General features: G+C 42.0%; 2 protein-coding genes across 3 annotated transcripts; both read left to right on the forward strand.

Moving 5' to 3' along the window:
• The first annotated feature begins 4,327 nt into the window (after positions 1 to 4,327).
• On the forward strand, positions 4,328 to 31,006 carry NAP1L1 (nucleosome assembly protein 1 like 1). Of its 2 annotated transcripts, XM_059846902.1 has the most exons (15): positions 4,329 to 4,463; positions 18,187 to 18,221; positions 18,923 to 19,011; positions 20,133 to 20,235; positions 21,284 to 21,425; positions 21,877 to 21,957; positions 22,189 to 22,317; positions 22,815 to 22,886; positions 23,507 to 23,646; positions 25,276 to 25,421; positions 25,508 to 25,527; positions 26,672 to 26,794; positions 28,024 to 28,056; positions 28,494 to 28,544; positions 30,283 to 31,006. In XM_059846902.1, exons 2-15 carry the CDS (start codon positions 18,205 to 18,207, stop codon positions 30,316 to 30,318), a joined length of 1,182 nt encoding a protein of 393 aa, XP_059702885.1. In that variant the 5' UTR covers positions 4,329 to 4,463; positions 18,187 to 18,204; the 3' UTR covers positions 30,319 to 31,006. The 2 variants fall into 2 exon arrangements, with proteins under 2 accessions (XP_059702886.1, XP_059702885.1); XM_059846903.1 differs by lacking the exon at positions 28,494 to 28,544 and having other exon boundaries at positions 4,328 to 4,463.
• Positions 31,007 to 37,524: 6,518 nt separating this feature from the next.
• Positions 37,525 to 42,440, forward strand: PHLDA1 (pleckstrin homology like domain family A member 1; the record flags this gene model as incomplete). The annotated part of the gene is made up of 2 exons (XM_059847929.1): positions 37,525 to 38,543; positions 38,653 to 42,440. A coding segment is annotated over one exon (1,014 nt), but the record flags the coding sequence as incomplete, so codon positions are not given.
• Between the last annotated feature and the right edge of the window lie 28,892 nt (positions 42,441 to 71,332).

A 71,332-nucleotide genomic window follows, 5' to 3' on the forward strand; every position in this document is an offset into this window, starting at 1 on the left:
TCTTTCTGTTAGTTTTCATTTATACCTTCTGTATCTATGAGCAATCCCTGTAATATAAGGAAAAGTCATAATTTAGGCCCTGGACAGTAGAAAATACTGAAAAATGAAAGATGTTAAAGGTTTATTGTATCAAAAAGTGTATAGTCTTATTTCAGCATTTCATTTTTTTTCAAACCATGTAATTTTTCTTTGTCTTTTATTATAGTATGTCAAAGGTTACACACACTGTATTTCTTTAGTTTGCTGCTACCCCTGTGTTCCCTGAGGGAAAATTTGCACTCATTTCACAAAAGCAGAAGTACAAACCAGAAACCTGTGAGAGCTGTTCACTCAGCTCTGCAGGAGAATTTGCATGATTTGCCATGTGTTAGCTCAGCAGAACTTTCTATGCTGCCTGTGGCACTGTTTCTAAACTGTGACTTGCTTTCTGGGATGATATGTTTTCCTTTATAAAACAAGTAGCTCCTCAAAAAGTAAACAATACATGGAAAAACTAACCAGCTCTGTGGTGTGCCATTCATTGTCTAGCCATGTAATTTGGAATAATCATCCAGTGAGAGCTGAAAGAATTGCTTTTAGCCACAAGAAAGCAATCTCATCTTTTAAAAGGAATACTCTGGATTCTCTGTTTTCACTGTCTACTGATAAACCTGGTAGCTCCACACAGGGTGGAGCTACTAGGTTTATCAATTTCAGTGCTGTTTGAAATTGTACCGAGGAAAAGGCATCTCTTTGTGACACTTGGAGTTTTTGCTCTGTAAATAGTTCAGTGAGTGTTCTCATTTCCAGTGACTGATGATAACTTCCATGGTGACTGTAGTTCAGCCAGCTACCAGAGACACAAGTAGACAAGGAGCATTCATATCATCCATTGCTGTAACTCAGTGCTCACATCTGCCAACAGATTTCAGGAGAGGGTAACCTTGGGCAATTGGTCCTTTGGAAAACACTCAGGGTGAGCTGTTCTGAAATCTGCCATGATCAGAAGAGAATGTGTAGTTGTAGTTTTTCATACATTGCAGGTTTGCAGTGCTGAGCAGGACATGAATCCTGTAAAACTGAGCCTTTGCTAGGTGCCAAGCCTGTGCCTACAAGTCTGAAGGGGTGTCTAGGTGTTCAGGTAATCACATCCAAGTTGGTACTAAGGACCTTCTGCATTTTTCAAGTAGTACAAAAGAGAATGAAAGCAGCTTTAATGTTCAATGTCACCTGCCACAGTGGAGTTCTTGATCCGAAGTAAGCGTACTAAGCTTCATGATCAACACATTTTTCTAAGCTAAGGCAGTGCTGCTTTGGCTTGGCCATAGCCTGAATGCAGCACAAGCACGCTGAATGCTGTGCTTAGCAAGACTGAGCCTGGATCCCAGTGCCAAACCCATCTGTTGCAACAGGCTGTTACAGAAATACTGGTTTAGCCTCCTGCAACAGAATCAGTGCTTGACCTTCTTTAGGGCCCTCCATGTACAAACCCAGAGCTGTGCTCTGTCCCTGAGGGCCCTCCAGGCTTCTGGAGACAGCCTCTGCTGGAGCCCCCCTCCACAGGCAATGACTGAGTCAGTGATGCTAGCTCTGGGGGGCAGGATGCAGGAGGGAGCATTCCTGATAAGTGCTAGGCACTGAGGCAGAGGTCAGATTCCCTGCTATTGTGCAGCTCCATGTGTAAGACACTCAACTAGCACGTGAGGGACCTGGTTCAAACTCTTCTGCTGATTTGGAGCAGCAATTTAACCTCAAGTCACTGTCCCCAGAAGACACATCTCAGCTTCTATGCCATAGGGCAGTTCTCCTGTTGTCTCTGTCAAGGTTCTTTGTCCCAGCTGGGAGAAGATGGTGTGTCTCTGTGCACTCAGTGACCACACCTGAATGTTTCTTAAACACGTGTTCTGAGTCTTTTAAAAAGGTTCAAGATGTATTATTAAAAAAAAAAAACAAAACCAAAACCACATTTACAAGGAAAATCTATGTCAATATCTAAGGTATTCTCCAGTGATTTTATCCCCATTATTCAAAAATGGCATTAGTTTGATGTTCTGTGCAATTCCAAGGCAGTACTTCAACTATCCAGACAGACTGAAACTACAAGTTACAGAGCATGCTCATGGGAAACACACAAAAAGCAAAGAAAAATATATCAACCATTAAAACTCAAGTTTGACTAAAGTTTCTTTATGTAATTTTCATAACTGTACAGATGTTAGTATAAGTTGAATCATTTGACAGCGCAAAACAACTGAAACTATAAAGCTTGAATGTGCATACAATTCAGGTATGAAGTAAGTTTGTGTTTTCCTCTTTCCACACATCTGTGAGGGCAGGTGCCATGTGGAAGCAAGAGCTGTGTCCTTAAATCCTGTCACTTTTCCCTTTCTAGCTGTTCACAGAAACTGCTCCTTACTGAAAAATGTTTCCATACCTGTTGTTCTTCAAAAATGCTAAAACGCCCTCGGTTAAGGACTTTGGTTTTATTTTGTCTTATGAGAAGGGGCTGACTTACTTGACTAATTCCAATCCCCAAAAGACATTTCTGAATTCTGGTTGAAAAGCATTTCCCTCCAACCTAGAGGTACGTTTCCAGCTTAGACATGCTTAAGCTTGTGCCCAGTCTTTAACCGTGGCTGTTGACTACCTTATGCTCTCTACTCCACACTGCTGGCTTCTGCACGTCTCATTTCTCCTGTGTCCCTTCACAGGGGTCACTGGGTGTCACCTCAGGGTTTGGCATGTCACGAGGTGGTAGATCTCAGAAAGACAAGCAAGGCGAGCCACTGCCTTGTGACTCACCTATTTACAGTTGATTGCCACTTTAGCTGATTGAATAAAGGGACGCCTGCAATGGCACATAATTGTTGTTGCAGTAATAGCAATCGACTCCTCATTTTTACCACATGCCTTCTGTATGTCTCTGCCCTCTTCATATTCCCAAGCACCAAACACCTCGGATAAATAAGACATTATTTTAAAATAACAATAAGGACAATTCAAAAAGGGTTGCAAGTGGGGTTACTGGTATTTTAATTTTAGAATCATGTGGCATCTCCATCTCTGTTTCTCCCTAATTCCAGTCACTTGGACTATGCTGTGCAATCCTTGTCCTGGATTCTTCTTTTTTCTCCTTACAGTTTTGTGGTTTCAAACTATTTAAAATTTAACGATATAAAGAAGCCCACTTTCAAAAATTCAGTGTGCTGGGGAATAGGAGGGCATCCTTAAGTTCTCTCCATAAACTTCTGTCTTGCAGATAGGATTTATTTGCCACAAAGACATCTGCCTTTGGGGGCTGAGATTTTACTGCCAAACACTGGAACAAAGCTGGTGTGGCTCCATTTGGAATAGAATCCTTTACAGTTTCCTTGTTCTTAATATAGAATGTGTTGCAGATATTTGGCAGTTCCACCACTTTTTCTTCTTTTGCTTTCTGTTGTCAGTTTCATTATTTAAATAGATATATTCAGGCTGCAGATTGCTTAGACAAGTAGATGAAAGAATTTGGTAAATTCCATAGAATGCACATTAAGTCTTTGGCCGTATATCCTCAGCAAACCGCTCTTATGCCATCACACCATGTGTCTGGCCATCCCACCTAATTGTATTTGGAATCATTGGCTCCTTCCAGCCAAGGGGAGCTAGAAGTCTCAAAGACATTTACATTTCTGTACGTTTAGTGTAGGTAACAGATGTCTTCTCCGAGTGCGCTCCATGCTATTACTCAAGACCATGAGCATCGGAGTGAAACTCTAGAAAGGAATCCGTTTTAGGAACGGTTTGTTTGGAGCTCGAAGTCAGGCATGACAGGCATTTGCAGGAAACCAAGTCTCTGGCAGGCGAGAACGGCAAGGCAAAATGGGAGGGTTGGAACTGTTGCTGCCTTTGGCCATTCACCCCAGCCAAGGCAGAAATGGTCGAAACTGATGAACCACCACGGTGCTCAGCTCAGCTCGGTTTTTCAAGGTAAGCTAGTACTGACTGTGGTTTTGTGGTACCGCGGCCTGGGTGAATTGAGTTTACCTGCCCGAGTAACTTCTATTTATGCTCAGGTGCCTTCAGAAACCCCCGAGTTCAGGCTTAAGGCAGCACCGAAGCAGTCGGGGTAGCATCACACCCTGACTGGCGGGCGGGCCGGCCCTCGCCCCGCTCCTGCCGTGGGGCACGTTCCGCGGGCCCGCGGGCGGGCGGTACGTGAGCGGGCGCGTGCCCGGGGGTGCCAGCGCGGGCGGCTCCGCGCGCGCCGCCGCTCGGGCCCAACAGCCCTCGGCCAACGGCCGGCGCGCGCTCCCGGGGCGGGCGGGCGGCGCGAGGGCGCGCGCACGCGTTGCCATGAGACGCGGGCGGCGGGGGAGGGGGGTTACGTGGTGACGTTAATTCTATATGAGCGCGAGCGGCGGGAGCGCGGGTCCTTTCACCGCCGGCCGCGCGGCGCCTCCGCCTCGCTGCTCCTGAGTCACCGCCGCCCGCCGGCCGCGCAGGTACCGCCGGAGCGCGGCCGCCGCCGCCGCCCTGGGCTGGGGGTGTGGGGGGCACGGGGGGCGTCCTGGGAGCGCTGGGCCCCCGCTCTCTCGCGGGGAGGCCGTGGATGCCGGCCTGGCCTAGCGGAGCCCCTGGGCTGGCGGGACGCGGGGGGCCGGCGGTGCCCGTGCCACACCGGGTATCGGCCCGCGTGGCGGCCGCGCCGCTGCTCGCTCCCCGGGCCCGCAGCGAGCAGCTCTGCTCGCCGCTTCCCGTGCGTCCCTCCGCTGCACCCCGCGGAGCTCCCGGGCCGCGCTAGGCCGGGGCCCGTGGCGCGGCCGGCGCTGGGGGGAGGCGGGTCGGCCCCGCAACACGTGGGCGCCCGAGCGGGGCCGCGCCCGGCGCGGCCGGGGACCGGGAGGGCGGCGGGGCCGGAAAGCGGCGCGGGGAGGAGCGGGTGAGCGTCCGGCCGGGCGCGGGGAGGGCGCGGGAGGGGCTCGGTGCCAGTCCGGCGCGGGGCCCCGCGCGGTGTGTGCGCACATGGCGGAGCGAGGAGCGGCGGATGGCAGCGCGCCGTGGCCTTGTGCCGCCTCCCGCGCCTTGTTCCCGCTCCGTGCGGAGCCGCGGCGCGGGTGTGTTGTGCTCTGCTGCTGGCAGGGGGACTCAGAGATTCAGCCAGCGGACGGGCAGCTCCTGCTCAGGGTACACTGGTGTCCGGGAGTTCAACATGTCGCTTCTCCGGGTGCCTGTGAGCTGCTCTCAACCTAAACAGTGTCCCCAAGGAAGGCCGAGGAACTACCTGGAGGATTTAGTAATTACTAGAAGAACTATTATCTTGTGTTCAGCATATCATTAAGTGTATAAAACATACTCTGTTCCATATTGAATGTTTAGGGGCCTTACACTGCCAATACTTGTGAGACTTTCAATATTGACTAAAAAACCGACCTCATCTGCTTGCTGAAAAAAACACAAACCTTTTTCAAGCAGCTGCTATAGTAATAATACAGCAGTACCTTCCGCATTTTATCTCCAAGCTCTCTGCGGTTAGGCATATATTTTGAAGTCTTGTTGAATACACTTAGAGTGTATCTCACTCTAGTGAGAACATTTAGTGTTCTAACTCATTTGTGGAGGGTAAGAGAAGTGGGCACGGTGTCTGCAAGGTATGACAAATACTCTCTTCTGCTCAGCGCCTCTTGGGATTTTAACATCTGCTGGTAGATGCTGCATTAATCAGGCAGGAGATAGTGCCTGATAATTTTAATTACAGTCATGAAATGAAACTTGAGGGAAGAGTTAAGGCCTAAGGCTGTGAACTGCTGAAGGTAGTTTTTGACAAACATGTTAGCAGCTTTTTAGCAGCCTTCCTGCTGAGCCCATTTTACCATGGTACTCTTTTAAAGAATGAGAGAAGCGCTGTACTTTGAAGCAAGCTGAGTGGTTTCCATTCTCTTGTAAATCCAGAAGTTAAATTAATCCTTCGAGGAAGATAGCATTTAAAATACACATACATGGAAATTTAAGTGACTTGGATGCTTCTGTACCAAACAAAAGTTAAGGCCTCTCAGGCTTTGAGTACCTGAAACATTGATAAAAGAGCTTAGAACAGGCCACTGACACCTGAGCTTGTGTGTGTGCGTCCCACTTAGTCCTGTGAGAGTGATACATGGACAGTGTACTGCCCTCCACTTTTTCTGTGCTTTGTGACAAGTCTTGGATATCGTGTGCTCTTGGTTTCTGAGGACGGAATGTTGGTCCTGTGCACAGGTGGTAGATGGGTGTCTTTCAGAGCTCCTGGTCTTTCTCTGACTTTCACAGACTAGGAAGTGAGTGTTGGAAGCACGCAGAAGTACCGTGCTGCATCTGCGCTGCCAGCCCAGTGTTGCAAGAAGTGCCAGATCTGCTGCAGCACTGTTTACATATACACATTAATGCTCCCACCATCCTGGTGCAATATCTGCCCCCTGCTTCACTCAGAAACTGTTCCTGGGAGCAGGTGGGGGACTTGTTATGGTGACCTGCTTACTAAACACCCTGGAAAGGGGTGGTGTGGTTTTTTCTTAGCTTTGAGCATGTGTGCACAAGCGAAACTGAAACCAAGGTGGTGTGGGCATGGTGTTATGAACCTCTGTTAACAGACTTTTCACAGCCCTGAGAGTGACCTGGATCTTCCAGGCTGAGGCCGTGTCCTCTAATACAGAACTCCACATCTGTGAGGAAACTTTGGCTTACCTTGTACATTTGATAAAAACCTTGTTTATTCACTAGGCTCCTAAAAGTTAAAGCAATGATAACATGAAGAGCTTGACTTATGGCAGAAATTGCATTCCTTCAGGGAGTAAAATAGCTTGAGGACATTAATTTCAATAGTGAAAAATTTTAGGGGGGGAATAAGACAAGAATCCTCTATTTTGAATTTTGGTTCAATTCTTTTGTGAAAGCCAGTTTATTCCAGTAGAACAACAGGTATAATGAACATATCTCTGGTGTCTTCACCTTTTGCTAATGTAGTTGTAATGCAGTTCATATTCAGGTTCTTGTGAAGCACCTGCAAACATAGTGTGTCTCTAACTAAGGATCTGATTCTAAAGGAAGCTGCAGGAATTGGACAGGTTACAGAAAATCGAGATGCAGGTGTTCTTCCAATGCCTGTTTGTTTTTCTGCATCCGTATGTACATTCAGTGCAACTTAAGCTCTGTGATTTTCCATGAGCTGAGAGTGCTTTGGTATTTGTGAGGTACAAACAGCCATTTACACAGAAGACAGAACTTTGCAGTCAGAAATGAGACTTTTTAATGGTTTTATTTTAGTACAGCTGAGGAGTCTTCTCAACTGCTCTGAGCAACTGCATTCCTTTGAGCTTCTCCTTAGGGAGGTGGCTAGTAAATAATAGAGTGGAACTTCATAGTACGTGTTTAATCCAAGGAGGGGTTGTGATGATGGGTTTAATGCTTATAGGTCAGTTTTCATTTGTAAATTACTTGGCGTTCAAAAGTGATTATAATTAAAGCTAATTCAATCTAGCTGATCCTCACTCAGCTCAGAAGTTAGTGCATTTCCTCATCACCCAACATTGTTAATCTGGAGAGTAGGTCTGGTGTCATAATGTATTTGTCTAGAAAACCAGACATGCCTGGAAGGCATCACAGAAGTAGCTTGGGGATTCATTTGATGACCTTCTGAAAAATTAAGCTATTTAGAAGCAACGTGTGAGGGCTTTGAGGGCTTCCTACACTAAATGATTATATTATTTTCTGAATCAGCAAAGTTAATGCAGAAATAAAAATCCTAATTTTTGATGTACTTTTGTATTAAGTCATAACTTTTGACCTTAAGTTTTCAGGAGGACTTCACATATTGCAGATTAAAGCTTCAGTTGCAGTCTGTAAAAAAGTTTGCTAATTTACCTTTGATACTCTAGAATTACTTAAAAATATAAATAATTTAAGATATGAACTTCCTGAAAGATTAATCTTTTAAATGAATTTGCATCATCTGCTTAAATGAAAACATTATTTGCATCCAAACTACTTGTCAAAGGTTAAACTGCAGGTCTTTCTTAGATAGAAAGCCTTTTAAATTTTTAGTACTGGAAAATACAGATGCATTTGGGGGCTGTGTGCTTAAATGCACATCTGCACAGACATGACTTGCAATAGTGATGTCTCAGTTTAAATCTTAACATGCCATAATGAATAAGACAGTTTGCACATCAACTGTTTCACCTCATCATTGAGGACTATAGAAGAAAGTGTTACCAGTTGCTTCTTGGTGGATTTTTATGTTCAAAAGGTGAAAGCCAATTTTAGATACAAAAAATAGGTTTTGGATGTACCTGTAGCTTTGAAGCATTCAACTGATGATTTTACATTTATTCTTTAAAAAACCTATCACTACCACTGCCAAATAACAAACAAGCAATGAAGAAATCTTCACCCAAAACGTGAGAGATACTAGAATTAGCCAGGTGTTGGAGATTCTTGTTATGAGGTTTGACAAAGTGGGTGCCTGAAATCTGGAATGGACAAACCTCTAGACTTCTAAGACCCAGGACAGAAACATAAATGCTTGTTATCTTTTCTGACCATCTGCACTATGATTGGTTCAATCCACTACTTTATTTAGGTATTGTTCCATATGCAGTGTTTCAAGAGATGGAGAAGCAGTTCTTTCAGGTTTCTTGTGGGATGACTTGCCCATGTGGGAAAGCTTTGGTTTACTTCAGGCCCTCATTAAAAACCTGATAGACATTGAAAAGTCAAGTTGAGGAACACAAGGAGGGTACATGAAAAAAAATTTGAACACAGGGAGGGTACATGAAAAAAAAATATTGAAACCAAGTTTGAATCAGTTATTTTTGAACTTCTTGTTTATGTATGTATTTTTGTGTCATTTCTTGTTGCTCTTTGCTCAAATGCTATTAATACAAAATGTGAACTGCTTCTGTTGCTCAGGTATTCATATTGCTAGGCCCTTAACAGAGCTAGTTCTCTCTTCAGTGTTGAGCAGTGGATACAGTATTTTCATTAGGGATACCTTACCGAAGTGCAGGATGATCATCTTTTGTAACTGTGTGTTTTAGTCACCATGCATTCATTTCAGATCTTGCCACTTCTTTATGTTGAGTAGAAGTCTTCAGTGGACTGCATGCCATTATATATGTCTTTACATAGCAGGTTTTTGACCTTTTGAATTCTAAAGTAGTTGGAACTGCATTTTTTTTATTTGTTACTTTAGATTTAAGTACTATTTATTTTGTCTCACTTGAGTCACCCTTTTAAGCAGTTGTTAAATCGTGATATTACAGTTTTGGAAAGAACTCATCTTTGAATGTTGAAGTGTGAGCTGGTATAGTGCTTTATGCTGTTTCTTATGTGTGCAAGGTGGCTTTATCAGAAACATGCTTGCTATGTTTGAACTGGTGAGATCTTCATGACAGCCTCTTGAGTCTTTTACCACCATCTTCAGTGTTTTGGAGGGATCACATACTTCTATATTGGTGCCAAAGGCAAGATTGAGTGAAACTCGCAAGAGAGTATTTCTGAAGAAATCTTTGTAAACAGTGCTCAAGTTCCATGGTTCAAGTTCTCTGTAGCCCTACTACATGTTTACAATTGCTTTTTAAACTGCACCTGTATTCATTTGAAAGTGACTGCCTGAAACCATAACCATGGGCATTCTTCTGTTGGGTCTTTACTGCCAGTTGTAACATCTCATCCCAATGGTGTCCAAAATGTGTTAAAGTTGGGGTTGTGTTCTTTTTTTAGTGCACACTAACTTGTTAATTGAAAACTGTGTGCTTTAAAGTTGGTAGTCTAGTAGTGGCCTGGCTTCCATGGAAAAAATACTAAACAGAAGCTAACAAAGAAATTGCTAAATACATTTTAGGAATTTCAGTGGCTTCTTGGTTAGTGAATGAATTTAAAATTACATTCATCAGATGTTCTAGCAAAAAGCACACTTCTGAAGCATGTGCATTTTTTTCAGTATTTTGTAACTTTCTTTTCACAGAAGGATGCTTAGATGTTTTTGAAGTCAAAGTGGATAAAAACTTAAATGCTGCAGCGTGTGAGTTTTGCAGATAGCAATGTAATTGCCAATATGGTTGTGTTTGATTATGTGGTGATCTGGGCAGCCAGTTACTGCTCTTTGCCATTGTTTGATGTTGCAGCATGCACAAGTTTGATTTTTATTAAGCTGTTACAGTGCACCCTGCTATCTGAAGAACTTTGTTAAAACACAAATTTTTTTTATTACTTTGCCATTCTTTAACAAACTGAATACCTGCACCAACATGAACTGTATTGGGAAATACTGTCTTAGGAAATTTCAAATATTTCTTTATATATAAAGACTTTGATTTCAACCCTCTGGGATGCTGCTGTTCTTCCTATTATCCATGATGGAAAGTAAAACCATAAAAAGCTATAGTAAGTAGTTTGTTTTTAAAAAAATAAAGATCCTTGTAAATTTTTCCAGGTTTGGATTTAAACTTGTTATTTCTCTAATAATGAAAGATTGTTCTTAATAGAAATTGTTAGGTTTTCTGCTGCAGAATCTTGGCATTCAGAACAAAGGCAACATTGTGTGCTAATTACCTTATTTTTAGAACATGGTCACGGAGCTCAGGTCAGTAGCATAGACAAGCATGCAGATGTAGTTTAGTCCTGATTTTAATTTGTAATTTGGTAGTCCATCTCCTTCTTGGTATGGAGGCTCTTTTCTGCTGAAAGAGTAAACAGGCACTGTCTAAAATGCAGTAAAAATACTACAGAGCGAGGAGTTCAGTATTTGTTGACTGAATCCTCATTTCCTGATAGAAATTCAGGGGAAAGCTTACAATGGGGTTCTACATGAATGAAAACAAATCCTGAGGTTACTAATAGCTGAGTAATACTATTACTTATATATATGATCCCTCTGCTTTGTTTTGCAGAATTTGATTTTTTTCCCATCAACTGGCATTCTCATACAAGTATAGAGCACTTCTAAATTGAAATATGGAAAATGTGTTTTCATGCTGTAACATGTATACATGTATTGTGCAAAGGCCTGCAAGCACTAATGAAATAGTTGCATTGGCAAATGAAGTTGATGCCTTTACCTCAGGAGTTACTAGGGAGTGCAAAGTAATACCACTTGAAGGGGAAAGAACAGTTTAAATTGTGTTGTGTTACTTGGTTCAGCATTCTAATGTTTTTATCATGTTTATTTGTTCTCTACAGTCAGAATCTGGATTTTGCCACATTGCTATACGTGAGATGTATCAGTACAGTGTCACAATAACTTCAAACTTGCCTAACCCTTTTCATGAGTTGTTATAAAAGGTACTTGCCTGTGACAGCCTCTGTCTCTTGACCCTGCTGATACTGAAGGTCTAACACTGTACAAAGAAATCCTTTGAACATTTTTTAACTTTATTGTCATTCAGACATTGATGGAAGGAAGGGGGTATGGGGTTATGCATAGCTAAGGAAGAACTACAATAAACTTTTCCAGCAAGGTTTACTTTCTCTGACTTGAATATCATTCATAAGAGAAGCTGGCTGTTCCCTTTATGAAAGGAATGTATCTCTCATGTGATGATATGAGTGCTTCCCATCTCGGATATTTAAGCTCATATCCATACCTAGAAGTTGTTCTGAGTGTATTTCGTGAAATGCCACTTCTTGTCCGAATTTCTTACCCTCTTCTGCTTTGTCAGGACTTCAGCTTCTGCTAAAGATTCCTATATATCACCATGCCAGTTAGCATTTCTGCTGTTAACTGTGCATGTCTTTTGTACATAGTGGATGAGTTGGTGCTAGCACAGTAAGTTGTGTCTAAATGAAGGGATTTGAGTTACTGCAAGGGTCCAGTGTCACCACCTTGTTACTGTATTGAGGCACCTGGATTCCTTGCTTCCAGTGGAAGGACCATTAGCTCCTTAGTCTCTTTATGCAGAACTTAATAGCTTTTATATTAGTATTGTGTTCTTTATTATATCATCCTCCTGTATTTGGGCAGTTTTAATTATCTATTCTAGATTTGAAAATTTAAATAAATTTTGTCAATTTTTTGTTCCTACATTAACAGTTAGATATCTTTTGTTAACAGAATAACTTTGTGGCACTAATCAAGGAATTGTCTCTGGAGAGTTCAGTGGCTGATAAAGTCTTTCATTAAGATGTGGTATGTTGATGTTCTAGCACTGCTCTACTCTGCTCATTTGATTGTGATTGATTTTCTTTTTTGGCCCTTCAGCTTTCCTAAGAAGGCATATTTTTTCCTTAAGATGAATGATATAATCTGTGTAACATGTTTATCTGCTGAGAAACATGGAATTGTTTAGGTTGAAAAAGGTCTCTCCTCTAAGACTGAGTCCAGCTGTTAACCCAGCATTGCTGTGTTCACTGCTTAACTGTCCCCAGGTGCCACATCAATACATCTTTTAAATGCTTCCAGGAATGGTGATTGCAGCACTTCCTAGGCTGCTTGTTTCAATGCCTGACAACCTTTTCAGTGAAGGAAGTTTTCCTAATATCTCATCTAAACATGCCCTGGCATAACTTGAGGCCGTTTCCTCTCATCCTGTTGCTTGTTAACCTGGGAGAAGAGACCACTCCCCACCCATCTACAGCCTGCTTTTGGGTTGTAGGAGGGATTGATAGGTCTCCCCTCAGGACAGTAATAGATACAGTATCCCCGTGTTTCATGACCACTTTTCATGCTAGTGGTAATGGATGCATGAATTTGATCTCACTAGTATAAAGGAAACACTTGGTCTTCTGCTTTATTCCCTCTTAAAGTGACATTTTTAACTTGATGCATTATTCAATTGCTTCTTTTTGAAGAAGAGCTAAATTTTCTCCTAGTTACTATTGACCTGTATGATCTTCTCTCTCATAACAATTTCCCTACCCCGTGATTGCTACCATAGCTTCTACTAACAGTTTTGGAATGAGTGATGCATTTTTTGGGTTGTAGTCCCAAGACATTTGAAGTGTGAAACTCTATACCATGTACTGTGCACTTTTTAAACAGTCACTCAGTTCTCACAGAATTGTTTAGGTTGGAAAAGACCTTTAAGATCACTATGCCGAGCATCTGAGCGCTTTAAAGTTACAAACCTCTATTAGAGGTTTTGAGCAAAATACCCCAGACAATTGTTTTGGATATGTGCAAAGAGTGTTTTCTAATTGATCTCTACAATATTTTAATTTTTGTTTCCTGTTTTTATTGATGATGATGTAAGGAGAAATCTTACAAGTTGTCCTGGAATTCTCAGCAAGAACGTCAGTTAGAAGTAACTTCTAGTGAATGTATTGCTCTTGAGTTTCCCGGTCTTTAGTGAGAGTTGAGCTTGGCTGGTATGATGTCATTTGTCTGGCACCTTTGGTTTCTGCACACATTGCAAATAGTTTACCAGACTTAATCCTGATGATTTTTTTAAATACAACTAGCTGTCCTCCTGTGTGAGCAATTTGTCTAGGGAAGGGGAAGAGGTGTTTCCTGAAAGGGGAGGGTATGGGTACTCTTTGTGGTGTGGTGTGCTCAGAGCTGCTGAACAGCTGAGATGTGTTGTCAGCCTGCCAGCCTTGGGGCTTGTGCAAAAATGCCGTTGTTTTGCTGGAGGAACTGTGTCTCAGGAATGTCTTGCTGCCTCAGCTGACTTGTAGTTCACCTCACTGTGACCTGTCTTCCTGAGGGCGAGCGGATGTCCGGGTAATCTAATAGTGCTGTGCTTACTTAGGACATGTAGAGCTGATCTGAACAAGAAAAGGCTTCTCACCAAAGTCTGTGTCCTAGCTGTAACATGGCTGGTGCCTCTGTGCAAATTCGTGTTAGTTTCTGTGTGGATAAAGGAAAGATGAGCAAGCACTGAACACTTGGAGTTTGTATTTCTATCTTCATTTATGCAAAATCACTCAGTGAAGAAACAAAAAGCCTTGAAAACTGAAAGCTCACTAATGACTTACTTAAAGATGAACACATGAACATTCTGCTTGTATCAAACTCCATTTCTTGAAAATGGAGTTAAACAAGATCATGTCCTTTAAGCCTAATGAAAATAGCAAATTGTCACACAGTTTTGATAGTTTTAAATTTTAGGGGGGGTTTGCTAATTTTTAGTAATTCTGGAGGATACACTCAAAACAGTGGGTAAGCTAGTGCCGGATTAAGTCCTCCAACCTTTCGATTTTGACAAAGAACATGCTTTCTTGTGATGGCAGGCAGACTTAAGGTACCTGTACGAAAGAGGTTTTAAATTTAAACCTATAGGAAACTTGCACTGTAGCTTGCTTTTCTGTACTTTTGCTTTCTTGTTGTAGCATGAACTTCCTACATATTCTCTTTCAAGCCCTGAAAAAATTACTGTTGCTTTTCTTCTGCATATTTTTACAGTAAGCAGCAAAACATTTTTAGTAAAGCCTGTGGGTGCCTCTGTATTTGACGATAATGCAGTCTACTGCATTCAAACAGTCACTGTAGCTGTTCAAGTAAGAGGGAAACAAAGTATTTTACTAGTGAGGTTTTTTGCATGCTGACTTTATACAGGGATGTAGACTACCCCTTATCTGTGGTTATAAGCCTCTTCATGCAGTCAGAAGGCCTATATTCCAAGCAGTATCTTAGTCCAAAACAGTTACCTAGACCCTCAGGCTTGAAGTAATACACTAGGTGTATCCAGGTTTGTTATAATCCTCCATTGACAACTGGTGAACTGATCTCTCCCTGACACGACTTCAGGGAGTGATGCTAGTGGTTGTGTTGCTCACATGCCAGGGTGTAGCTGCTGTTTATGAAAGTAAATGCACCTTTGAATGAACTGGGAAGGACAGCTGTGTCTTATGGAAAGTGGAGTGATACGAGTTCTATATTTCAGTATTTAGTGCTGGGGAGATACTGCAAAATAAATACTGCAGTGATCTATTAGAATGTTATGGATTGTGTTAAGTAGTGTATTTAAAACTCTGAAGACTAGACCAGGACCTTGAACTGGGCATTGTGCAGAGATAGTGGAGGTTGTTTGCTCTTAAGGAATGCATTTTCTCAGTGCTTTTATGCAGTGTTTTTGTTTCTGTTTGGTTTTTTTTTAGCCAGTAGAGCTGTGTTTGCAGAGAAACTTATGGTTGTTTAAGTAAATGACAGTAAACAAAATGTGATGCAACTATATCTCTTCCATGCTAGTGGGTTGCACAGATTAGCCTAAATGTCTGCCAGCATAGTTTTCTTGGCAGTGTCTTGTAGTCTCCTTACTCAAGAACAGTTGTCTAGAGCTGGCAGATAATTGCCATGACAGACACTAGTATCTCCTCAGTTTGCAGAAGAACTCTTCCAACTGTGTACATTCTGATACTGAGTTGTATAAAAAATGGAGGGAAGATTAAAGGATGGCACATGAAAAAGACTGCTGCAAGGAGAATAGGAAAAATTGGATGAGAGAGAGAGAAACACACTAGAGGAGGGAGGCTCTGAAGCTGACAGCTACTTGATACAGTCTATTTTAATTTCAAAAAAATCTTTGAAGAATGTTACTCAAAGTCTTTGAGTAAACTGGGCCATAATTTGAAGCCACACAGTGCTTACAGGGATTGTTTGAGAGCCAGGAAGCAGAGGGCAATAACTGCCCATTGCAATGAGGAGAGAGAGGCAGATGCTGGAGTCCCACAGGGTGCTGTAGTGCGATGAATGCCTTTAGCATGGTCAGAAATGATCTTGGAAAGAGGATGAACAGTGAAAGGATGGATGAAAGTTTGTGATGGCAAGTACTTGTTCAGAGGTGAAAACAAGGGTCCAGTGAGGAATTCAGTAGCAGGAGACTGCTGGTGAAACTTTCTCTGCTATATAGTTGCATAGTGTAGAAAAATCTTTAAACTGATCTCTGAGATGAATATTGCGACGGAGAAACTTCAGCGATATCATCCATTTATCTGCCTGGTTTTGGGGAAAATGAGGACTAGTTTCTGAAATAAAAATTTGTTATGACATTGTCGTCAAATACCTGCGCTTCTGGTCCAGTGTGTTTTTTCTGAATATAATTGAAAGTTACAAGTGTTTCTGGGAGAATTCTTACCATGTCATTGCTTTTTTCCAAGGTATTGGCTAGTGGCCCTTGTTGGAGGTGGGATAGATGCTTCTTAAAGTTGTTAGGCATAATTTGTTCGTAGCCAATCTTGTCTTCATTTGGGAAAAAATGTTTAAATGAACTGTGGAAGTTGGTCTCTTTCAGAAAACCTCTAAGGTGTTTCAGCTGCTGTTTCATCTAGTCCACTGACTTGGAGAGACCACAGGGTTTGTGCTGCCACTGGTCATATGTTTGTTGAAAGAACTACCTTCTGTTTTATGGAAATTAAAGTGTTTTCTGATAGGGAGAACAGTGAAAGGAATTGCTGGTCTCTACAAGGAGCATCACTATGTTTCATTTGCAGAAAAATGTCTGAGAGGCAGGTGAGCTGTGCATCTTGTGCTCTTTTGCATAGCAATACTGTCAGTCTTGAAATGGTCCCGCATTAAAAACAAGTTAAGAGGAAGTGTGTAAGGAAGGAGTATATTTTTCATGGATACAATGTTGTGTACATCAAAAATTATGCTAATAGTTACATTGCTCAAGTAAAACAGGGACCTGTTTGTGAGACTTGTAATTGTAGTATGCTGTTTCTGTAGGTCTTCAGTGTATGGTATCTTTGGTATTCAAAGGAGAGTCTTTTGAATTGTTACAGGGAATTGTTACATGGGTAAAACTGAAATCACAAGACAGGCAAATGTGAACTGAATAAAATGCGCCAAGAATATTGCTGTAATTCTTCTTACTGAATTGTTAGATGTTCTTTGGTTTATAGCAGTGCTGCCATCCTCTTTATTAGCAAATACTGTATTATTTTTCTGAAATAGATGGACTTGGTTTTCTAGTTTTTCTGCATATTAGGGAATTGAATCTTTTTTTACTACATTCTAGATCTTTATTTGGTGCTATGAAATTGTGGTCCTAAATGAGGATATCAGATACCTTCTTTCCATGTAGTTCTTGGGAAGTACTTATGACATCAGAAAAACTATATTTAGATTATATTTACATAAAATGTGGGTGTTTATTTTTGAAGATTCTAAGATGTTTTCTTCATGTTGACTGTTAATATCCTGATCTTACTGGGATTGTGCTTTTGTGTTACACTTTGGACACAGCAAACACAGTCTTCTCTTTTTCTGGAGCACATCCGTCCAACACTTTGCTACAATTCCCATTTGAATGTGTTGTAAGGAGTTGAAATTCCTGAAGGAAACTTGAATTTGTTTAGCTTACAGGAGAGCAGGTAAAATGGAGAGTCTAAAGCATTGGTTTCCTTGCTTTCTGAGCCAGCAAATTATTCCTGGTAGCTGGAGCCTTCTGAATTACTGGCAGTTGGTAATAACAGGACAGTGTTTTCTTGTGCATAGTATTGTGTTAGACTTCAAGTTGCCTAAAACATCCTTTTGGAGAATAGACTCCCAAGTACTGTTTTGCTGGTAGAAAATGTTACTCATAGTATATTTGAGAACATAGGTTCTTCGTGGTATGCAAGATTTGCAATAGTCTCAATATTAAATGCTTCTAGTTACTGTGTATGGAATATGTTTATGATTTCACTAAGATATTTTGTAGGAAAATTGTGATCATTCTGAATATGGGAATTAGTCATGTTAAATGGCCTGACACCTGGCATCTTTTTTTTTTTTTTTGGTAAAGTGTTGCGAATTATGGCTATTCTGAGGAATGACTTGGATTGATTTTGTAAAGTTGGGATTAAAAGTAAAGCCACAAAAAGGCATCTTCATTCTGAAATTGTTTTAGCTATAAGTATGTTCTGTCTGCAGTCACATGCTGGAAATGAGTAAACAGTTACCAGCACCCTTTTTGCTTCAGTTTTTTTCAGGTTATATTCCAGTTTTTTACTTAGGACTAATTTTCAGTCAATGATATTAGTACAGTCCTAAGATCCAAAACTCAGCATGGTGTTTTGCTGGTACTTGGTACTTCAGTTTATGTGAGCAGATCTATAGGTTCTAAACCAGAACAAAGTTTTTCAAAATTTCTGCATGTTTTAAAGACTGACAGCTCAAAATGTGCAAGGGAGATGAGCCATGCTTCAGACTGCAATATATATTTATAGTGTTTCATAAGGCTGACGTGATTTTAGTATTATGGCATGTGGCCATGGAGTTTATAACTGAAATCTAGTGCTGCTGTTCTTATGTGTTTTTTTCTTTTTTTTCCCTAGTGTTTCAAATCTAGCAGAATGGCAGACGTAGACAAGTAAGTAAAATCTGTCTGTGATTTTACTGAGGCTGTGAGTGTGTCCTGTGCTGTACTTGACGTGGCTGGGCTCTCCAGATACTGGATAGGCAGGGTCTAGACACTTGAGCACTGTGGCAAGACCTGAGGTTTACAGCATGTGGGAGAAAAGCTCATGTTGCTCATGATAAAGGGGTTTGTGATCTTAATTGTAAGTAAATAAAAAAGTGGAAGAAGGCATGAGGCAACTTCCTATGTTAGTTGGAATTCTAGAGGGGAAAAACAGATAATATTGCCCATTCCTATTGTTTCACTCCATGTAGGGATTTTTCTGTACTTCGAATGCTCTTATTTTGTGGCATTTGAAGTGCAGTGTTGGTGATCCTACCCACAGTTCTCAAGGCCTGAATATCTTAAGGAAGTTATGTGGAGCAGAAGGAGGCTTTGACTGATTGATAAGAGCAGGAGATGGAGTTTTTTGTAGAAAGAAACTTAGTAATTCTAGAAAGTTGCTAATTCTTTAAACTCTTTTGGGGTTGTCAAACATGAAACTTCTGTGAAGACAAATTCAGCTTTGTTTGCCTATTAAGACTTGCGTGTCATGGGTCAAAAGATGTAACAGTTTGTTTCTACCCACATAATCTCTAGTTTGAGCTCTTTAAGCTCCTTATAGTATATTATAAAATTAACTTCTTGATGTTATTATTGAATATTTCTAATAGCAAAGAACAGTCTGAACTTGATCAGCAGGATATGGAAGATGTTGAAGAAGTAGAAGAAGAAGAAACTGGTGAAGATGCCAACAGCAAAGGTAATGTTGAAACCAAGAGTTTCTAAACTTCTAAGCAATGTGCTTTCTAGTTAGTGTGTTAAAAGTTTTTACTGAAAAAAAAATAGGAAGTGGTAAGACAGTTTCAGATGGACAATTGTGTTTAAGTTCTGAAGCAAGGACTGTTTTTTTCAAATGGAGTGATTTTTATTAGTTGTGTGCAGTTACTCATTGTAGTCATGGGTAATGCCAGGTTCAGGCAGTGCCGGCCACCTGTATAATTGGAAAAGACAGGATTATTGTGGATATGTAACAGGATTATTTAAAAACTGAAAACAGTTAAAAACTGCACACGTGTGAAGCTTTGAGTATAAAAAATTAATGTGCGTATATGTGTGTATGTGTATCTTTTACTTTTGATTAGTTGCTAATAATTTGCTGCTGAGTTGACAGGAACAGAACAAATCATGCTTAGTGTTACCACTCTTGAAATTAATAAATCCTTTTTTATTCCCCCCTCAACAAAAAAACATAAGCACATATCAAAATACTTGTTTTGTCAGTCCTGAGCAGTCTTACTCATGCTTTGTATTTGAAGTGTGGGGGTACAGATGGAATCTAAAGAGCAATTAGCCAGAAGGGAAACAAGTAATAATCTCTGCAATAAAAATACTTGGACTGCCGATAGTGCCATGTTTCAAGTTCGCTTGAGCAGAATAATGACATTAAAATAGAATATTTTGCTCAAGATGTTATGCTTTGCTAATCTATAGAAATAAGTGTTTTCAAAAGTGGATTACAAAATTTAGGGGAACACACTCATTAGCTGAAGTAATTAAATGGCATACAGTAATTAAATGGTGAGTATTCAGGTGTTTAGTGCCACAGGAGTCTAGAGATGAATAATGTGTATTTTCAGTGATTTCCCAGCTATTTTAGGTGAGAATCAGAGGGGAAATTATACTCTAGAAATCCTGGACAGAAATCATATTTTATAAATCTAAAATATATTTTGGTATTAGACAGACTTCACACAGTTTTAAACAGTTCTTCTTCATCTGTAATTCTTGCTTGTCTGATTTTCTTTATTTTTATGCACAATTCTTTCAAGATTGGTCCAAGAGATGCACTTCGTGCTTACTTAATCTTCTTTTTTAATTCAGCTCGGCAGTTGACTGTGCAGATGATGCAAAACCCTCAGATTCTTGCAGCCCTTCAGGAAAGACTTGATGGTCTGGTAGGCACATCTGCGGGATATGTAGAAAGGTACAGAATTTGTTTAGTATAAGCAAAGTGTTAAAATGGTTCTTTTGTTTTCTGAACAGTGTTATCTATGGCATTAGTGGTCATAAACCACTGTGCTGCTCAGGTAGAGAAAAACTAATATAGTCTGTCTGTAGTGCATCTCAGAATTGAAGAGTTTTTATTTGAAGTTTCATGAAGAATGCTAATATTTACAGTGGCTGATGTTTTCCTCTGCAGTTACAGTATGGCACACTTCTTAGGATACTTTCCTGCTCCTTGGAATCTTTTGTAGCTTTGCCTTGGTCATGAAGCATCAGTTATTTAGACTGTGGAGAGATACTTGGAAGCCTGGTGTCTCTAGCATACTAATTTTATGCTTAGACTGTAAACATTAGCTGATACAGGAATGTTATTAGCAGTACTTCATGTGATTTTCTCAGTATCAAAACTTGGTATAAATTCTTGCCAAAGTTTTCTGTAGTTGATCTGCATTTATGAGGCAAGCAGTAATTGCTTTCCTTTTGCACATCTGTAGTACAGTGGCTCATTTAGCAAACCAGTTCTGGCTCACTTTGGGTCAGACAGTGTGTTTAAAAACAGTGCTATTAGCTGCTGCCCTCAGTGAAACAGAGCAGCAAATTTTGAAGATTAAATTTCTAAACAAAGAATAACTCAACTGTCTTAAACTTTTTCATAAAACCAAGCAAATTAATGGTGAGACCTTTCTTAGTTGTACACAGTACTATGATTTTCCTGTGTTACTCATTAAAAATGTAGAACTTGTTTTTAGAAGGAAGATTTATTGCACAAGTTTCTCTCATGATTTACCCAGGTGTTTGGAGTACTCTGGTTCTATACTGTGGTTGAGCCTCAGTTTAAGAGCTTGTGGTAAGGATTTCAATGTCATTGGTGAAAGTGGTTGCAGTTTGATTTAAACTTTATAAAGTTTAAAACAGTGTAAAATGTGTTGTGGTACAAGTTGGTTAACTTGCAAGGGGTCTGGTTAAGGAGAGATCAATATGTGCTTAAAATGCAGTGTTAGTAACAGTTCTGTCACTGAATTTTTCAGCTTGCCTAAAGTTGTTAAAAGACGTGTGAATGCTCTCAAGAACCTTCAAGTTCAGTGCGCACAGATAGAAGCAAAATTCTATGAGGAAGTTCATGAGCTGGAAAGAAAGTATGCTGCTCTCTATCAGCCCTTATTTGACAAGGTATTTTAGTGCTACTCTGATTTGTATTTGAAAGCTTCATCTAAAATACAGCAAGAGAATATAAAAACCAGAGAACTTATTCATTTTCCAAATTACTTTGGTCTCATATGTGCCCCTTCAATTCCATTGGTACAATTTTGCCATCCAAGTGAATATCAACTAAGATTAAGAGAGTGAAAAGTTAAGTCTGTTCCATAGTTACCAAAATTACTTCAGGATATCAAACCTTGTTTTAATTGAGCAAGTGTCAGATAATACTGTAAGTTTTCTGGGAATTTGTTTATTTTAGTGTGTTGAAAACCTCCTAACTGCTGAATCAATCTTCTAGAGCCAGAAGAAAAGGTAGATAGTTAATGTATTACTAATTGTGTAATTTAGGAATTTATTGGTTAGGGCATTGCTGATTGCAATGACTAGGAAATTAGAAAATATTCTTGGTTTAATCTTCCAGCGAAGTGAAATCATCAATGCCATTTATGAGCCTACAGAAGAAGAATGCGAATGGAAAGCAGATGCTGACGAAGAAATTTCAGTGAGTATCTTAATCAGTTCTCATCAATATCTCAAGCTTTAGCATGAAACAAGATTCATTAAGCTGAAGTTTTAAAAAAACAGGCTTGTAATGATTTATTGCTATTAATAATGATGCTAATTCTTAATGGTTGCTTAAACATCCATATGACACTGGTATCAACAAAGAACTGATGACCCTTATGATGAACCTCTTAAAATTAAGTAAACCAAATATTCTTATTTTCTCAAGGATGAAATGAAAGAGAAAGCTAAGCTTGAAGAAGAAAAAAAAGATGAAGAAAAAGAAGACCCTAAAGGAATCCCTGAGTTTTGGCTGACAGTATTCAAGAATGTGGACTTGCTCAGTGATATGGTTCAGGTAGGTAGTGGTCTTGCTTTAAGTTGCATTGGTAATTAATCCGTGTCTTCAAGGAAGCAGTGGAAACACTTTGATACTTTATATGTCTGTTGGAGAGCAATAATGGGACCGTTACCTGGATGTCATCTCTGGTAACTTTTCAAGTGAGAGTACAGAGCACTGACATACCTCCCTGCTGTTTTATTTCTTGAACCTATTCTATGTTACTAATAAATTTTCGGTGCTTATAGAAGTGTGTGTGAAAAGTGTATTAGACATGACTAAAAATTGTTCATGGTGTTAGCGTGGGTTTTGGTTGTGTGCTGTACTGGGGACTCTGTAACAGCCATTGTTGCCATCTGCTGGTCATGTTCGTGGAAGTATTTCAGTGTTGTAACAAGGTTTTTTTTTTTCCTAAGTTAAACTTGTTCTAAACACTGCTTTTTATCTCTGTGAGGCCTTAAATCTGTGTGTAATTGAATGTTATGAAAATTAAATACACTGTGTTTTCTCTACAGGAACATGATGAACCTATCCTGAAATACTTAAAAGATATAAAAGTGAAATTTTCAGAAGTTGGACAACCTATGGTTAGTTTGACTTACTAAACAAGATTACTTTTATGTTATCTTAAGAATTATTTGTATTTTAGTAACATGGTCTGTGATAGCCAATTGTCTTGTGGAAATCATGAGAAAATATACAGCTGCTGCTTCTGAGAAAGCAGTACAAGGTCTAGTGCTAATCTTGCATCACCCTGTGAATGAGTGTATACTGAATTTAACATTCAGCTTCTGATGAGATTTGCCTTAATAGCTGATAACTTAGGTTTCACCATTGCATTTTGATGCCTTTGGGTACTTTTTGTGTAACTGCTGTAATTTCCTGTATTTCCCTGGCAGAAATCAGACACAGTTTTCTAAGTTACCATATTTTTAAATTTAGAAATTCTCCCTATACATTAGTAGCAGAAAACCTCTGTGCTGGGAGGTCTGTCATTACTGCAAGCAGTGTAATTAGAAAGTGCAAGATCAAGTAAATGAAAAGATTTGAAGATTCATTGTACAACTTGGGTGGCAATTTCTAGAATAACTTATGGATGTATTGGAGAAAGGTGTATTCTGTTGCATGTGTACTGCTTGGATTTAGGTGTTAAGAAGTTAAAGGTGTTTGTAAATAACTAAAGTTACTGTTCTGCAATTTTTTTAAGAGTTTCACATTAGAATTTCATTTTGAACCAAACGACTACTTCACAAATGAAGTGTTGACAAAGACGTATAGAATGAGGTCAGAGCCAGATGATTCTGATCCCTTTTCCTTTGACGGACCAGAAATCATGGGTTGTACAGGGTAAGTGCTAATAGATAGCTTTAAGGTAATATGGCAGGTTTTTCCTTAACATTATCCAGTGTAGAGTTTTACAGCATCTTGGGGAGGTGCTGGAAAAGATACTTCCCCTAGTAACTTTGGAACAGCTAGGTTTGATATGAGGTTTTTCTTTGTTACCAATAACTTCAATACAATATAGAAAAATATATTATTTGTATTGCATAAGTTATAAGCATATATATTAATACGCGTATAAATTAAAATATAGTCAGTATTTGTATTTCTGACACACAGCATTTTGGGGAGTTTCTTTCAGATTTATTTTTTCTATTGCAGTTGTCCGTTTTGTTTTATAAGCCTTGAATGTTTGCCTTTGAATTTCTGTCTATTTGAGAAATGGAGAACAGTCCTCATAATTCCAGATTACTCTTTTTAAAAAGCTTTCACACTCCTTTCTTAGTGAAATCTTCTGTTTTAAATTATTTAAGTAAGTTTTTCCTCTACATTTCCCTTTTTTGTGAACAGAGGGATGAGAGAAAACTGTTGTACATAATTATTCTTATGAGTACACTTGGGCCTGTTCAATAACTTTTGTGTTCAAGTCTCCAGTGTTCTGACTACTTCTCTGAGTGATAACAACTAAGTTACAGCCTATCACTGCATAGTCGGTGTTGGCTTTACTCTTAATTAATCTCCAGTTCTCATTCTGACTTATTTGCCCCTTTATTTCCCTTCTTTCTCTTTATGTCACTTAACATATTTTGCAAAGTCCTGTAAGATTTAATTTTAAATGCTTGAGTGGCTTTGAGTAAACTGTTTTGTCTTCCCCAATTTGGACTGATTGGAAAATCATGGATCTTGACAGAGTTTGGTGTGAGATGCCACTGCTTCTATAAAAATTATTAACTCTTAGTCCTTGTTTTCTCTTGTAGCTAGGATAGCCCCTTCTTGTCCCAAAGCAACTCACTCAATTTCTTTGAGTCTGTAAAAGAATCTAATCAGAAACTTCTGCAAATGCAGTTAGTTTCACTGATTTGTGTTTTTCATTTACGTGTTGCCAGAATGCTTTGACTGTTAGGGAAGCCTGTAGGCATGATTTTGCTCTGTAAGAAGGATAGAGTTAAAAAAACCCTAAACAAAAAAACCCAAACATATGAATATAACACAAGAAGACAGAGCACTCACAAACAACTCAAAATCAGCCAAAACCTACATGCTTGCTTGATGCATTGTTTTAAGGATTTACTGGTTACAATGATAGGTGTGGTGAACTTTGGCATATTACTAATATGCCCAAATATGACGTCGCTTTATAATGGGTGGGCAGCTCTAAAAATGGTGCAGTACTAGTTGTTGATAGAAAACTAGGCACTATTTGGTAGCTAATGAAAATTAGCATTTCAGAGATTGAGTGGAGAAGGAAAAACTTCTGGATGGAAATAATCCTAAAATTAACCTGTTACTCTTGTTCTCAAACCGATAAACTAATGAAAAGACAGGACTGAATAAATACTAGCTTAATATTTTTTCTTCCCTGCATCTCTTGCATTTGTGATAGTCTCAGTAGATATTTGTAACAAGGGGAATGGTATTAAGCTGCAGGTGGTTGTGGGTTTTTCCCCCTGTCATTTTTTAAAATTTACTCTTTAGTTGCCAAATAGACTGGAAAAAAGGAAAGAATGTTACTTTGAAAACCATTAAGAAGAAGCAAAAACATAAGGGCCGTGGAACAGTCAGGACGGTGACAAAAACTGTTTCCAATGATTCTTTCTTCAACTTCTTCAGTCCTCCTGAAGGTAAGCTGAACACTAGTTTACATGTATTAACTTAAGATGTAGAATTTATCTCACTCACTTGTTTCTTCTGTTTTTTTTTCCTACAGTTCCTGAAAGTGGAGACCTGGTAAGTTGGCTTGTTTAAAAAACGATGATGGAGTGTTTATGGAATTTTAGAATTTGTTAAACAGCTTCAGCTTTAACTGCTTCTGTCTTTAGCTGAGAATGCTTATGAAGACTAGTATGTATTTGAGTTTTCTTTTTCAGGAGTGTTTGAGTTAGATGATAGTTTAGTTTAGTCAACTTTATTAGTTTATGCTTCTTGAAAGCTAGCTTGTGGATTGTTAACAGTTGTAGAAATGTAGTGATCTACATTATTAGTCTTCGATCTAATGGGTGATGTAAGTCTCTCCCTTCAGGTGTTCTTTGGATGATTTTTTCTAATGGCTGAATGTATCCAGTTTGTGTTTTATTCTCTTAAAAATTTCTGAAGCTGTTAACTCCTGAAAGTAATAAAACAGGAACAGAAAACTGCAAGAGCCTGCTTTTTTGTGTGCCATTATGGCAATAACCCATGTTTTTGTAAGGAGAAAAACTACCAAAAATACTTACCAGCAGGGAATATGTTATGTAGTTCGCGTGAGAAACACAAAATTAAAGCTTTCAGGAGCATGCTGTTAGAACTCTAGTTGGCATGGACACCAAAAGCTGTATGTTCATAACATTTGGAAAAACAAAACCTATAAAGAAAGTAATTGCTCAGATGGGAGACAGCAGAACACTTGGTATGAAAATGAGGAGTGAAAGTCTAGGATTGGATCAGAGAGCATTTTTAGGGGTTCAAGTGCTTCAGTAGTGGCTTTGTCTAATGGTAATCAAGGGGATGCACTGTAGGAATCAGAAGTAGGTTGTAAAGTCTTTATTTTCATAGGCTCACCTGGCTATTGTTCAATTATTTAAGAGTATTGTGCATATGAACTGAAAGTCTATGGGAGCTATTAAATAATCTTTATACTTGGAACCAAAGAAACTCTATAATTGTATATAATATGGCTTACTGAAGCAGCAGCTCCTCCCTGTATAATGTAGGTGGGCTTTTCAAAGTATCAAACTTGGCCCCTCAGGTTCAGTTCTGTAAAGCAGCTCAGTGGAACAAAAAAATCAGTAATGGGATTTCTGTAAATCTGACCACATCAAAACCATGTAACTTGTGTGTATGTGTCAAAAGTAGTTACCATCTTATAGTTTGGAAATAACATTGTTTTATGCAGGATGATGATTCCGAGGCAATCCTTGCTGCAGACTTTGAAATAGGTCATTTCTTGCGTGAACGTATAGTCCCCCGGTCTGTACTGTACTTCACTGGAGAAGCTATTGAAGATGATGATGATGATGTAAGTATAATGTTCATTCAGAGCACTAAAAACCTTGAAATAATGCTGTTTAAAGACTTTGGGTAATTTGTTGCATTGGTATCTTTAGATTGGGATGTCAGTTGCAGCAGAGCTTCCTAGATCATTCAGGAAGAGCAGCATAAAAATAATTCTTCTTATAAGTAGTGACTTCAGAGTTTTGTGGCAAAAGCAGTGGTAGGAGCTGATCATCTAGAGGATGTCATAGTAGCATTTTGTATTTAAGGCATTCGGCATTCCTAGAGAAGTGTACCCAATACTTTGTGGAACTGTAATGAGCTGCCAGAGAACAAATGAGACTTTATTTAGCTGCTGAGCCTGTTCTTTGTGCTTAAAGTGACATTGGCCTATGAAGTTTTATGAATTCAAGCCTCATCCTTTCAAAAGTAGTCTCTCATTAAAAAAAAAAAACAAACTAGATAAGCATATTCAGAGCATGCCAAAATAATCAAAGCAAGTTCTGCAAAAGCATAAGTGTTTTAAAAGAGCTAAGCTTGAAATTGTCAAAACACAAAGCCTCAGAACTTTATACAGGTATAAAACATTTTTTCTGTCGCTGCCTCAGCTAAACAAGGACAGTTTGACTGTTAAGATGGCTTGGATGCATACTGTCTTAAAAATAAATTTTTAGAATCTCAACTGTTGGCCCTTGTTGCAAAGGCGTGGCTGTGGCTGTGGAGGAGGGAGGTACTGACAGGACGGGTTGCTTTGGGCTCCGCTGTCCCCTGCTGTCCCCAAGTGGTAGCGCAGTGTAATCGGCTCCTCCCGGGCTGCGCGCAACGGGGACAGTCTGCTCTGCCAGAGCTCACCGGGCAAGTTAAACATAGCTCAAGCTGATGCAAAAAGTGTTTTTAAATCTGACAAACACAGGAGCTTCTTTGTTCAAATTAAAAGAGACTAGGTTTAGATTAGATATTAGGAAGAAATTCTTTGCTGTGAGGGTTGTGAGACACTGGAACAGGTTGCCCAGAAGAACTGTGGATGTCTCATCCCTGCAGATATTCAAGGCCAGGGTGGATGAGACTCTGAGCAGCCTGGTCTAGTGGAAGGTTTCCCTGCCCATGGCAGGGTGGTTAGAGCTAGGTGACCCTCAAGGCCCTGTCCAACCCAAACCATTGCATGATTCTCTTAAGATCACAATATGGAGTGATCTCTGACATCTACTTGAGCTATAGATGGCTGCATTTATGATTATTTATTTTCTTTTCTAGTATGATGAAGAAGGTGAAGAGGCAGATGATGAGGTAAGATGACAGATGCCCCTGATTCGAATAGTTTACCTGTTGTAGTTTGTTATCTAGAATAAGAATTCCTTTAGTTTTTGAGTGCTGTGGACACTAAGAATTACTTCTGAAATAAGATAGAACATACTGTTTGGTGGATCTTAGATGAATAATATAAAAAATCTTAAAAACAAAACAAACAACCAGCAAGACAACAAAAACAAACAAACAAAGAAAAAAATCCCAAACCAAGCTAAGATAACCTTTAAGGTATCTTAAAAATTAAGCTGCCACTGATGTCAAAAGATAGGCATTATGGAGGATAAACTAATACAGTATGTATAACATAAAGTGGTAATGAATGTATTTCTGAGTACAGTTTAATCTTAATTTTCATGAAAATGGCTCCGGAAGGTGAATGTGGATAAGCTAGAGAAATATTAAGTGTTTTCTTTCAGGAGGGAGAAGAAGAAGCAGATGAAGAAAATGATCCTGATTATGAACCAAAAGTAAGGAATTAAAATGAATGTTTAAAGTTTGTGTATGCATACAGACATTTAAAATTTTATGTATATTGAATCTTTATTTTAGTTTAAGTATTAAACCAATAGTTCCTATGGGTGAGCATGTTTTGTTTTGAGGTTGTTTTGGGCCTAATTCTGACAGAGTAGAATTGGTAGAGAAACTTCATGAAAGTTCTTTCTCCAGGAGTCATTTTGTAAAAGTAACTTTTGGCTTTGAGCACTGAGGTTAGTCAGGCTTGGTTTTCTATAAACTTGTCTTGCACCAGTTTGCTGCCTAATGATGAAAATTGCAAAATGGTTGTAAGGACATGGAGAGAACTGTGTCATCCAGCTTCAGTTTTTGGGAACTTGCTATAAGCTGGCTCTGGCACAGGTTTTCCCAGCAGAATACAAAATACGCTCTTTCATGTTAGGTAAATGGCAAGTCTTTCATTGTTTGAGGTGGCAGAAGTCAAGGTTCAGCAATGCATCTACAGCCAAGTCCTGAAATGTGAACAGCCAAGAGCAACTGGGAGCTTTCTTATTCCATGGGAAGGGAAAAATCACTAATCAGGCTGGAAAAACAATTGTGAGCCACTCAATTCATAGTTTTTTAATAGCTGAGGGAAAGGTACATGTGGCCACATGAAAGCGTCTGATGTGATAGGTGAAAGTGCAGTCATGAAGTCTGTGAAGTGCTCCAAAATGCCTGCTGTTAAAAGGGCTTGTCATTTCAAATGAGTGTTATTCGGTAGGAATGGTTTGAGCTGCTATCAAAGTACTGTTGAGAAAATGACATTAATCTTAGCATTGTACATAGAAGGGCAGGGTACAAACTTGTGGTCAAAATGTACAGGCGTCTTGGTGATGTTTGGTCTGTTATATGTATTCATATTGGTTCCTAGTCAAGAAAGTTTTGAAACCCAAGTGAAACAGCTGCAAGTTGGACTTCCACCATTTCAGATTGCTTTTCTCAAACAGACCTGAGAAAGGGCTGGACTATGCTCAGTTTCAGAGAGCTTGCTCAAAGGCTAGAGATAGTAGTGGTGCTAGAGTGGTGCCAGCTGATCTCAGGCTGTAAGCCAGCGGAATTTATTGAAGCACTGTGGTCCTAGAATAGCTGTCCATACCAAGGAAGGTGGTGGAGTAAAACCTGCAACTGAACTCTGCCCCCTCCAAAAACTTCCTTGAATTCCCATATTACTGTGACATATTACTGGCTGTCTGTTTCACGAACAGAAGTTTTCCATGTTAGAATTTTTTAACAAGTGGAATGTATTGCAAAAGATGCTTCCAGAGCCTTAGGGACTGTGATTTGGCATTTCATTGCATTGCTCTACAGTGTCTTCTGGCATAAGGCCATGCTCTTGTTACTGCCCATAGGAAGTTTCTTTTGTCTCAAACTGTGAAGAGGGTCTGCATGCTTCTTCTGAGCTGGGTTGTTTGTTACTGCACCTCACTCTTCTCCTTTTCCCAGTTACAGTGTCTTTTAGAGTACTTCACCACACTTAGTTCTGAACAGGTTTTTATTCTGGATTGTATCCTGATGTGCCAACAAAGCCAAAATAAATGTAGTGTGGATATTGCTGCATCCAAAGACAGTAGTGTTGCAAATGCTAGACAATTAATGCAAGGGAAAAGATGGAAGAACTTTGGAATAGTGCAGCTTGAGGAAGCATGCTTAGCAATATTGGTAGTTCTTAAATACTGTTTCTGTAAATTATATTTCCTTTTTTCTCAACAGAAGGATCAAAACCCAGCAGAATGCAAGCAGCAGTGAAGCAGTGTGTCTGTGGCCTTGAGGATTACCTGCACTGTAATAGCCTAAACACAACTATTAGTTACTTACAGCCTTATGTTTTGTATCTTGGTAGAATTAAGTAACCAATTTGTTAAAAAAAGAAATTGAACACTTAAGAACCAGTTTAAAATGTAGGTTCAATCTACCTAGCATTTTAACAGTATAATTTTCTGCCAATATGTAGAATGCAGTAAATGCCCTAAAGCATGAATGTTAATTCATTGCTACATAGTTTGGTTCTTGTGAAGTCTTTGTCATGTAGCTATTAGACTGCAGCTGTGAAGATGATCAGAACTGTTAACTGAGACCAATATTTGTTTAGAGAAAACTCTCCTGAAGAACCAACCAAAGTATTTTTTCAGCCCAGTAGTCTGAACGGGTTTAAGTCTGCTTGCACTAGCTGTGCCTTCATTACTTTGTTATAGAAATGGCAGTGACTTGTACTAACTCGGAGATGATGATGCATTTTGAATTGGACTACTTGAGAAGACTAGTATAACTCGTTTAATTTCCCGACGAGACCACATTAAACATTCATAACTGTCAGCTTGTTTATGCTATGGGTTTTGTATTTTATGTGACATAGTGATCTACAGAAGAAACCTAGTCATCATATTAAGGTTATTGTTTACCACAGGGGTGTGAATAAAACCTAGTATTTTCAGAAGCTAGTCTTGTTTTATTACTTGTGTATCTGCATGTGTAAACTGGTAATGCATATCTTACATGCTGCAGTTCATGTTTTACTAGAAACAAAAGCTGATAATTACTGAAAAGTAAATGATATAGCATTTGAAAAACAAACACAATAGTTTGGAAAGTTTGATCCATACTTTGCACTTGCAGTGTGATACTTGTGAATCTGAGCTCAATGTTTCAGTGATTGGTCCACACTGCCATTTTAGAGAAGACAAGTTCTTAGAAGTGGGGCTAGATCTGATAAAGGACTTCGGTATTGCTGTGCCTGACCCTAAGGCATTGCCTATTAGTATGAAATCTGGAGCGAAGTGCCTTGGATTTTCAGTCTGTGTAGACGGAGCTAGGTGGTCCTGAGCAAAGCATGCCCTGCAGCCGAAGGGAGTGCTGGCAACACATGGCTGTATTCTAGTTTGTCCTCACTGTATCAAGCATCTAGGAGGAAACAAACCCAAAGAAATTTTGCTTTCTTCACTTAATGTTCTGTTCACTGTGCTTGTGTTTGCACATTCTGGTTCATACTTTGTCCATATTGGATATTTTGTCAGTTGAAACACATGGGCTAGAAGATCTTTCTCGTCTCGTTCTTACCTCGCCTCTAGCCTAGCAGTGGAGGTGCTTGGTGAGATGTAAATTTAAACATACTGAGCTGAAAGAGGCTATGAACTGAACTGTATTCTGAGTTTTCCCAGTCAGTAGCATGCTACTATACTCCATGCTGTCTTGTCCTTCCCACAACTATATATATATTCTAATCTTCTAAGCAAATAGATAGCTTTTTCAGGGATGGAAGAGTCCTTGTAGTGTTAGAAATGGATTTATTTCTGCAGTAGCTACTGGTTTGTTGTCCCACTTACACACTTAGCCATAAAGGTTTTAAAAGAGCAGGGCAAGGAGGAGGCAATGACTACGTGAGGATAGGGCTGATGGAAGAGTTTCTGTAGCATGTCTCTTGCCTGGAGGGTAAGTAATACAGAATGAAGCTTATCCCAAGTGCCCTTCTAAATCCTCAGCCCCCCCTCAAGAAGATGTGGGTCTAGTGTCCTCTGACTAAACTGTTTTGGTTTTGTTATTGATTTGTCTTTATAATTCCTTGAAGGCCTAAATACCACACTGCTTCATTTCAGAATCCATGTCAGGCTTCATCTGTCTCCTCTCCGGGTATCTGTGGATTTGGGAGAAGGAGCTCATTATCTATAGCTGTATGTAAAGCAGGACCATTGAAGCTGTGATCTTTGGTGTTTTTTAGGTAACACAGATCATAGCATAGAAAAAGCAGTTATGAAAGGTTAACAAATACTCTCAGTAGTTATGTGTTAAAGTAGATGTGGTTGTGTTTTTTGTGGTATCAGAATATGCTTATGCTTATCCTTAATCACTGACCCTGCCAGGTGTTTGGGTTTCACGTGGTCTCTTCTCTAAACATCTCCCAAGATTATGTTTAAACTTGAGGACATGTAGAGACCAAACTGTGATAGTATGTTCTGAGCTTGAGAAGTCATTAAGATGGGGCTTTGGAGTTCACACATCTGGATATGGGAAGTCTCTGAAGTCCTTACTTAGATCTAGCCCATTTTTGCTAACAGCATCTGGTAATTGTATTTTTAAAAGAAAATAAACTGTTAAAAGTTGTAAGTTTCAAAATTCACTACTTAACAAATTTGGCTTGCTCTTTGATTATTTTCTCATTTAACACCTTCATAACATACAATGGGATACAATATTTGAAAAGAGGAGTTGTTGGATGCACACCTGCAGCCTGCAAGATCCAGGGTCATGAATACATCCTATTGACAGATTTTGGTAAGCTTCTCTCCAGATTGACATGCTAGTTGTAAATCAGCAGTTCTTGTGCTCTCCAGACTGCAGCAAAAAGAAGAATATAAATGAGATGCCAGTTCTTATGGCATTGGTTAAAATAAAACTGTTCTGGTGCTTACTGTAGTTTTGTTATTAATGACACTCTTGTTTAGCAGTTCTGAAAGGCAGTATGTAGCAGGAACATTAAACTTTCAACATTGATTGGAGTGTTGTGACTCATTCTTTCACTTTTCATTTGAACCAGGTGTAGAGAATCCCCTCCTTTAACATTTGAGGAGGGTAAGTTACCTTGTTGACAGGCTCTGGCTGGGAAAATGTGTCACTGAAATAGAAACTGCTGTCTTTGACAGCAGTTGCAGAAATGGACCATAATTTAACACCTGTGTAAATGGTGTCTTCTGTCCACTTTTGTTTGCTGCATTGAAAGGAGAATTATTTTGGGGGTAAAAGTGGGAGGAAAGAGGAGAATTAAATGAGACTTTAGATGACAGGGAAGGGTTTTTGGGGCTTATGCTTGATGGAGAGGGAGGCTTCTTTGCAATTCTTTCATAATTGCTTTTAGCAATCTAGATTAGATCAGAACTGAAGAGTTTGCCTGTCTGATACAACTTTGTTCATGTTAAAAAAAAAATAAAAACAGCATCCTCAAAGGAGCTCAGTTTTAAGCTTAGCATTCCAAAGTTTTACTTTTTGAGGAAGAGTGATGTCAGGTGCAGTTAGAAGTGTTACCTTGGATTATTTGAACACTGGGCATAGCAACACTGCTTACCAGTGTCTGCTAGCTTCATAAGATTAGATTCTCTTCTGGGTTATTGAAATTGATGTTCCTGAAACTAACAGCTGATACTGTAATTCTGACATGTTTTGCTTTTTAAGTGGAAAGAGCCAGCAGAATGTAGAAAAGTGGAGAGAAATAATATGTTCATCTCCAAGCTGGTGCTCAAAACTTTCCCTGTGTTTCAGGGCCCATTGCTGTCAGCCTGATTTGGAAACTGATAGGAAACTTATATGCAGATGAATGATTAACCTTTCTGCTAAAGGTTTCCAATTTCCAAAGGTGTCTATGCAGCAGTTGTTTATCAAATACCTTCTGTTGGGCAGAGGATTGTGCTGCAGCTTAAGCTTAAGGAAGCTTAGTATCACCCCTCAGTACAAAAGGGACAGCCTGATAATGAAAGCATGAACAGCCTTGATGGTCTGCTAGGTTGGGTCTAGAGCCACATGGATGTTGGAGTAGGTAGACTCAGCTCTACAGCAGTTTCTCCTTTTTTATGTACAGATGTGGTCATCTCTAATCCAAGACATTTATAGATCAGAGAAGTTGTTGCAACCACATCTCCATTTTCATTTCTTAATTGCTGCTCAGTAACCTGTTTGAGGTTCCCCACAAGATTTCAAGAGGATGTTGAAATAATTGACTTTTAATTGCTAATGCTTGCTTAAATTGAGCATAAATTATCTACTGAAAATAATACAGTCTTCTATACACTAGCAAGAGGAGGTGGAAGTTTGTCCACGTGGCATTTGTCTCATTGCTTTTAAAATCCTCTGGTCAGACCTTTGCTCAGGCCTGGTAGTGTTCCGCATGTGGCCGCGTCTCAGCTTTTGCAGCAAAATCAAAGTGAGTAAAGCAGACAAGACAGGATATGCCAAGGACAGATAAGCTATTTATTCCATATTTTTCTGTGCCTGTGCATACCAGGGACAGGCACACAAGGTTTGAGAGGCTATGGCAGAAGGGCTCTTGTGTTCCCAGGTGTGTGACTAAAGTCTGTGAATTGTCAGCACAAGTTGGCTCTGCAGCTGCAGGAGGGGCTTGAGTCCTGAACTCTCTTACGAGCTTTGCTTCTGTGTGCTCAAGTGTTGGCAAGTAATTGCTCAGATTTACATTTGCCCTGTAGCGGAGAAACTGTTCTGAACTCTTAGCATGTTTTACTGCAGTGGTCAAATCTGAGAAGCTTAAAAGCTCCTTCACAGCCTAATTTTTCTCTACAACGTGAGAGCTTAAGTAGGAATATTTTTGGAAAACTACTGTCTTGGAAGTGCAAAGGAGTTAGAAAAAGCCAGGCTGGAGAAGCTGCTATGCCAATACCTGGTGAATTGTGTGCAGTTTATTTATTTGGTACTGCCCGGGGTTTTAGGGAATGCTAAGGCCTGGGGCAGTGTGATTGTTAGTTATGGTAAATGTTTCATTTATGCTTTGTTTACTGAGGGGTATATGCAGGTATCCGTGAAATGGAGTTGCTGACAGGAAGGTCTGCAGCCAAGGTCACATTTTCAGACTGTAGTATTTCAGGTTTGACAGTAGGAGGCATCTTCACATCAGCTATTTCTGGAATGGCTGCAGAACCTGCCTAGTATTTACTGAAACTTCAATAATGGTAGCAGATGTGAAGCATTTTATATAAATGCAGTGTTTTAAATATGTATTTCAAGAAAAGTAAAGTAAAATCTCAGTGTGATATTGTAGTGTGCCTAACTGTTGAATGTGATTTCTCAAAATAGTAATGTAAGAAATATTTGCAGAAGTTCAGTTTTGACTTGCATCTAGGAAAACAAAGTTTGTTATCCTTTACTGGCAAATTCTGCACAATATTTTGTTCTTTTATGATGGAACTGTCAGTATTTCATCTTGCACTAGTCTTTGACTGATCTGGATTTTTTTGGTCAAACATAGTGTGTTTTAAATGGCTGTTAATATGTGTTGGCTTATAGAGTACAAATTTAAATGGATGTTTTGCGTGTTTGCCTCTGACCACATGCTTAGGTGAATTTCACCAGGAATAAAGAGTGCTGTGAGTCTGTATATTAGAGTATGTCCATCAGTGTTTGGAGTTGGGTTCAAAATCTGACATTCAATGCTGTGTCATGGAAAGGTGAAGTAGAATGAATTTAGTCTCTTTCTCCTGTATGTTTGATGAAAATATTTGGCCTTCCACACTAGTCTCCATATTTTCATATGATTATTGCAATTTACTGTCAGTACTGAGAACAAGAGAAAAAACTCACCTTAAATTATACAGGTAGAGGTTGTGTGTTCATGTCCTTAAGTGTGACAGTGCAGTGTTGTGGGTGGGGGGAAGAGTTTTTTGAATGCTGTTATAGTGTAACATGTGGCACTCTCCCATCTAATGCGAGTTTCCTCTCTACTGGTTAGTGCATTTACCTTGAATCAAATGGCTGTTTGCTGACAGCAGTGGAACAGCAACCAAAATTGAAAAGGTGAATTGTTAGAAATTGGTCTTCTGTAGGTTTAGCCTAGTGTCCTATGCCTTACATAAACTCAGTGTTTTATTAAGTTACTCTATATAGGTGAATGCATTTTAACCAGTTTGCTTTGGTAGGAGAGCTTCAAAATTGTGTGTCACATGAGCAGAGACCCCATCAGGAGCAAAGAAATAGGTGCAAAACAGGTGAAAAGGAAGGAATTTTCTTAACGTTGCTCAAGCTGTTTTTGAGACACCTTGTATTTGCACAATCAGCTGGAGATAGAGATATTTGTGCAAGGAATTTAGGTTCAAATGGCAGTGAACTGCTGGTGAAGGCAATTGGTGAATGGTGTTCAGATCTTTTGAAATTTAGCATGTGCCTCTATTAAAATAGGCATAAAATGGTTGTGAGAATTACCTGTATCTTATAGGAGAAGGGACTATTCTTTATATAAGTGGATGGTTTAGGATATTGATTTCCTTTTCCCTCTAATTTATGGCTAGTCAAGTTGCCTTTGTTACTGAGTGTTTTCCAGTTACCTCAAAGAGGGTAAACCAGCTACATTTTAATTGCTTTTATTGCCTTAAATTGTTTACCCTTCAGCAATTTATCAAAATTACCTTTGAACTTCAAGAGGAAAAGATTATAAGAGGAAATCCTTTTTAAAATGTTATCAGAGATAAACTCCATTGAAGCTGTCATCATTCTTGATTTTTTTTTCCCCCTCTAATCTGTTAGAACACAGCACATGCTGCAGCATGATCTGCTTCCTAGTTGCCAAGATTGATGTGAGGAGAGTTTTTTTTATGGCCATGATAAATGTGTGTTTAAAAACAGTGCTCTCAGACATAGTATGAAACTTGAAGCATTCAGTTTACATTGGCTTTGTCAGCCAAATTCAGCTATGTGGGATTTTGATTTACATCTAATACATCAGAGGATTAAGAATGAAATAGTTTCATATTAACCTTAGGTCACTTTACTTTTCTACTCAAATTTATTCAAAAGCTAACCTCGGGGGATTACCCAAACAATAAGCAAATGTGTGGCAGCAAAGCAGAGTGATAAAAACGCTCCTAGCTGCTTGCCAGTTTGATTTTGTTTGTTTTTTTTTTTTTTTTCCCCTAGTCTGCTTTTGCAATTTCCATGTACTAAGGTCCTGCTGTTTCCTTAGGGCAGTGGTACAGATGTCTTTCTTTAGACGTTATTCAAACTGCTGCAGAAAGTAAAGATTTATTTCATATATACAGTTGAAGCTGCTTCTCCCGAGGCCAGGGTAGGAATCAAGCTCTTGTACAAGCTCAAGTTCTTTCAGGCTTTCTTTTGTTTAATGGAGCGATGATCGCTTAAATACCAGGGTTCTGCTGGAAACTGGCACTCTTACTGGGCTTGAATCGAAAACATGCAGAAGAGGGCCCTTTACTGCTCTTGCCCAAGGAGGCAGGCTGAGGAACTACATTTCAACTAAATAGTGCGGGAACACGCCGAGGAAGGCAAAGGAGCGCTTTCGGGCATTTGCCGTGTCCTGGTTATCTCTCTCTATTAGCCACGGCGGGGAACCCCTTCCCTCCACAGCCGTGCTGTGCCGTAGCCTTGGGCGCGGGGCGGGGAGCCGGGCCGGGCTCGCTGCCGCCGGGGAGCGCAGCCCCCGCCCCGCCCGGCGGGTGGCCCCGCCGCGCCTCCGGCTCCGCTCCTCTGGCCGCGCTGGGCTTCCCCGCGGCCGGCGGGCGGGAGGAGCCGCTCTTTCCGCTGGGTGTCACTCTGGGGTGGGAGAGGCGCATTCAAAAGCGGGAGGGGAGGGAAAAGCCCGCCGACAACCCCGGCCGCCCGCACCGGCAGCGCCCGCCGCTCGCCACGCCGCGGCACGGGCGGCAGCCGCTCCGCTTCCTGCGGGCCGGGGCGCTCCCGGCCCTCCGCCTCGGAGCCGGCGCCCGGCGGAGAGTGCTCGGCTGGTGCCGCCTGCACCCCGAGCCCAGCCCCTGCGGGCGGAGGCCCTCTAACCCTTCCAGAAGGATGCTGGAGAGCGGCTGTAAGGCGGTGAAGGAGGGCATGCTGGAGAAGAGGAGCGACGGGCTGCTGCAGCTCTGGAAGAAGAAGCGCTGTATCCTCACCGAGGAGGGGCTGCTCCTCATCCCCCCCAAGCACCCCCCGCCGCCGCAGCAGCAGCAGCAGCCGGCGCCGCCGGCCGAGCCGGCGGCCAAGATCAAGGAGCTTCACTTCTCCAACATGAAGACGGTGGACTGCGTGGAGCGGAAGGGCAAGTACGTGTACTTCACGGTGGTGATGGCCGAGGGGAAGGAGATCGACTTTCGGTGCGCACAGGAGCAGGGCTGGAACGCGGCGATCACGCTGCAGATGGTGCAGTACAAGAACCGCCAGGCCATCCTGGCCGTGCGCTCCACCCGGCAGAAGCAGCAGCACCTGGCGGCGCCCCACGGGTCGCGGCTCCGCGGCGCCTCCAACTCCGCCTAGCGCAGGTACGGACCCGGCACCGCTCCCGCCGCACCGGCACCCGCGGGGCTGCCGGCCCCGGCCGCCGCCTCTTCGCCTGACGGGCTGCCCTGTGTGCTCTCTGTCTCACTGCAGGTTACGGTCACGGAGCGCTTCCGAGAAGAGGGACAGAGCGCGTTCGTGGCGGACCTGCTCCAGGGGCTCAGAAACTGGGCAAACGCCGGAGGTGCAGGTAGACCGGAGAGAAGCGGCTCAAGAGCCCGAACCTCAGCCAGCTGCTGCTGCTGCTTTGCCGCCCTCGGTGCCGAGAAGCATTTCAAATCCATTATTTATGAACCTTGGAAAGGATCCTTTGGTGCGATGGGACTTCTAGGAGACATGATGTACTGTAACTTTATTTTAATCTATTTTATTTATTAGGGTTGTTTTCTTTTGGTTTTGTTTTCCTTTTTATTTTTTTTTAAGGCTTATTTGCAAGACATTTCTGAATGTAGGCCGTATCAAAAAAGTAAAGGAAAAAAACAGTATGCATGCTAGCTCCCTGAAAGAATGGAGAAGTTCTGGGTACTTTGACTGTGTGCAATTTGACCGAAAAGTTATTCATTTTTGACCCAAAATACACTATATTCCACCAGCATGGAAAATGTGATGTGTGTTTCAAAATTGGGCTGAAGCCCGAACTGCATATGAAACGTGTTTTCTCTAACGAGAACAACAATTATAGTCTGGGCTTAATTGTTTTTTGGGTTTTTTTAATACTAAACGTGGTGGAAGATGATAAAAAGTTATTCATGCTTAGCTATTGAAAAAAGCAATGTTGCTTGTCATTCTGAGATTAAACCAATCTGTTTAGTGTATGAGTGGAAGAAATCTGACCAACCTCTTTTGTGATGCTGGAATCTGAGTTGGATTCCAGCTGTGTGTGTGGTGTGCTTGCTCCTAGGCTGGTGGGCCAGAGCTGGGAAGTGTTCATGAACATTTCTTAGCACCCAAGTTCAGGGCTCCCTCTGCACGCTCAGTTTTCAAGTGATCAGGACTTTCAACTTGTGTTGCATTTTCATGGCGGTTTTTTAATGTCTTGCATTAAAGCAGTCTGTAGTTTAAAATTTTATGTATGTTTTAGTGTGCAAATGGATTATTTTGGTCACAGTTTTTATAAGCTGAAAGTTGCTCTCTAGCTGAGATGAACTAGATTAATTTTGGTGTTTAGCACTGTCAGATGTTGAGAGAGGCGTGCCATCTTGCCTCTAAAAACTTGATGAAGCCATGAAGTTGGAAAACAAAGGGCTAATTGCACAGCTGGTGTGTCTTTCTCTGCCTCTTAAAGTTAGCGGGAGTTGGGCTGCCGATGCTGGCGGGAGAGGGTCGGAGCTCCTTGCCCAGAGCAGAGGAGGGAGTCGGGCATGGGCAGCCCAACTCTCTAGGACAGGGCCCTCTGACGGTGGCTGGCTTCACCTTGGGTGCTGCTACCGCCCAGAATCTCGGGTTTAAATTAAATGGGGAGGCTGCAAGTGGGACAGAGCGATGTGGCCCATTATCTCTGGTCCAAGGTAAATTGTCAAAGCCATGGAGATATTTATTTTAGCTAGTGTGGTGAGGAAAATGGCTTTTGGCCCCCTTACAATTTACATTAATATAAACAAAATCTTTTAAAGCTACACATCCAAGGCTTTTTGTGTCCATAAGGTGTAGCTTGACAGCAAGAGCCTTGCATTCTCAGTGCAAGCTTATTTCTCTAAGTGTTTAAAGCAAGAAGCTGAAGTGATACTCAAAGGGAGATTTTAGAATTCACTATGGTGTATGTCGGTCCCTTCCTCTGCACTCTAGGATTAAGTTCAGTCCTGTAAGGAGTAAGTTGAGGTCTGTGTTAGCCCTCGTCTTTTGTTCCTTCCCCCACGTGTCAGGGTCACAGATCTAGACAAGTGAAGCATGGTATGGTGCGGAATCAAAGCCCTGACGATCCTCTGTAGTTACTCCTGAGTGCTTCTTTTCACCTGGCCCTGGCCAAGGCTGCGTGGTGAACTTGGGGTGGTGGATTAGAGCTGTCCTAACAAAGTCACTGTTTGGCCATTAATTGAAATCGAAGGTGCCCCGTGTCTTCTAGGTTTAGGTTCACTGGCTTGGCAATCATAATACTCAATTTCAACTTCTCTGTACATCTGCCATTATCATTCTGCTAACGCTTGGATGTTAGAGCTGCAAGGGGATTCTCTAATGAGCTAGTCAAAGACTCACAAAATAGACTGTAATTTGTAATTTGGCTCCTCTCTTTAGAGTGATTAACTGCAGTTTACTGAGAAACTAATCCACCTTTTCAGGTGTACAGATGTATTGCTGATCTCACCTACTAAAATACAGTTTAGCCTACTGAAGGATAAATGTAACTGATGAGAATTAATTCCTATTTGATCAGAGACACATGTATTTCTCTGAGAGAGGCAGTTATTCTTGTCCTCGGTGGATGCAAGCTTCTATATGCTACAAAAGTCTGTGGATGTAGTCTAAAGCTGAAATTTTGGTGTTCTTCTGGAAGTACTTGTATTTTGAAAGCTAAAGATGATCATTTTAGTGAGAAAATTAACATGAAGGTATGAGGAAATTGTGTTCATTTCAAATTTGCTATTCTTTTTCACTGGTTCAGGTCAAAACCCCACTTTTAGGTTTCTTGTTTTAAGTTGGTCTGAAGGATGATCTGGAAACCTTTTGGACTGATGTAGTTCAACAAACTTTTGTTGCTTGTCATTGCCTGCTGTGTTACCTGTTTAGAAACTTTGGTGTCAGCCAGCCTCCTAGTGGGAGAGGTGGTCACATCACAAAATCTACCTTGATACCTCCAGCATGGGTGCGTGGGATGGGTGTAAGGATCAAACTTTTTCCTCGTGTCTCCGAACTGTCTCCTAGAAACTGAATGGGAACAAATTGGCTGGGGTCCCCTGGGGACAGTTGGACCATGTGGCTCATGCTCTGTCAGTATAAATAAGGCTAAATTGTCTGATGGGGACAGTCTGACAACTTTCTCACGCTCTGAATTCCATGGCGTGTGGGGTTTTTAGGGCTTTGGGGTTTTTTTTTGTTTGTTTTGTTGTTTTGTTGTTTTGTTTTGGTTTTTTTCTTGACTGACAGTAATTTTAGACCAAAAAATTGTTTGATGTTATAAGAGGTACTTCTGGGGTTTTTTTCATCTTGCTCCTCTATTACTGCATAGTCTTCATTTGAACATCTGGATTTAATACTGTGTGCTACTGCACTGTAAGTAATGGCTATGAAAATAGGTTCAGCACATCATGCTCCATCTTTCTGGAGCTTTGCAGGTAAATAAATTAGGTTGTCCTTCCTCTTCCAAAAAAAAAACCCAAAAAGAAATCTGACAGCACATGGCTGAAGTAAATTCATTACAGAATAAACAAAAATGCTGGTAAAACACACACAGGCAAATGCTTGGTATAGATAGCAAAAGTGGGGACTGTATTCATAAAAAGGTCAAAATTGCTTGTTGTAATTAAAAAAAAAAAAGCAATCAAGGGGCAGATTTAGCAAGAAAATCCAAGTTGTGGTGACCAAGACAATTTAGGAACTGGGGAAAAAGGAAGATCAAGTGGATGCTGTTTCTGTGACATCCTGAAGTAATTCTTCTTTTTTAAGGTTCACGGTATTCAGATGCCAGCTTCTGAATTATAGCTGCAGTGATGTACGGAATGTTTTCTAGCATATCCTCTTGTGAGCAGAAATACCAGTGTTGTCAAAAAAATTTGTGTGTAAATATGACTCATAAATGATTTCTGAGAGATGTGATTTATTTTTCATATTTTTCAAGATACATTCCATTTCAAATAAAGAGGTATCTATTGAAAGAGCTCTCAATATGTTGGAAGAATGGTTGTTTGGTGGGCTATTTGTGATGATTAAAGCCTGGTCTAAGCTTTTCCAATGTCTTAAGCTCAATTTAAGAGCCTAAGAGGAACACTTTGAACCTGGGTAGGTACTCTCTGAAGACCCACTCAGATGCTCCAATTAATTTATATATATATAGCACCATTAAGAGACTCAGAGTCCTCAGTTTTGCTTCTTGCAGTGTGTGATGTGTGTAGCTGATTTCTGTAACACTCTGTCACAGTTCATGTATAGCAGGACTTTGGGGCACAGAATTCAGGCTCATCACTGTTACCTGTAAAAGCCTTGCTCTGTGTGACATTAGGAGTCTAAAATCTAGCATGTTTCTCTTTTTCATAGATCTTAAACACTATGATTGAATTTCAAGTAACCTGAAATTAATCCAGAAAAAACCACTTCCACCATCTGGCGTAAACTGCGACCTGTTGTTTTCTAGTTTCATGGGAAAAGAAATGAGGTATAACGAGAAAAATGTGCAGCTCTGGGCTCTCTGTAGTGCTGCAGCTGCTCCGATGTCTTGGACTCCCATGATATGGATTTGTATTGCAGCAGGTCCTCATTTTCAATCATCTGCTCAAGGTGTATTACTTTCAGGGACACAGGGTGCATTGACCTGGACATGTTGGTGCTGTTTGTCTTCATTAGGGAGATGTCAGTAACCTCTTCCATAAGAAGGCTTTTATTGTAACAAGTACAAGTTCTCTTTTCAATAGCAAACACCCCAAAATATAGAAATTTTGAACTACATATTGATATGCAAATTATAGCTTAAAGATTTGACCTCTCACAAGCGCTGGTGCTCAGCAGCTTTGAAAAGTCAGTTAAGCATCTCTAAATTTATTATCTATTCAAGGACCCACCATTGCTTACAGCTGTTGGAGGTATCCCTTATAAGCTTTTAATAGCAGTGGTGTCTTTGTAAGGACATACAGAAGAACAAGAGTTTTATAATTTGTGGTTGTTTCTGCTCCAACACCAATGGTGATATCTTCACAAGAGTACATCAATACATGCTTCTCTGCTTTAGCTTTTGATTAAGAGGATGTGAAATAAGACTGCTTATGTATTTATTGTCCATATGAAATGGTCCTAAAAACAAGCCATTATTTTCCTAACAGGGAATGTTGTCTTATTAGCATTTTCTCTTAAGTTTTCTCTCATCTGAAGTACAATGTGGGGTACAGAGAGGAAATCTGGATCTGATTCGAAGTTCATTGAAATCAACCAGAATTTTTACAGACTGGGCAGATGTTGGCCTTTTTCACAAATGATGGCTACTTCTTTTTTGATTTAGAAACCCCAAAAGGAAGACCTTTGCCCATGATCTGTGTCAGTATTGATGGTGTGTGATTAGGGTAACACTGACATTCTGTCCTTTCATATTTCCCAATTAAATGACGGGGAGAGGAGGAGGAAGATGAAAAAATGCCTATGCTTTTTGAGGAAAACAATACAAAAGAAGACCAATCTAAACGTGTGTGTGTTCTCCTTCCCCCAGATGAAATCTAGACCAGAATGCAATTTCACTGAATTCACAGCACAGCTGAAACTGAACAATTTTCTTTGTAATTGGACCCAAACTAGAATTCAGTGAAAGCCTTTACTCTTCTGAATGCTTGTTTCTATCAGGAATATCTCAGTCCTTTTAAGAAAGTGCCAAGTTACTTTCCACACCTATCCATATTTTTTAAAATAAAATCAACCATCGTGAAGACTTTCAGCTTCAGTCTTTTGTAAATTTGAAATAAGTGTTAAAAAAAAAAAAGTTATGAACAGTACCACGGGTGTTTGTTATGTTTTTTTCTGTCTTTCCAGTGTGGGATTTTTGATGTGTAAGGTAAGGACCCTGGTACACACTTCTCACAGTGTTGCTTTGTGCCTTCTGTGCTGAAGATGAGTAGAGGTGCCTTTGGGCCTGCTAAGAGCTGGACATCCTCAAGGTGTCCTGGCACCCAAAGGAGCTGGGAGCTGCCTGGGACCTCAGCATGAGGCTGAGTTACTTGGGGAGTCTTGGCCTAATGGTACATACCGAATTTACAAGGAAAGGGACAGCAGCTCCTCTATGAAGCCCTGGGAAGTGAGGCTGTGCTGCCAGCTGGTGTCTGCATGAAGCTCGTGCTCTGCCTGGTTGGATTGCAGCACCTACAAATTTTCCTTAGGAGACTTGTAGAAAAAGCCAGAGGTGAGGTTTCTGTGCTTAAGTGTTTGGGGTTTTTTTGGTTTTGTTTAGGCTTTTAGAAAAAGATCAAAGCAGAGATATGTATCCCAGTACAGGCTCATCACGGGAAATTTAAATTAGCCACTCTTGCAGCCTTTCCTGGTCTTCTCCTAGATGTCTCTGGCTATGGCAGCCACCAGTGCAGGGGAAATGATTGTTCAAATGGGGGTTAGATTTACCTTTTGTGTTGCATTGTGCTGTGACCACAGTGGATTTTTCATAAACAGAATTTCTAATGACCCTGCTTCCTAATCTTTGCCTTGCAATAGTTTGTGAGCAGGCGTAGTAGATTAACTGAACCAGAAAATATGTATAGAATGACTGACCATTACAATGAAGCATACAGCCCTCTGTGGTCAGCAGAATATTTCAATTGAGACAATTTACCCCATGTTTTGTAAGGCTTTCAGTGAGATGAAGAAATTGCTGCTTTTGTTTTTAAGATCCTGTCTGTGTTTTGTAAATATTTCTGATATTCATGACTGTACATATGGCTTTGATTGTAACTTGCAGGAGGCTCAAGAGCTGGGTTGCATACCATCTAGGAGGAGATTATCTCATTATTGGGAATTTTTGTCGGGTTTTGAGGCTCAGCCTTTAGGACCTTTTGCACCTCCTGTCATTTACAGAGGTAAAAGTTAGAGCAGTGAACCTGCAGCTCAGAGAGCACATACAGCCTTTGCTTGGGTTGGGTGCCAGAGCCAGGGTCCTTTGAGGGAATAGCTCTCCATCTTGCTGTGTGCTTTGGAGCTGGGCCTGGGATGATAATTCTCTGTGCCAGCGATTGCACCTCTCTGCAAGGCTCTCAGCCCACTTGTATATCATATCTCTGTTTTGGAGAAGAGGAAACTCGGGACCGGGGAGCCCGTGCTGCCTGCCCAAGGTCATGCCTTGGGAGCCAGAGAGCCGTGTTCCATCCATAGCCAGGGTCCCTGTCCCTGTGTGAGAAGTGCAGCCTCTCACAGCAGAGCCTGCTTCATTTTCTGTGCTTGATAGAGACCTTCCTTACAATCACCTTCACGTGCAGGGTCCAATCCCCCTGCCAGTGCCACGGCTCCTTGGATGGAGACCTAAATGGGTGTCTGCCTTGCCATTTAAGTTCCAGCCTTAAAGACTCATCATGTTGCAGTTACTTGCTCCTTGGAGACAAGAGCAAGGCAGAAACACTTGGGCTTCACTTGGGATTTAGCAGAGTCTTGGATGACTTCAGATTATTAAATCAGCTTCCGGCTATTCCCAGCACTAGGCATTGTGCAAACAGCATACTAGGAACGAAGGATCTGTGAGCTGTTCCCTATTTCCTGAGCCATTAAGCTCCTCTATTTACTGTGGATTACAAGGAGAAAAAGAGGTTATCAGCCCCATAATAACTTCAAAGGACTCTGTAGATATGAATCCAGTGTTAACGTAGCTTTTCCAGCCTGATACCTGCTTTGACTACAACACACAAAATAAAGGGGGGGAGAAATAGTTTTCTTTCTCTACTATTCTGTCATTTAACCATTTCACTCAGAAAGAAGGAACTTTGAGAGAAATCCTTTTAGTCAGAGACACTTATCCCAATCTTGTTTTTCTAGCAGGACAAACCTGAACTGACTGGTGGACAAAGCTGTAGGAGCCAACCAACTTATCCTAACTTGCTGCTGGAGTGTGATGGGGCTCTGTGAGTGTATCTTTGTGGGCTTTCACAACAGCTCCTTCAACCATCTGTGGACCTGAAAACTCCATGTCTTTTCCTGTGCCAGCAGCTACTGCAATATGCAGATGACTTTGCTTAGGGGCTTTTCTTGTATGCAGATGAACACATGAAAAATCACTGTTCTTTTAAAAGTCAGCCTTGAACTGGAAAAGCTATTCTTTATTGTTTTTTTTTCAGCTGCTGCTGCTACTTGCAGCCAGTCAAAGAGCTGTGCCTCCAGCTGAGTTAAATGTGTACTGGCTGCTTTTTTCATTTTTATCACAGATTGTTAATATTTCCTGTTCCACTAAGCCACGTTTCCCTGGTACTCTTTCCTAGTGCTTGGCTCCTAAACAAAGTCACAGCTCTTGTCACAAGGCAGCGGGCTGCATACTTATCCTTTATGTGAGTGTTGACTGAGGGCTCAGCAGTAGGGAAGTAATGCTGACAGCTCTGCTCCAGGACAGCAGATTGTCAGCATTCCTCACCAGGGCACCCAGCTGGCCTGGGAAAAGGCTGCTGTTTTGGGGGTGGGGGTTGGGCCTCTAAAATAAACTGACTGTCCTTCCAGAACTGAGGAAGATGGAGAGGGATGGTCAGATGACCTCATTCTGGTCAGAGGGAGAGTCAGACCTGTGCATCTGCAGAGCCCAAAGCAAACCCTACGATTCTGCAGGCACAAGCTGGATTGTTGGGCACAAAGAGAGAGGGGTATCTGATGGCTGAGATGTCAGTAAGACACCATAACACAATGAAAATTATGAAGACTTAGCCATTTCCCCCCCCCACCCCCCTCCTCATTAAGAGAAAAGTGTAGCTTGCATAAGTGGAGGGGATGACAGGTGGGCCTGTTCCTGTGCTGAAGATTTAGCCCAGGCAGTTGAGAGCAGCAGCTGCAAAGGAGCACTTAGCTTCTGCTGCCCCAGGGAAGCTGCTACAGTCACTCCCAAGCAATTTGGAAAGTGTTCCCATGTGTTTTCCTGAGGGCTTAAGAAGCTTGCAGTCCTGGCCCACAGATGGCTGGAGTTGTGAAACTGCAGCCATGGGGCAATCAGCTGCCTGCCACCCTCGCTGTCATCCTTAGTCATTTGGGAGGGAGGCTGAGGAGGGGCTCCCCAGACAGGAGCTGCCTCCCAGAGTGGCTTGGGGCAGCCAGATGGGTGGGCTCTGGACTCACCTCTGTCCTTCTGCTCGGCACATCTGATCAGAGAACTCTTCCTGGGCCACACTCGCTCCAAAGGCTTCTGCCCCACAAAACAAGCTTTGTCATGAAGGACATTGAAGGCACTCACTAGCCCCCCTGGGCTGTGTCATGCCACTGGCTTGCTGGCAGCTTCACCAGTGCTGCCATTCCCCACCAGGGTTCTGTGAGCTCTAACCCCGCAACGGGCAGCTGGATGAGGTCTGAAAACTTCACAGGGCTCTGCAGAACACCTTTAACCCTGCAGTTCTGCTGCTGATAAGCTCAGAAACAGCTGCAGTGACATGTCTTGAATTGCCTGTGGGAAGTTGGTGCTCTGAGCTGAAAGTGCAAGATAAACATATCTTGAGAACAGAGGTCCCCTAGCCTGGTGGGCTGGGCACTCGTCATCCCGGGGTGGGACTGTAGCATCCATGCTTGGTGGCACCTTCACTTGCAGTGTTGGGGTCTTCTAATTCTGCTAGTTTCAGCCACAGAGCCATCTACCCAAGGGTATTTTCTTCTCAAAAGAAATTCTAAATAACTTGGTCAATTTCCCTGACAGTAGAAAATCCTCAGCAATCTCTTTTGCTGCTGAAACATGGTGCAAAAGGGTGAATGCTTATGCAGCTAACCTTAATGTAATATTTCACTTTTGTCTGGGCAACGGCAGAGATCTAACACAATGCAAAGCCTGCATAAAAGTAAAGATTATATGTATTTCAAATCTGTCATGGCTACAGACTTGCTGCCTTTGATTTCCTAATGTTTTAATTTAACTGAATCTAAGCGGATTTAATGTTTAATTTTCAGAATATTCACTTAAGGATTTTTTTCACTCAAAGTTGAAACGTTAAATCAAGCTGAATTTGGGAGAAGTAATTTACTTTTGCTGGATAAGCTTTGTCTTTCTTCAGCCCTCTTTTTTCTTTTCCTCATGTGTGAGCTGAGCGTGCAGAGTTTAGTGGGACCCGTGATGCCAGCGGCTGCTCCCCCACCCACTCTGTGTGCCTTACTGATGAGGCTAGTGTCTCCTAAAGCTATGGTAGCCCTGGAGCAGCCACAGCTGCATCCTCTGCTCAGTCTCCATGCAGCCATCCTCTATTAGATTTGCCCTTGTAAAATGAAATCCTGGCGTAGCTGGAGCTTGCTCTTAATTCAGCTGTCACAGTCTGCGCCGAGCTGGCCCAGGGGTACTTGGTAGGCAAAGCCCTACAGCAGCACTGCTGCACCAGTGTCCTTCAGGAAGGTCTTGTTATTACCACACCTCTGTTGCAGTCACTGCAAAGCATTCACAGACATTAAGGAGATGGGATGGTGCTCCCCCCCTCCCAGCTGCCAACATTGCTTCCCACATGTGACTGATTAAGGTGAAAGCTGGTTTGCCTTTGCCGCCGTCACCGCTGCCTTTGTGCTGCAGGCAAGAGTTATGGTGCCCTGAGAGGCAGGGATGGTCTGAAAGCAAAGGGCATTTATGTGATACTCTTACTGGGTCTTCCAATACTCTGTGTGTAGCCTTTCTTTAGCCCAGACCTCACAGAGCTGCTGTAAAATCCAGTACCTCACTGACCTGTAGCCTGGGAGAGGTCAGGGTGGCAAGGTTTGTATGTTCCACTTGGAAAAGAAAAAAGCTCTTCTAATACAGAATTCCCAGTTTGTGGTGCAATGCAAGCCAGGTCTTGTTCAGTATGATTCTTATGCAGGTGCCTAACTTCTGATAGCACTGATAGCATTCTCTGGAGCTTGCAGGGTTAGCCCAGATTTAGGGCCACTCATGAGGGCCACCCCTGTTCCTGTGCACAAAGCATACCAGGATACAGCTGTTTTCAGCTCCCAGATGTTGACTACATGACACTGGAAAGCTGTGTCTTAAATTTACTACTGCTGGTCTATTTAGAAATGTTGCTATAGATGGTACAGTGCCCGTGGGCTATATAGCTCAGAACTGCAGTGAGCTGTATTAATTGCTGCCCACTCTCAACCCATGAAATCCTCAGCTTTTATAAACCCTGTCTCATTTTCTCCAGCCCTTTACATCCTTTACCAGCTTTTCGAAGAGGAAAGCTCAGTTTTTGTAAACTTTGCCTCCCTTCTCCAAGAAACCTTGCTCTTAAGTTTGTCAGCAGCTTCAAAGAGATCTCCAGCCCCCAGGTTAGCACACAACCTACTCATGGTGTTCAGTTCCTTCATGTTCACAGAACAAGTGCAAGTGTGGTGCTAGGAATGAGGAAAAATTAGTGTATTCAGCAGCCAGAGATGTTCAGTAGCTGCCCACCCTTGACAAGGTGTCATATCTTGCAGCTCAGGACATAGGAAATGGAATAGGAATTTTTCATATTGGATGATTTCAAAGCTCTTGGGTCTGTTCTGCTGGAGAAATGAACCCCTGCATTTCAGCGTGCACGGAGGCGTGCACAGGAGTGGAAGTGCCTGCACCCCCAGGGTCGCTCGTGGGCCTGATGGAGCACAGAGGGCTCCACAGCAGGTGCCAGAGCCCAGCTGCCCACCGAGGAGGGGACTCCCTGATAGACACATCAGGATTCCTCCTCTCTGGTCCCCTGGCACCCTGCAAGGCTATTCTGCAGAGGGTGGGTTTGTTGCTGACATGTTGATGGAAAGTGGGTGGTGGAGGGGGCTGCATAACTCACCCTCCTTCCTCTCACAGCTTGGCCTCCTTGGCAATCTGATCTCGGGCTGGCCCAGGGGGAAGGACACACCATGCTTTAACATTTGCCCTTCAGCCTGAGCATTACCCAGGGGCACAGGGAGAGCCTCGGGCCTTCGGTGGGAGCGACACATGAGTGAAATGGCTTAAGAAGCAGTGACCTCAAACACAGCAGCTCCGTGAAAGGTCTGGAGGATATGGGACACCAAGGCCTCTCCCTGCCCCTCCCTGGCCTCGTAATCACATTGTGCCAATTTCTGAGGCAGCCTGTCTGAGACTTCAAAACACATTGGTGGAAGCTTCAGTGGAGACCAGACCTGGCTTTCCTCAGGTGGGCACCACCCATTGAGATCCCTTGAACCCCAGGTGAACGTGTTTCTGGTGTAGCCACACTAACAGCAGCGATTAAACTGTTCCAAAAATTTAGAACAGCTAAAGTGAATGGGGCATTCAGGAAAATAAAGAATCAAGCTCCATAGGTGTAATTATGGCACTGCTGAAATCTGTGACAGAATTTCACTGACTTCACTGAAGGACTTGCCTCTTTAGGAAATCTGCAATCAAAATGGGAAGCTTGAGATTTTTCATATCAAAAGCTTCTTGGGAAGATTTTGATATGAAAAATATGTTTTTTTTTTTTAAAAAGTCAGTTGCATTTGTCTTAGTTGCTTTAGCTACTCAGGTATTGGGAAGAGATATAGGCACCCAAAGGGAAAGGTACCAGCTATTTGACCCTCTGATAAGATGATTTCTGAGAAATGAGTCCTGTTGGTCCCCGAAGAAGCTCCAGTGCTTGTTTAGATAATGAAGAAAGAGCTTCATTGGCACGTGGTACCCGGTTGTGCACCCTTGAAGGGACAACTGGCCTGGGTCCAATTCTTCAGCAGCCATTTCAACACAGTTCCAGTTTCCCAACTGTCTCTGGGAATGCAGCATTTGTCAGTGACAATAAAATAGGTATTGTTCAATAATGATGAAAGGTTGCTATCTTCCTCTTTACTTACATTTCTCTGCAGGCTGCTGCAGTTGAGAATGTGCTTTGAGAACATCAAGAGGAAGGTAAACCTCTGTCACACTGGCAGAGATGGGTCCACATGGCACCAGGAGGCTGGAATGCTGCTCTTGGTCACTGGTTCCCCAGAACTCTTAAACCACGAATCCTCACTTATCTTGGTACCTCTGCCTGCTTGCCGACAGCTGCCTAATAATTCTTTTCTCTGTGCAGCATAAATAATTACTGAGCTGTCTTCTCCTCTGTTGCTCACCCTGCCTCGGAGCCAGCCCGTGGAACCAGAGCTGTATTTACGCTATCGCTGAGTCTGCCTGCAAGCCCTGACACGCTGTCCCACGCAGCCTGCAGGAGAGCTGTGCTTGCCACGAGGAGGGCCAAGGAGGAGGTGGCACTGTCCCACCCACGTGGCTGCCTGGAGATACTCTGCCAGGCAGCTGCCTGCTCCTGGGCAGCCAGCACCCCCAGCGCCCCACACTTGGGGTGGATTCACAGCTGCTCCTCCTTTGCAAAAATATTGCCAGTGCTGGGGGGAAAAGTTGGAAGTCCAAATTCGTCACAGGGTGCTGGGAGCAGGAGCAGTCCTTTGCATGGTCCAACTGCCCCACCCTAGCTGCAAGTCCGTGCCCTCATGCTGTCTCCTGTAGGACTGGGTGGTCAGGAGCTGGCTGCCTGGGGGCAATGCTGGGGGCCTGCTGCCCCAAACTCCAGCACAGCAGTGCCCATGGCAGCCTGCCACGCTGGGGACTGGCTGCCAACCCCACTGCAGGCTGGCCACAGCTATGGGCTGCAGCTCAGGCCGCCCTAATGCTTCAACTTGAAGAGAAGTCCCGCCTGTAAAGCCTGCAGCTTTCCCTGTGAGTACACATTGGCTGTTATGCCCTCTATCCACACTCCCTGTGTCCCAAGGTGGAGGTTCTGCTATGTCTGGTACATGGGGAGCCACTTGTACCTAGATGCCATATCATTAGAGGCAGCTCTCACTAAAGGACAGTGAACAGTTTGCCATTCAAACTGTTGAATGTCTTCTGTGGCAACTCCTCACAGAAATATGGACTTAAAACTAAGGAGCAAGTCTCTTTTGCCAGGTCCTGGTGACATTCTTACTAGTTTAATTAGGCATTTCTGGTGATACCTGTATGAGGCATGCTGCAGGACCTGGAATAATGCTCTGCTGAACAGAGTTGAAGCCCAAAACGGTGTGATAAAGAAATGAAAAGTCTTGATCCTTTTGCCTGTCTTTGTATTTTGACTGAAATAAATTCTGGGATGCTTAAACTGGGAAGTTTCAATTCAATGAGAGGTCTGCCTAGAAGTGGGGAGAACCTCCTAGGTCATGAGAATGGTTCACAAGGGAGACAAAGAGGTATCCATCCTTCTCTTTTGCATTTGCCTCCCATCTGCAAGCCCACTCCTGAGACAGGAGCTTGAGCTTAGAGTGCTTTGGGTCCCAACCCCTCATCACTTCATGATTGTGCAGCAAGTTGATGATGGGCTGCAAACCCGAGGCTGGGCTTCCTGTGTCCTGAGGAAGTTACAAATAATAACAAAGCAATATTATTCTTTAATGACTGCTGACCTGGCACTGTGAATCCCATAGACTGGGTGTGGCATGAAGGATTTCAGTTTTATTAAGTCTGTCTGTTTTTCTATGAGACATTGACTTCACATACCTGCAAAGAGGAGACTGAAGGATTCCATCCAGCTCTGACCCTTCTTTTTCAACCTCCCCTGTTCTGAGTCACCTTCTCCTTGCCCAATTTGTCTGTTTTGCCCCAGTTATGCTCTCCTGTGAGTGTGCCTGGCTCACAGCAAACCTCTCCACCATTAGCACAGGCAAGGAAGTGGTTGCGTGATGTTGCCGTCAGCGGATGGTTTATCTAGTTGTAATTCCCATGGCTCCAGCTCTGTGAGTGCTTATACACAGACCTCCTTTTGCAGGGGTGGCAAGGGGAAAGGTCAGTATTTATGAATCATTTCCTCCTGGCTGTGGCAATGAGGTTGGTTTGTGGAGTGAGTCATGGAAGAGCAGCCTGGAGAGGCAACGATCTCCAAGCAAAAGACCTTCAGCTCCTTAGTGACCCTTGAACATTGCACCTAAGTTGCCATCATCATTTCACATCTCCAGTCACACATACCTTTAGTTACTTAAAACACTCTGTAAGTATCATCTACCATGTCTGTGAGAAATCTTGCTTCTTCCAGAAGTATTGCAAGGACTCAAATATGTGACTGCCCAATGGCTAATCAATTCTCACATGGCAAAAAGACAGAGGAGGGCCTATCACGCATTCCTCTGTTATAAAGGTGGGCTTGTGTTTGAGGTGCCTTTGTTATGGAGAGGGAGAGGTTTCCCAAAGGGAAGCGACTTGATGAAACAGAGTGGTTGAGGCTGGATTGATTACTGCTTGGAATGAAATTTCCATGTTAGTGCAGAAGTGATTCTGCTGCAGGGTTTTATCTTTGTATTAGCATTGAGAAGCCAGTGTAGTACTGCTGTGTTATGAGCTGCAAAAACTTGGAATAAGCCCATCCCCACAATGCAGAGCATAAAAACTAAAATGACTTAGATGTTGAGAGAAGTTGTACATGATCTACCTCACCAGTTTTGAAATAGCATCAGCAAATTACTGGCCAAAGAATGCATCCTCTCACTCAAGAAATCCAGTTTTAGTACCGACTTCCAGGGAAAACATTTAGTTCCCTGTATTAAAATATTTTCCAGAGAGCTGCCCAGCTGCAAGCTCTAAATTGTTCAGAACTTCCTCCAGAGTAGAGCTATTTATTTTCACTGCCCTGTTTCCCCCATGCTCTCTATTGCTGCCATTAGGACTATTTGGGGCTGCAGTGGTGAGTCAGGCTCCTTCTTCACCAGCTCCTTTAGAGATTTCCAGCATGTCCTTTTGTCTTGGCATATGGAGGGCTGGCAGTGCCAGGACAGGTGCAGAGGGCAGGGCTGGGTTTTCTCCAGTGTTCGTCGGGGCCCAGACACATTTGGTGGAACAGAGCCTGGCCATTCTTAGAACTGTCCCTGCTGCAGATGCCTGGTCCCTCTTGGCTGTCAGACATCCGAGAGGGAAGCATGTCCATCCCATCCCCACCCTGGTGTGGGAGTGCTCCTGCAGAAGCTGGAGTCAATATCTCCCTGCTTGTCCAGTCAGAGGTCAGAGGTTTCAGGGGCTGAAAGAAGGGGAGTGTGTCAGCTGGGTGAGCCACTTCCAAATAATATTCCCAGCCATTTCCCTGACAGGGCATCCATCTGAACATCATCCTGCAGCCACACAGGACTTTTTGCTTGGCCTTTCTCACTGCCACCATAAGGCCATGGCCCTACAGCAATAATTGTTAGCGGAAGACAGGAAATCTAATTAGAAGGGAGATGAGCTGCTTTCTCTGAAGGCAATCCATAGCCACCTCTGATCACCACAGAAACACAATAGTTGTCTTAATGCAATGAAACAAATAAATGGATTGCTTTGCTCTCCAAGATAGCATTGGCCAGGTCAGTCACAGAAAACACCTCACAGATACATTAGAAACCAAAGACAATCTTAAAATCAAGTGTTAAATTAGCTGTCTATGTAAGAAAGTAGAGATAACAGTGAGAAAGACTCTAACATTGACAATTTGTCCTTAAGATATTTACTGACAATCTTCAACCACAAAAAAGTCTCCTTGGTTCTTGTAAAAATGTTAACTGTATTTGTATACTTCCTGCCTCCAACCCAATAACAGTACCACCTGTGATTTATCTGTAGGGGGGTAAACTCAGCCCAAAGGTTCAATTTTCTTTGTTGTGGAGTTCTGTTCTGTTTTTAAAGGGTTTTCAGTTGGGTGTAAAAAGGTTTTTGGTTGGAGTGGGGGAGAGGTTGTTAGGGTGGTAGTTATCAAATACCATTACCAGCACAAGTTTTTTAGTATTTACATGTATATTTAAGGACATATACACATTTAATGACTTATATATTTTTCCCTCCACTATGCAGAAAATTGCTTCTTCTAGAAGGTCTGCTACTCATTGATGTAAGTTCCACATGGTAAAATGATTCTTAGGTCAAAACTTAATTCAGTTATGTAAAACAAATTAAAAAAATAAGAACTGCAGTCTTTCCAAGTGAATGAATTACAAGATCAATGCTTTTAGTGCTGATGGCTGCACCATGATTAGCAAAGGGGCACAGAGATTGTCAATTGTCAATCCCAAATCACAGCAGTAATTGTCACATATGCAAGCAGGTATTGTTTATCCTCAGGGATTCAGGGCACTGTGGATGAGTATTAACAAATATAATCCCTCCATTCAGTTTAGTACTTGAAGTCTTTCTCATGTATCTTCAGTACCTTCAGAACAGCTGGCTAATTCACAGGAAAGACCTGAATGAGAAACACATGTTTCAGCAGAGTTTTAAATCCTCACAGTCAACATTTGGCTGGCTCTTTTCATTTCCCTCAAGAGCTTATTGATACTGTTGTTCAGGTACACAGCAACCCTTGGAGGTTTTTGCTTCCTTTGTGCCTGCTGAAAGGCGGCAGGTTTGTCTTACTGACTGATCAGCTGTAATCGAGGAAGGGATATGAGATAATTTTGAAGTTGCACAGAGCTTTTCCAGGCTGGACTCTGCTCAGTTTCTTGGCACTACAGTCTTCCACTGGGTAGCCACAAGACAGTAGCATGAAGTGCCTGGACTTCAAAAATCTTTCATTTTTGCCCTAGTCACAGCTATTTGGCACATTTTTCTTTACATGCCTTGATACTGAATCCTCTGATTTAAACAAAATATTCAATACTTTGTACTTCAAATATGTTACTAGCATTGAGGAGATATGTATGGTCATGACCAGCACTGTCTTATCTGTCCTGTTTCATCACTGTTGGGATCACCCATGTGTGTGTAAGCCAATGAGAGGGCTTTTTCAACTTTCTTTTTTGGCTCACTGTCTTTCTTTGCTTGGAGTTTCCTGTCATAAACCTATTTAGGGAAGGCAGGGTGAAATGCTCCACCTGTCTTTAGAACCACACAGCTCTCAGGGGCATGTGGTCTTACTCCTGAGTGTGGATTAAGGCCATTCAAACACTTGGCATTGGCTTTGGGGAGAGGCAGGAGGTAGGTAGATGTGCCCAGACTGAAAGTCAAAGGGTTCTGAGCTATCAAATCTGTCTTTCTCTTAGGTGTGAAGAGCAGGATCTTACTCCCAGAACTCGAGTGCCATTTTCTGTACTGTATGAAGTACCCACTTATGTGTGTATTTCCCCTGTGAAATGGTTGCTTTTCTTGCTGTCCCCACTTTCTGCCTCACAACACATTGTCAGAAGAAAGCCCAGAGATAAGTGCTGAAGCATTTCCTGAGCTCCTAACTCTGTCTCCTGAGGGACAGTTAATCTGATCCATTCCAAAGCTTGAGTACCAAGTGTCATTCTGTCTCTTACATACGTCCGGAATGAAATTTTGAATGCTTTTACAGCACAGAATAAAGCACTTAAAGTGCTCCTCTCTCTGCAACTGCCTGGTGGAAGGGGCATTTTTGCTGTAATATTGTGTATCACATATCTAAATATAATGACATTCTGCTTATATATACATATACACACACAGCATGTATTTTAAAACCATTAGTAACTGTTTTCAGCTTTTTGGGGATGTGAGGAACTTCTATCCTCCATGAGGCATGTTGGACTCAAGCAATGGTTTTAGACTTGTGGTCTGTGTGTAACTGAAGGATCTTGAAAATGGGACTACAAGATAAAAGCAAAAGCCACTAGACTTAAAAGTTTCTATGCAGAGCTCTACATATCATGGACTGGAAAAATATTATGGGACTGACAGTTGGAAGAGGTTGAAATGCATTGGTCTGTGACCTTGTTTTATTTCTTAGTAAGTGTACCCGGACTACTCAAAGAAGAAGCTTTGGGGAAACTGATGCATATATTTAAAAGAAGATTCTTCCCAATTATCCTCCTGCTACTAAACCTTGTCCCAGGGTTGTCAATCCTTATATTCTACCTGCCTATTTTCACCCATCCACTTATTTGGAAGCTATTTAGGTTTCCTGTAAGACAAAAAGAAAAACTCAGCTCTTAAGCTGAAGCTGTGCCAAATCTTTTTTCCAGCCAGCAAATCTTTTCTTCTTTTATTTTGATTTGTTTTTTTATCCCAGCCCAGTGTATTGTTTCGTTGCATGAAGAAAATGTTCTGACTGTGGGTTTGTAGAACACCTGTTGCATAAATCTTGGTGATTTTCAGAATGTGAACTCCTGCTGGCAGAGACAGCTGTGTCTCACATTAAACACAGAGTATAAGGTATCCAAGGAGGAAGGAGAGAAAAAAAAGGGCTTAAGATAAGAAAACAGTACATCAGTGGCCAGAATCTGTTGTCAAGATTTATAAGCTCAATGAGTTAAAGTTGAAGAGGATATTAAAAGAAAGTAATTCTATTCCTAGAAGACAAAATGTGTTTTCTCAGAGGGATTCCCAGAGGACTTTTCATTTCTGACAGCAGACAGAGTAGACAGCTGGTCCACATAAAAATGTACATGGTAATTAACCTATCCCTTGCATTACACCCAGAAAATATTTAACAAGCAGAGACATTGCTGAGGAATACTGACAAAATTTGAGGGGCTTCCTTGCACGGTGCCAAATTCTTCTCACTTGCTATTCAAGGTCCTTAATGTTGTTGGTTCAGCGACAAGGCCCTGGCACAAGGAAGGAATGTAAGGACTGCTGCCTTCATCAGCAGAACTTTGCAAATCTTGGGGTATGATTTTTTCCTATGCAGTTCCTCCTCTCCAGCACAAATCCTACTGCCTGGTGACAGGAGTAGGGCCACCAAGTCAGGTGGCTGCTAGCCCTCCAGACAGCCCCATGCTGTGTGAGTTATTCCCCTGAAGGAGGTGGTCAACCCTGGCTGTGGTGGCTTGGAGGTGCCAGCATTGGTGTTCTCTGGCAGAAGTGAAATGTAAAGGCTCTCTCCACCCACATTTTGCTTCACACCTTGCAGGGCCGTGGGGCTGTCCCTCACCTGGACTCTGGGTTGGAGATAAGGGCAAGATTCCCTAGCCCTGCCAAGGAATTGATGTTTTCAGCACCTTCCACAGCAGTATGGTGTGAGCCCCATGGGGCATCTAAAACTGAGGAGACAAATTTAAGTTGAAAGAGTTAACTCAGCACAAGGAACTGCTGTCAGAAACAAACACGTTATAGTAAAAAACAGCTCTCAGAGGCAGCACTGGAAATTTTGTCTTTGCACAAAGGGGAATTAGGTCTTCAGGGAACAGCCTTAGAAGCAAATTAGAATAACACTCTAGGAAGGAGTGGTGGGATGAGAGAGGTCAATGTTTGCAACTAGATCAGAGTGGACTTTTTCCTTCAGTGTTTGATTATTTGTGCTATTACTTAGATCACGTCAAGTTTACTCAAGCATAGTCGTATAGTGTTCTCCAAAAGCTTATCCCAAATATTTTAATTCACTTATTTCTCTCATCCGCTTCCCTTTCCTCTTCCACTTCACTATTACAGATGTCAGATCAACAAATAAAGTGTGTGGGCAGAACAATGAAACTATTCTCTTGTAAAAAAAGAAGAGATTATTTCATTCTCCTGCTATTAACTTTAAAAGAAAAGGCCTTTTGTACCTTTTATACAAGCGTGTGCAATGACACGATTGTGTACCTCATCTCCTTAACTTCAGAGGAAATGATTCATGAAGAACAGTATATGGTTGTAAAGGCTCTGGGTATACCCTGACATTCCTTTTAACTGTTTTCAAGTGAGAAATAATAATTCCTGAGCATAATGTGACACAAGTAACCTGGACTGAGCTGCTTCCATCCCCCTCCACCCTACTTCAAAATCCTGAGAGAGGGTTCTGAACAGTTCTCCATCTATTTATATACATTACCTGATTTTGCATACTTTCCACATTGATTTTTTTATTGTGAGGATTGGGAAATGGGAGGGAAATAGGAGGAAAAAAGGCTAGGATTAAGTGACCAAAAATTGGTTTTTTGTAGAAAAAAGATGTTGATTTTTTTCCTGATGTGCATTATCTATCCAGAGAAATTAATAAGAAAATAAATGACTATTTTGATGTAAGCTATCAATTTTTTTTGGTGCCAGAAATTTTGCTATTGCTACTGTAAACTTTGACAACAAGAACACGTATACTGTGGCACTGAAAACATGAATCATATCTTTCTAATCAGAAGATGCCGTGATTTTTTCTTGTATCTTGAATGATTGACTTTCCATTCATGGCATGGAATGTGGGCTGCTGTGAGTATTTCGGCACCACTCTGCCTTCCATGAAGACACGTTTCATAGGAGGCCAGCTGGGTTTGGTGCCAGACCTTTCAGGCAGTTTATCAGGACGACAAAACCCTGCTGAATATGGCAGCCACCCTTCCAGTCGTGCTGCCCTTCTCCGCAGGCCTCTGGTGACTTCTGTCTTCTCTCTGTGCAGCAGCTCGTACTGCGTGCTTGGCCATCCCGGCGACGTGGAAGGGCTGATGTGTCTCCGGAGGAAGAGGCTTTAAATCAGCACAAGAATGCCCCCCATGGCTCTGTGCTGTGAGGATACAGCCCTCTGGAGGGGGGCACAGCTCTGGTGCCACCGTGTATGGGGCGGGCAGGGCTCCTGTGGCTGGCACTGGGCCCTGCGTGGCTCCTGGGCATGAGTCACACGGCTCTGTCCCCGATAAGGACGGACATTACTCATCAGAATGCCACGGACCCCATGCGGCTATAAAAGTGCCACTGGCTATTTTGAAAATGTTATCTCACGCTCATTTCCTTGTACATCAGGCAGGGGTCTCAACAATGGGCCACTAAAATAGGATGTTTCTTGTTTCCAGGAAAGATCTTCTGCTACTCGCTGTCTTTTGGCTGGGCTTTGTTTGTGCACGACCACCCGTAATAAGGACTGAATTTCATTCTGGGATTCTGTAGGGATTGAAGGAAGCTGATGGGTAGCCTGCCTCTGAACACAGAGCAGCTCACCAAGTCCAGTGGCAAGAACCTAGCCTGTCCTGCCATCATGCCTGGGTGCTTTCTCCTGCACCCAGCATCCACTGGGGGTTACCATTTCTGCCCAGGTTTTGTTCAGAGCATGGTTTAATTCACCACAGTTCATTTCTTCTCTTGTTTCAGATTTTGATACGAAGTTCAGGTCATGACCAGTATTCATATTAGCTCAATACTGGGGTTTTATTTAAACACTGGCCTGTGTGATTGATTACAGTTTTGCAAATAATCTAAGGAATAAGGGGAAGGAATGAAATCAACTTTATGAGAGACCAGATTTGACATTCTTCTGGTGAAAAATAATGAAGTCTTTGAATAGTCCTGTTACTTTAATTTATTTCTGTGGATCTTCTTTCATGGCAAGACTTTGTGCAACATAATCTGGACCTTTATGATTTAATATCTTCTGCTGACAAGGAACCTTTACTGCTCAAATCCTCCAAGTATTTTGAATATTTCATAGCTTGTCTCAGTTCTGATAGCTCTATCTTCCCTTAAAATGTGGCTAGAATTTGGCTGCTACATCACAAAGCTAGATCTATCATTCTTTCAAGCTTTTCCTGAGTTCTTGAAGAGGTCACTGATAGTGTGTTACAGCTTCCAGAGAAAACCAGTTTTCTGGAAACTATTTTACAGCAATATTTACGGCTATAAGTATAGAGCTACATTGCAGACCAATGACCAGTTAGTATTTAGCTTAGAGTTATTATAATGTTTTAATTTATTCCGGCCTTTTTGCACTCAGGAAAACACTGCCCACTAAATATCTCTGTCCACTGGAAAATACTGCACAGTTTTCATTGTGTTGAGAATTTGTGAGTCTCATGTTAAACTGAATCTGGTGTTCCTGAGAATACTCTCCTGACCCTTGTATCCTACAAGACTTTGTGATGGCACTGTGTGACAAAACCTTTCCTGAAAGGCTCCACCAGGTAGGATGGCACAGGAGAGGCAAATGTAGTGCCTGGGGTCAGACTGGCAGCCAAAGAGGAGAAAGCAGAGGCACACCTGAGTGGGCTGGTGGGACGTGGACAAGACCAACAGGAGATACCCAGAAGGAAGAATATGGATGCAAAGAGCTGGAACTGAAGACACGGGGAGCTTAGGCACCTGCATACAAACACAGACATAGAGAGGGGCTTCATTTAGATGAATACTCTCTGCTGAGAGTTTTACCCATGGTTTATCTCATACCTTATATGAAGAGGAATTTCCTCAGCTTTTCAAATTCGAATTCTTTGAGAATCATAGAGAATTCTGAAGTCTTGAAATAAAATGCATTGCCATAAAAGAAAGTTTTGAGCCAAGCCATAGAGGAAACATATTTCTATATTAACGTATAAATCAGCTGAGAAGCTCTAGTGTTGAGACCTGACCTAAAAAATGATGTGTAGATGTTTGAAGACAAGTCCTTGCAAGCAGAGAGTTTGCAGGAGAAACCCTTGGCTGTGTTCTGGACTGTTCTGTGTGTTTGGGAACCTGCCTCGTCTGCTGCCTGTAAGTACAGCTAAATTCTTCCTTCCTTCCTTCCTTCCTTCCTTCCTTCCTTCCTTCCTTCCTTCCTTCCTTCCTTCCTTCCTTCCTTCCTTCCTTCCTTCCTTCCTTCCTTCCTTCCTTCCTTCCTTCCTTCCTTCCTTCCTTCCTTCCTTCCTTCCTTCCTTCCTTCCTTCCTCCCTTCCTCCCTTCCTCCCTTCCTCCCTTCCTCCCTTCCTCCCTCCCTCCCTTTGAAGCCTTGGCTAAGGGTTGGGGAGGTGGTGGTGTTGGTGGTGCTGTTTCTATTAATCTGTAGAAATAGTACAAATTGAGGTTAAAATATAGGCCTTTAAATCAATGGTGTTTATCTTTACTTTTCAGATTTAATTTTAAGTCTTTTATTGGAACTTACTTCCCTATTAACTTTCATAGCATGGTAGAGGTGGGAGGAAGTTATGTATCTAAAGGAGCAGAGGTAAGTATTTTTTCACCCATGTTTATCAAAAAAAGTTTGCTCTTTTAAATTCTCTTCACTGTAAACAGGGCCATTTTGAGCATATTCTTTTGAGGCAGTGGTCAGCCTTTCAAGGCTGGATTTGGTTCAAAATAGGTATATGAACAAAACTTTTGGGGTTTGTTTCTTGTTTTTTTCCCCAGCTGAAGAGAATTGGTCTTTTGCAGTGTTCCTTGACATCTTTTCATCCCTGTTCTCTCAGATACACCCTGTGTCTTTTCCTTTCCTGCTCTGGTTTCACATTCATGCCCGTAGCAGAAGCACTCAGCAGGCTGCAGAGCATCCAGAAGACGTGAGCAGACTTGATGCTTTCTTAGCCCAAAGAGACATATTCACCCTTGACTGAATCCCATTAGCCTAATGTATTATGCACATTAACTTTTGCTATGCTGTCTTGGGTACTTGACACAGTGCATGACACCAGATCTGTTTTCTAGAGCTGTAAATGCAAATCAATGTTCCTGATGGTCACGTTCCAGTGACATTTGTATAGATGAGCACTACAGCCTGATTTCTATATCTGCTATTGTGAGCCTTTACATTTTCTAACACAGCAGCTTGCAGGGCCTGAAAAGGAGATTTTCTGGGAGTTTAAGACAGCAAGAAAATTTTAGAATTGGCATATGAAGGAATTAATGTAATAAATTTTTTTCCTATAATTGTATAGATTGTTATTTTTCTATATATATTTTTATGCAATCGTATGCAACACGAAAGCTCTGCAATGATTGCATTTGCTGTGATCTCAGCAGCAATCATTTTGATCATCACAGGAAGATGGTATCCAACAGTCAGCTCACAGCCTGCTTTCACTTACAGAGAGAAACCAATATTTCAGGTTTTTTACCAGTGTAAAATCTGAGTCAGGCCATGTGAATTGATAGCCATGCCATCAGCTGGTGTTGGTGACAGGGCAAAGCTAAGGTGCAAAGCAGCAGCTGCCATGTGCTCTCAGGGGGAAATCCAGCCTTGTTTGTTTGCCCATCTTCCTGGCCCTGGCAGTCCTTCCTTTCCCTACCCCACCACTGACCATTGCCATGCCTGTTCTCTCCAGCCTCTCTCCTACTGTCCTCCCCTATGCCTGCACTTCTCTCTCTTTTCAAAGTGAAATAATATTTTTCAAATTTTAAGCAGTCACTATTGCTAGAGGTACATTTACCAAGCAGGTCTTTAAGCAAGGATGAGAAGGCACAGTAAGGTGCAGTGGGTAAAAGCAGGAGGTAGAAATATGGCACACCTCTGACTTTTACAGCCCATAGAGCCTGCAGTGGAATGCTCATGTTCCAAAAAACTGTAATTTGAGCTGTGTGCCAGGAGGCTCAGGACTTCACCTCCATCCAGGGAAGTAATCCAAAAAGACCAGAAGAGGCTGCAGCCCCTATCATAAATTCCTGGCAATTTAAAAAAAAAGTTCCTAATTTGGAGACTTGGTACTATTATTATGATTATTCATCTCAAAAGTAATTTTTATGGGGAAATACTGGAGTTGAATCCTTTCTCTTTGATCCTAAGTAAGCAATATTGAAGCAGGGGAAGCAGGTAGCAGGTTGCACACGCAGTCTGTGCAGCAGTCAGACACCCCTGGACGAGAGCTCTGCATTGCTCTCTCATGCACACACACACAGACATTCATTGACACAGTCATTCCTAACAGATTACAGAATGTGTTTCTGTGTCAGCTCTTGTATTTTTAGCATTTATGTTTGTGATACTGATTTTCTATCCTGCTGTGCAGAGGAGACATTATAAAAGCAGCAGCCTTTTGGGGATGCAGAAGTATTTCCCTGTCTTTCTTCTCATACAATACACTGTTTTCAAAATAATAACAGACAGATATTCCTTACCTCTCAGACCTACTGTCTGGGTTTTACAGCAAACAGGTAACTTGCAGGGAAAGCTAGGACCCTATATGCTCCTTCAGACTGCAATTATTTCCTTATAATTAAAAAAATTAACTCCCTTGCTGTTTCTCTCCTCCAGGATAATTATTTAATGTAAATGAGCTGGTTTTGCACAGACACTGCCTCTCTTTCTCGGGCTTTTCATCTCTGCCAGGGCTGATTAAAAAGCCTGTCTATGACTGAGAGCTCAGCTCATGTTTGGGAATAAAACTGAAATCTAATGTTGCAATTGCAGCAGCATAAATGGCTTCTTTGTGCTCCTGCTCACATGTCTGAATGCTGAAACCTGGCTGCCCTGGAGGCTCACCCCTCGTGGGTCAGGAGGCCAGGATGTGCCCTTCTCCTGTGGCAGAGCTGCTGTTGGGCACAAGCCCTACCCCAGAGCACTGAGAGGGAAACCCAGTCCAGCCTGGAGTATCTGCCTGGGCCCACCAGCATCTCTTATTTCGTTTTCCCACTTGAACAAGGGGCTGGGGGAGCTGTTACCTGCCTAATTGTAAAACCTGTTTTAAATGTTTTCCTTGTCTTGACAGCAGATTAGTGTTACAAGGCAAACTGGAGAGCTGCCCTCAGGCTACATTTGGTAGACAGTTTCCAGTTTAAGGACATTTTAAGCACAGAGTGTTTAGAAGAGGTTGTTAAACAGCAGAGGACAGCTTCACCAAACCCATCTGTATTCTCTCCCCATTCTCCCTCCTGTGTGTTATCCTCAGTCTCACAGTGCCTCTGTGTTGCCTGTCTTGTAGTCAAGGAACCTTCTGATTCCCACTCTCGTCCCCAGCTCTGTGGAGTTTCCTGCAGATTGCAGCAGTCCTGCCAGGAGCTTGTGAGAGCTGCTTTCCTTGCCTGCCTCCATCTCCATTTTGAGCCTCTCCAGAGAGGACAGTGCCCATGGGGGGTCAGATCCCCACGACTGTGTGTGAGGAAGAGATGTAAGGGACAGTTAAGGGATGAGGATTCCTCTGAATCAAGTTCCCACAGATTTGGAGAGTAACCCCTCCTAGCCTCTTACTTCAGATGGCTCCTCACTGGGTGGTTAGGTGTCCAAAGAGTGTATGAACAAAGGGCTTTGTCCTGCTCTCAGGAGGACAGTCCTGATGATTCCAGTTGAAGGGTGGACCTTAATGATATTCATTGAACCATCACAGAGTGGTTTGTGTTGTAGGGGACCTTAAAGACCTTAAGTTCCATTCCACTGCCATAGACAGGGACACTTTCTACTAGACCAGGTTGCTCAAAGTCCCATCCAACCCAGCATTGAACACTTCCAGGGATGGGGCACCCACAGCTGCTCTGGGCAACTGCTTCTGGTGCCTCACGACCATCACAGTAAAGAATTTCTTCCTAATAGCTAATCTAAACCTGCCCACTTTCAGATAAAGGCCCCCCCCGCCCCTGTCCTCTCTCATTACAGGTCCCTGCAAAAAGTCCCTCTTCAACTCTCTTGTAGCTCCCTTCAGGCTCTGGAAGGTGCAGTAGCATTTCCTCGAAACCTCCTTTTCTCCAGGCTGAACAGTCCCAACTCTCTTAGCCTGTCCTCATAAGAGATGTGCTCCAGTCCTTTGATGAGCAAATCAAATCATCAATTTGATCATTGTGTTGTGAATGTCCCTTTACCTCGCTCTGCCTCAGCATTCCTGCTGTTCCTCAGCAGGAATGCTGAGGCAGAGTGAGGTAAAGGGACTTTGCCTTTGACTCGACAGGAGTCAAGCCTGGGTCATATTTAGGGATGCTTTGCCTAAAGCAGGACTGTAGTGTTCACAGGTGACTTCTCCCATTCACCCCCATGTCCTCAGTCTTGTACCAGGTCTCCTGTGGACACTGTGAATGGTTGTCTGCATACATCAATCTCACATGGGATAGCAGCCCTGTAAAAAAAGAGAGACAAAAGAATGGTGTTTCCATTTCTCAGTGCTCATACGGTAGTTACTATATAGGAACTATTTGGTTTTGCAAGCAACAACAGCAACAAAAAGGAATATAAGAGCTTTTTCTTTTCTTTCCAGATTTCTTGTCACAAAACCTTCTCATGAAGGGATTTTAATTCTCCTGTGCTGGAGGACAGCTTCTAAGGGAGGCTGTAACTGGAGATTTCTTTTGTGAACAAATGGATGCATTTGGGGAACATGAACAGTCCTTATGTCAGGACACTTTTACCACAGAGATGAAATTTCTGACATTATTGAATTTATTATGTGGCATACATGTGTAATTCAGTAAGCATTTGAACAAAAATTAATTGTTCAGGGATCATTCGTAAGCCAGTTCATCTTCGTAAGTCTCTCGTGTTTTACGTAGCCTGTACTCAGGATGAACTCTAATTTGAATAAATGAAGGTGAAACTACATTAATTGCTTCAAATTGGGCCATAGACATTAAGTAATTAGTTGGTATGATGGTTCAAATTCCAAGGCCTTTAAGGACTGTGGAGTTCGGAAGGGGCTTTAGTCAAATTTAGCCATGTGTTAAGTGCTCAAAGAATAAAGTTTGCTCTTTGTGATGTTGTTGGGAACATTTTCTGAAATAATTAGGCTGTAGGCAGGTAAACAGACAGGAACCATCCCAGTATCACTGTAGGAACACCAGATAGAAAATGTAATTTTACAAAACTCTTCCTAAAATCCTAAGTGATCTTAAATGTGCCTAAAATCAAGGTCCCCAGGGGAATGCCTGCAGGGGTGTGTGCCAGTGGTGACAGGTCCCTGGCAGCTGGACTCAAGCCAGCTCTGACCTTGGCCTGCCCTGCTGTACCAGTGTGATCCTGTGCTGAGGCTGCTCGTGTCCTCGTGTCACAGCAGCTGGTGCTGCTGCCTGGAGCAGCTGGGCAGAAGGGCTGTCTGCTCTTGGGCCGTGGTCTGGCTGGACAGTCTGGCCTGTGCTGGCTTTTCTCATGTTCATCCCAGGGATTTCCCCAAGTATTCATTGGAGATCCTGCTTGCTGATTAGGCTTCTGATGTCACCTGGCCAAATGGACACCTTCAAATGATGCAATATATCCTTCTTCCTGGAAAACTTTTTGTACCCATTCATATTGGTGATGTTTCTCTTTATCCCTGGCCTTCTCAGCTGTGTTCTACTTCCTCAGTGAGTGTGTGTGACATGCAGTGACTCCTGACTGGCAAGGTGTAGGCTGCATATGCCAGCATTGGTGGTGGAATAATTGAGACCTGCTTTTTATAGATATTCTGTAAGCATTTCATAGAACAAGAATGCCTAGTGAATATCCCTGTCAGAAAACAAAGTCACCAAATGTTTGGGGAAGAGAAGACAAAAGGAGACAAAATGGCAAAAATTATTTCAGCTGCTTGCCTGAGTGAAAAATTTTGCATTTTTAAACATCTTGGGTTTTAATTATCTGGCTGGCTTTTGGTCTCTTTTCAGGAGATGACTAGAATTGTAGGCACACTAGCAGATGGGGATTAACTAATTCTGTACACAGAAGAAAGTGTCACCTTCTTGCAACCTAAGCTGTCATGCTGTGAACAGTCAGGGTCCAATTTCTCAAGCTGGTAAACAAGTCAATATGCACATATGCTATTGAGAGAGTTTCCAGAGCACCTTGGTAGGCTCACTGTCTGAATCCTCTTGGATTCGGTGGGAGAAAAATCGAATCTTCATAAAAGGACTTCCATACCTATGACTCTGTTTGCAAGGACTTCTTCATGTTCTATACAGGGCGGTTTTCATTTTACGGGGTCAAGTAATTTCCCAGTTTAGTTTCTGCCTTGTCTCATCACCTTCCCAGACCCATCTGCCCAAGACTCTTGCCTCACAGGAAGGGATGGGAAGGCATGTTTTCCCCAGGGTCTCTCTGTGAGTATTCTAGATCCAAGGCCAAAAGTAGGGGTTACCACATCTTTTGACACATCTGCTCTCTGAGGCAGTGGGGTTTTTTTACCCGCTGTTTGGTCATACATTTAATTTCCTTAGATATTCCTTTATTAACAGACAAAATGTGCTGTAGAAACACCGCTAAGAACCTTGTTGAAAAACTGCTGATTTTATTACATTATCCCCTTTATGTTTCTAACATTCTTTAAATCAACGTGGGTTCAACAAGACTGCTTACCCTGCTCTCTGTGTGCAGAGAAAATTAAGATGTGGCCCTGCCTGCCCCAGGGTACAACATGTTCATCTTCAGAAGGGAGGTGTTGCTGTGGCTCAGTGCCCCATGAGGTGCTACACCTGAGAAAGGTGCAGGAGCCATCCCTTTCCTTCAATCATCTTCTCTGGTAGCTACATGGTGTCTGCTCAGGATGCCATTTTGAGAGGTTAAACTCTTCTTCTAGGTTGTGTGTGAGGATTTGCTCTTAATCTGAGGCTTTGAAGTGCCCCACTGAGCTGGTCATTTGCTTGCTAGGCACAGGAATACACCAATAATCTCTTTGAGACTCTGGCAGGAGTCTTACTAAATGAAACTTCAAGGAAAATCCCACAACATTTTTCCATAGCTTTAAATCCTTAGTTACCCAGCAATAGCTACTCTTCAGGTATCTTCTACAAACTCAGTGACACAAGTGCTTAATACAATGCAGCTTCCTAAGTCTTAACACTTAGAGAATTTCATACTCTGTTTTCATCTGTGAAGGATGGCACTTGGCAAACAGGGTAGGTGCTGAATATATTCATGTATATTCATGCACTGCTTTAGCAGGGGACCTCATCCATCATCTTTCCTTGATACTTAGAAATAAGATATTTGCACTCCATTTTTCAAATTTCTGAATCATATTTGTTAGAGCAATGGAAAAAAAAATTGCAGTCTTTATTGTGATTTCTTGAAGCACTTTCCATTGCAGTAGCTTTTTCTCTTTGGTTGACTGTTTCTATAAAAGTAGATCTGAAGTACAATTGATCAAATGAAAGCTGTTGGAAATCAGCCAGTTTGATTAATTGGTTAGCCATTTCCTAGCAATATTGTTAATCTTACATAGTCGGTGGCAGAACAGACTGTGGCATGACTTAATATATGTAATTATAGACTGCAAAGATTGTGTCTCGTCAAACAGGCTCCTATTTAAAAATGAAGGCATGTCACAATTGATCAGGCTTTAATCCTTCTACTCTGTGGCCTCATAAATAAACTGTTAGTATACATTTATTAAAACATTTGAGAATGCCTCACAAAATCAATTTTAATATTGTTTGGGTGGCTCACTAGAAAGAACCATCCATGCAGAACCATGCAGCCTTCAGTTCTGATCGATTCTTTCTCGGCTGACAACAACAAGCTTTAATTGCTAGTAGTCCCAGGTGAAGTCAGGAACTTGCAAGTGTTCCAAGACACATTTGAGCTGAATTCTTGGTGATGGATGTTTAGCAGAGGGACTAATGTGGTCTTGTTTTTCTTATCAAGAAAAGAAACATCCCCTTATTCTCACATTGTCTTTACTGCAAAGTTCATTATATGTCTCCCAGTCACGATGAGGCTCTAGCAGGGGGAGAAAATGAGTGAGCTAAAAAATTACAGCTGTTTTTCCCCACTCCTGTTAGCAGCCCCTAGTGCTAGCTGGCATCTCTCTTTTGCCAGTGAGTAATAGTCACCTGGATGTGCACCCCAAGAACAGAAGCACCTGCTCCAGTTCCAGGCAGCAGGCTCTGCTGCACAGAAGATGGAAATAATGTATGTGCATATAAATGAAGTTATGCGTTTGAAAATCTACCAAAATAAGTGGATGTTTTTTCTTCAAAAAATACACAGTAGAGAAAAGCTTAATTAATTTGGGAAATCTGTGTAGACATATTTAGATTATAGTATTCCCTTCTGGCCCTATAATCTACAAGTGAGATTTTCTGCAATACGCTATCCTTTCTTGGTTTGCAGCTTTTTTAGAAAGGCCCTTTTTTCCCCCCATGTAAATAGAACTGGAGGAAGATGGCTTTTGATTTATACACAAATCAATACTCCCTTCTGATTGAATTCAGCACTGTGCTGCTGTAATTATATTCATGAATTTTGTGTAGGTGTAAGACAGGAAGCAATTATCAGCCACAGCTATGAACGAATATAAAAGAAATCTCACTTTTCTTTGGAACCGTAACATTAACGACATTCTCTGTTTAATGTCAGCCCCTTTCACATGACTTCTGCTAACTGCTCTGTTGCTGAGCTGAGGAAGAAGTAATAGCAGATAGCTGTGACTAAAGAACATCTGCTTGAATTTAGGGTGCAGTGTTTGGAGCTTTGACTTAGTGAAGAAAACCAATGTTTTTAATTTGTATCAAAACAGGTGATGGGTTTTAGTTCAAGCATTTTCTTTTCTGAAAGCTGAAACTTAATCATGGCTGTAATTTTTTCCTTAGTGATTCCCTGCAGTGGCAGGTGTTGCAGAAGCATTTAAGGGAAGAGTCATCAAGGCAGTTTCACTGGGAAAAGGCATAAACAAGGATGATCTGAATAATTTTAATTACCAGCACTCAGTCACCAGTGGGCTCTGGAGAGGTATCATTGTAACACAGGACTCATAAATGTAAAAAAAGCTGTCATCTAAACACTGATACATGATTTTTGACATTGGAACGCATCAGTCAGCAGGAAGAAATCTAGTGTGCTCTGCTGAAGAGTTCACTTTATGCCTTAAGATGTATCCACCCACAAGTGCTATCCTTACCTATCCTTGTGCAGCCACAGCTACTCACACAACAAGGACTAGCCAAGACCATCATAGGACTAGGAAAAATGGTGTTGGTGGCTGAAAGGGTGAAGAGCCATCAGGGGAGGTTTGGGGGAGCACTGCTCCTTTTGAGCTCCTGTCTGGAAAACAGGAGGAGAGAAAACTGGGTTATGCAGGCAGACTGTATCCACCCCCAAGCTGCAGAGGGTTTGTAGTGGTGAAGTCAGGGTCCCAGTGTTGCAGGAATCAGGGCTCACCTGTTACTTGTGAAGTGCTGGTGTAAGTCGGGTCACAGTACTTGTCACAGTGCTGGGGCTGTGCCAGACAAGGGTTATAAAATACCTTGGGCATCAGTGAGAGATCCATCTGGGTTTAGGGGCTCTTGGAGTTCATTGAACTGATTTGCCCCTTCTCTCATTTGGCATGGTGCTTTTACAATGAAATTTTATCACAGACTCTGTATCACATCACACTTATTATATCACGGATTGAACAGCTTCTATTTATGGCTGTTTGCTGCCTCCACCTCTTAGAGGGCCACTTCCAGCTAGCTTTAGAGTTGATGTGGCTGAAGTGGGATATTTTCCTTAAGGATAGTAATTAACCTCTGAATTGCTGACTTCACCCTTGGTTATTCCTTTCTGCCAATGCA

The sequence above is a fragment of the Haemorhous mexicanus genome, chromosome 5 (genome assembly GCF_027477595.1).
Source record: "Haemorhous mexicanus isolate bHaeMex1 chromosome 5, bHaeMex1.pri, whole genome shotgun sequence".
Taxonomy (NCBI): Eukaryota; Metazoa; Chordata; class Aves; order Passeriformes; family Fringillidae; genus Haemorhous; species Haemorhous mexicanus.

Excerpts from the sequence above, each read along its gene's own strand:
- NAP1L1 (XM_059846902.1), top strand. Across the intron at positions 23,647-25,275 it reads GAAATCATGGGTTGTACAGG|TTGCCAAATAGACTGGAAAA; the intron begins GTAAGTGCTAAT and ends TTTACTCTTTAG. Across the intron at positions 26,795-28,023 it reads TTGAAGATGATGATGATGAT|TATGATGAAGAAGGTGAAGA; the intron begins GTAAGTATAATG and ends TTTCTTTTCTAG.